This window comes from Nycticebus coucang, chromosome X (assembly GCF_027406575.1).
Source record: "Nycticebus coucang isolate mNycCou1 chromosome X, mNycCou1.pri, whole genome shotgun sequence".
NCBI lineage: Eukaryota > Metazoa > Chordata > Mammalia > Primates > Lorisidae > Nycticebus > Nycticebus coucang.
In genome coordinates, this window is record NC_069804.1 from 182,530,453 (window position 1) to 182,600,155 (window position 69,703).

The window sequence follows — 69,703 nt, forward strand, 5'->3', positions numbered from 1 at the left end:
TCAGCTACCCCTTTTCTCCAACAGTGATGAAGAAAAGACAGTGTTTCCTAAACAGACTAAACATTTAGAAAAATGTAGTTAATCAATCAATAGCTTAAATTTAAAGCAAGTTCAATTCCAGGCAGATTGAAAATTTACATGTTAACTAATGAAAACATAAAAGTGTAAGGTGAAAATTACAACTATTTTGAAATGTTGAAAGTGGAGAAGGCCTGTCTGAGCATGAAAGCAAATGGAGAAAATGGTCAAATGCCAGAGATGTGTGTACAAATGTGGCTGTGATAGCATTGTTTACAAAGCAAGAGAAGAAAAAGGAAATAGGAAAGAATTAGGAAAGAAGTAAAGAAATCTGGTCCAAACCATGAGATCACAAGACATTGTTAAGAGGAAAAAAATACTTTGTATGCGTGAGAGAAAAATATGTGTGTGGAAGGAAAAGTTCAGAGGGAGCGATACCAAAGTACTAAAGTGATTCTCAACAGATCATGGGATAATGGGTGATTTTTAACTTTCTACTTTGTATATTTAAGTTTTGCCTGAATGATTTTATAATATGCTTTTATAATTAGATAAAAAAGGAAAAAAACATTTACACTGTATGAGAAAAATGATGTAAAATTGAATTTGTAGAGTGAAAAACAAGAAGGCAATATACAAACATTTTAGTAATTTTATTTTTTTTATTTTTTTATTAACTCATAGTTGTGTACATTGATATGATCATGGGACATCATTCACTAGCTTCACAGACCGTTTACCAAGTTTCATATATACCCTTGTAAGATGCACCGCTGGCGTAATCCCACCAATCTCCTTCCCTCTACCCACCTCCCCCCGCCCTCTCCTCCCTTTCCCCCTTCCCCCTATTCTTAGGTTGTAACTGGGTTATAGCTTTCATGTGAAAACCCTAAATTAGCTTCATAGTAGGGCTGAGTACATTGGGTACTTTTTCTTCCATTCTTGAGATACTTTACTAAGAAGAATATGTTCCAGCTCCATCCATGTAAACATGAAAGAGGTAAAGTCTCCATCTTTCTTTAAGGCTGCATAATATTCCATGGTGTACATATACCACAATTTATTGATCCATTCGTGGATCAATGGGCAGGTGGGCTTTTTCCATGACTTAGCAATTATGAATTGGGCTGCAATAAACATTCTGGTACAAATATCTTTGTTATGTTGTGATTTTTGGTCTTCTGGGTATATGCCCAGTAGAGGGATTACAAGATTGAATGGCAGATCTATTTTTAGATCTCTAAGTGTTCTCCATATCTCTTTCCGAAAGGAATGTATTAATTTGCATTCCCACCAGCAGTGCAAAAGTGTTCCCTTTTCTCCGCATCCACGCCAACATCTCTGGTCTTGGGATTTTGTGATATAGGCTAGTCTCACTGGAGTTAGATGATATCTCAAAGTAGTTTTGATTTGCATTTCTCTGATGATTAAAGATGATGAGCATTTTTTCATATGTCTGAAGGCCGTGCACCTGTCTTCTTCAGAGAAGTTTCTCTTCAAATCCCTTGCCCAGCCTGCGATGGGATCCCTTGTTCTTTTCTTGCTAATGCGTTTGAGTTCTCTGTGGATTCTGGTTATTAAACCTTTGTCAGAGACATAACCCGCAAATACCTTCTCCCATTCTGAGGGCTGTTTGCTTGCTTTACTTACTGTGTTCTTGGCTGTGCAGAAGCTTTTGCAGGGAAAACCCTTGAAGAAATCGGTCTGGGCGAGTATTTTATGAGGAGGACCCCCCTGGGCAATTTAAGCAGCTTCAAAAATACACTACTGGGACTTGATCATTTTAGTAATTTTAATAATGGCTTTCTCCAGCTGGTGGAACTGTACATGGTCATTTCCACAATTGTTACAATAGGAGCGTGTTATTTCTAGACTCAGAACAGAAAGCATATATGCAATTCCTGGACTATGTGGTGAGAATGAGATGAGAAGAGCAGGAGGGAGCTGAGGCTACAGAGATGAGCAAGGCAGAGATGTCCCTGCCCTCATGGAGCTGAGAGTGGTTGGGGAGGAAAGAAAACAGGAGCTGAGATATGGCATAGAGGGGAGAAATGACTTGTCTGAGTGTATCTGGGAAGGCTTCTCTGAAGATGTGACAGTAGAACAAAGATCTAAAGAACAAACTGGAGCCAGCTATTGAAAATTTGGGGTAGAGGTGGCCTGATCTGAGCTCGTCTCCTACCACTCTTCCATGTTGATCTTCTCTCTGCCCACACTGTCAGCTCCTTGTGTCCCTAGTTGCACAGGGACAAAGTACTTTAGACTGGCCAACTTAGAAACTGCACAAATTCATGGCTCACAGTTCTAGAGGCTGGAAAGTCCAAGATCAAGACACCAGCAGATTTGGTGTTTGGCAAGGGAAGATGCTTCATAGATGGCTCCACCCTCATGACCTTGTCAGCTCCAGAATGCCCACGTCTTAGTACTATCACACCAGTGATTAGGTTTCAAGATAAGAATTGGGGGGTGGGGCACAAACATTCAGATCATAGCAGGGAGCTAAGTGGACTGAGGGAAGTGGGTGAGAAATTGTTTCATGGCCGCCTCATGAAAGGCAGGCAGGGGAGCAAGAAAAGGTCTTGCAACAGCTCCTCTCAGGGCTGCCCATCTTCCAGCCTTCCTGGGAGGAGCCCAGGGCATGCCAGCAGGACTTGAGTCAGATGGTAGTTGAGTCTCACCTCTGTGGCCTGTCTGAAGTTATGTAAGGTCACCAAGGCATCTGGCAGAGCCCTCCCCTGACAGTCCTTGTGCCTCAAATATGCCAGCCATACTCTTGCCTCAGGGCCTTTGAACTTACCATCCCCTTTTACTAGAATACTCTTCTCCCAGTTATCTGCACAGCTGTCCCCTTTACCTCCTCTAAGTGCTGCTCAAATGTTACTTCTCAGTGAGTCCTTCCCCAACCGGCTGATTTAAAAACTGCCATCCTCATCCGCTAGCCCTTGCTCTATACCTTTTCTGCTTTTGCTTTTCTCCATATACCTCATTATCTGACAGGCAACCAGAGTTCAGTGACTGCAAGAAGTGTATATATATCCATATTTAATTCACATTTCCCCAGTCCGTGTTCACACTTCAGCCTCTTAAATCGAGGTGTCTCGTGTTACACCACCGTAGCTGTAGGGTGTCAGTATTTGAGAAGAGACACCCTCCCCTAAGGTAACGGGACCCACCTCTTTAACCTCTAGGATTCGGTAGCAGTGGGGGAAGGGGTGGGGATCACCTAGATTACCTACATTGCCTAAATTGGAGTCCCAAGTGGACGTTAGCATCCAAAGGAAAAAAGTAAATTCCTTAAAGAAAGGCTGCCTCCCCAGCACCCCTGATAGCACAGAGGACAATTCTGTGTGGCAACACAGGGGCATCCCCAAGTCTAGGTCAACATGTGATTGAGGAAAGTTGGAATTTGAACATGAGTGGGTTTACTTTAATCAATTTGTTTTGCTCCTATTTTCCTTCTTATGTAAGCACTGAAGAGATGTATCAGAAAAATTGATGTCTGATTAAGTCTAAAAGGACTCTTTCAATAAGTATCAAATAAAAATTCTATGTGCTAAGATAGCTTGTGTCATGGCTTAATTGGCAATTCAGCTTAGTTGGTAGGTAATCCAAGTAAGGCCACCTTAGATTTGATGGCATCTATGTTGTGCTTGTTTACTAATGTGTTGTCTCTCTTCCCTTGCTGTAACATCCATGAAGACAAGGACTTCGGTCTTCTTGGTTCACTGCATCCTCTCCCCTAGTGTCCCTTCCCAGAACCATCACCTCTAATGATTGGTGAACATTCCAGAGAGTGGTCCCAGGAACTTAATTCCTTCTAAAAACAGGCATGATTCTCTCCCCCTCCTTATAAGATTCAGATGCAAGGAATGTATTTGGACTTGAGTTTGGAGCCCTCAACCATGGTTCCTGAAACTTAATGGTATGGTGTACAGAGGGGCCTGGCAAAGGCAGAGGTGGCAGCTACAGTGCCCACAGTGTCCAGGAGGTGGCAGTAGGAAAAATGCAATGCACAGGGTGAGTCTGCTGGGGAATCTCTCTGCCTAAGCACTTTTGCCTGGTTTGGGACATATGTGTATGTGCTAGTTGGGCAGGGCGCTACGTGTGAGTGGCAGGGTGGACTATGTAATGGCCACTCAGCCCTGCCATTGGTTTCCCAGCCTTGGACTGAGCCTTCATGGGAGCCTGTTCCAGGCCCAGAGATGCTCTAACCATCCTGTGTTCTTACTCTCTTGACCTCCCAATTTTGAGATCAGGCTGTTTCCTCTTATAACCCATAACTTCTGGGAGGCCTCTGCTGGGGTTAGTGGCTGGGGGTGTGTATAGGAGAGAGAGAGATAAAGAGAGAGAGAGAGAGAGAGAGAGAGAGAGACTTCTCAGGTAGAAAGTCTAAACTAAAGCAATGTTTCTGAAAGTTTGCCCCCCCAGGTCCCCTGTGTCCTAGTCACTAGGCATGTTGTGCTGGGAAGCTCCATGAACTCTGGCACCCCTCAGGCCTCCTGTTCTGGACAGAATGTAAATGAAGATGTGAAAATTACCATGATTGAAAAGCATCCCAGATGTTTCCTGTGCATTGCAGTCTTTGAGAAATACTGGTCTAGAGGTTCCTCTACCCGTTTGAGCAAGTGGCCAAAAGGATGGTGATCACCCAGTGAGAGGGAGGAAATTTCAGCACCAGAGCAGAGGGGACAAGGGGATCTTTCAGCCCATGGGCACCATGTCTTAGCTATTGGGAATAGTGTTGCAATTAACATGAGGGAGTAGACAGTTCTTTGACATATTAATTTCCTTTCTCTTGGATATACCCCCAGCAGTGGGATTGCGGGATCATATGGTATGAGGAACCTCCATATTGCTCTCATAGTGGCTGTACTAGTTTACATTCCCACCAACAGTGTAAAAGGGCTGCCTTTTCTCCACATCTGCATCAACTTTTGCTATCAGAAAATACGATATCCAAAAACTATTAAATACTACTCAGCCATAAAAAGAATGAAATTTTGTTATTTGCAACAACATGGATGTTAAGTGAAATAAGCCAGGCACAGAAAGACAACTAACACACAATCTTACTTACGTGTGGAATATCACAATGTCAAACTCACAGAAGCAGAAAGCAGAATGGCAGGAGTCAGAGGTGGAAGTTCCGGGTGGGGTTGGGGAGATGCTGCTGGGAAGGTACAAAGTTTCAGCTCAGGGTTAAGATTCATGGAAGGGCTGACAGATTGGTAGGCTCAGTGGGGAGTGATCTCTAGGACCAGGGAGGCTGGTCGTGGTTAGCTCAGGGATGGGTTGCCCTTCAGGTTCATGGTGAGACCACAGAGTAGAGTGAGGACTTGGCAAGGAGGCAAGGCAACAAGGGGCCTGGTGTGAGGGAAGTCATATATGGACGTGCCTGGCGATCTCAAGATCTGTATAGATAATTCGGCCCCCAGACCTCCTACCCCACTGACCTACTCTCTACCCAGCTCTGTGCCCCTCTGTACCACAGCCACTTCCTTCTGTGGTCGTGTTGAGAGACCATGTTGACATGTGAAATCACCAGCCCTGTGGAGTCTCCGTTTCATGCATCCGCCTCTCCAGCAGCCAGCTGACTCCTTCTACTGTTGCATCCGTCCTTTGACCTCTCCAGGGGCCCTGAAGGCAAAGATTCTACCATTTTTCACTCTCCTTCACCAAAGCCTTACTGTGTCCTTGCCTCCCTCCTCACCCAGCTTGACGTCCGTGGTCGATCATCGTCATGTCTCCCTTGAATCCACACACAACTAATGTGTCCCCTGTCATTCCTCATACTCATCTGGCAAAACCCAACCCTGATGAAATGCAACTCTGTACCTATGCTGGGTCTGCACAGGGCCACTGGACGTGGCTGGAGCACCACACATGCTGAGTAGTTTTCCTGCAGAGCAATGGCCACTAATGCCCAAGCGGGCCCTTCCCACCAGCAGTAATCACACTGCAGCCCCACAACACCTCACCCTCCTGTCTCCCAGAGGCACATTTCAAGCCTTCTCTCTTCAAACCAGTGACAGTCCTCTCCGTGACTCCCAACCAGTGACCTGGCTTCCTGTTTCATGGAAAAAATAGAAGCCCATCAGAGGAGAACTTCTCTAAGCTGCACCGAGGTCTCTCCCACCTGCCTGCATCTGTGTCTCTGCTTCCTACATCACCAATTTCTCCCTCTGTACTAGCTCATTAGCACACTAGCATGTTACTTCTGTAATTTATCCCATATTTTAAAAATACTTTTAATCTCGTCACCCCATATCCCTATAAACCCCTCATCAATCTGTGCTTTGTAGCAAGACTCCTAGAGAAACTTGTCAATCAGCACTCGGTGTTTTCAATTCTTCTTCCCACTCTTGATTGAAAACACTCTGATTTGCCTTTGTCCCTCCATGATTCCGTTGAAATTACTCTTGTAAGGTCACTCATACCTCCACATTGGCAGATACCACGTTTAATGCCTTGTTCTCATCTTACTTGTCCAGCCTGTAGGATCTAGACCAGCAGTTCTCAAGCTGTATTAAAGGGCCGCGGCATTAGGAAGGTTAAGAAGCACTGATCTAGATAGTTGATGGCTGCCTCCTTCCTGACTCACTTTCCTCAGCTCCTCCGAGCTCTGCTCCTAAGTGTCCCCATGGCCTCTCCATCCCCTCCATGAGTGGCTCCTTTCTTGCCTTTGCCCCAGGAGCGGGACTGACTGGGGCTTAGTCCTGGGGATGCTTTGCTTTCCCTGCATTCACTGTCTTGCCGATCCCATCTGTGTCATGACTTTTGGTACTGACTTGGTGTCACTTATTCTCCAATTATACCTACAGCCCTGATGCTGCCCCCACCGTGTCTTCCTCACCTCACTTTAAGTGCCTTCTTCCTTCCTGTTCCTCTGACTAAAAACTTAAGTGTAATCCTTGACTTCTATCTTTCTGTCCTAACCCACCTCTCAGCTGTAATCCAATCCTAATGACTCTTCATCAAAGTCTATCCAACAACTGGGTTATTTCAGTTGTCCCCTAAGAAGTCTCCTAGCTCCACCCTCACTGAGCAGCCAGAGTGATAATTCATATGAACAGAAATCAGGCCACAGACCCCCTTGACTCGGATCCCTCAATGTCTCTCTGTGTCACTCTGCATGGCATCCAGCCATCTCCATCTTGACCTCTCTAACCTTATCCCATACCCCCCTCCTCCTTGGTCACACTTCAGCACACCAGCCTCTGCCAAGTGTGCCTCTGCTCCCAGGGCTTTTGCAGTCGTGGATCTCTTGACCCAGTCAAATCTTGGCTCAAATGCCAAACTCACAATGGGACCTTCCCCAATCTCTTTATTTCAAATCTGTGCTTCACTTCTCCCCATGGCACCAATCATCAGCTAGCAGGCTGTACCTTTGGCTTCTTGGTTTTTCATCTAATATCCATGAGGGGAGGAGTTTTGGTTTAGTTTGTTGGCTTCTGTAATCCCAAAGCTTACTATAGCATCTGACAGATAATATCACTGAATAAATACTTGATATATGAGTTTGCTCAGTCTGTAGTTTGACTAAGTACCATGGACTGGGGGATGGGGATTTAAATGACAGCAGTGTATTCTTTCCTGGTCCTGAAGGCTGGAAGCCCAAGAACAAGGTGTCAGCAGGGCTGGTCCCTCCTGAGGCCTGTCCTTGGCTTATACATGGCTACTTCTCCCTGTGTCCACCCATGGTCATCCATCTGTGGGTGTCTGTGCTCTCATCTCAAAAGGACACCAGTCCTATTGGATTGGAGTCTACCCTAATGATGTCATTTTGTTCTAATTATCTCTTTAAAGGCCCTATCCCCCAAATACTGTCATATTCTGAGGTTCTGGGGGTTAGAACTTCAACATATGAATTCTGGAGGACATGAGTAGGCCCCTCACCTGATTGGTTAATCAGTGAGGGGGGATAAAATGGGTCTCTTATAGGGTAAGGGTCACTGTTAGTGAGAGTTGGGAAGGACATAAGGGAACAGAGAGGCAGTAGATTTCAAAGAAGCTTCAATTCTGGGATGGATGAGTGTCAGTGAAGAGTGAATGACATTGGCAGAGGGCACTCACGTCAACCAGAGGGTGAGGTACAGGAATGGGGTTGGGGAGAGGGAGCATAGGAGAAGATGAATTGGTGGAGCTGAAACGTGAGAAAGGAGGGACTGGCCAGGCCTTGGAGAGTAAAGAAGGTGAGGAGTCAGAGGACTGGTGGATGGTTGACAATCCTATCTGTTTGGATAGGAGCTAGGTGTTGGAAATGTCACCCATGGCCAGGATTGTCTACGTACTTTGCAGGGCACAGTTCAAAATGAAAATGAAGCTCTTTTGCTTGAAAACATGAAGGATTTCAAGATCGTGACAGCAGAGCCTTGAACCAAGTGTGTGTAGCCCTCCTAAACATGGAGCCCCATCTGACCCCACTGGTCACACATCCAGGAAGCTGGCTTTTCTGAATGAGATCTGGCACAAAAAGGCAGACAGGTTAGAAGTCAGACCCATCTCTGGATGGAAGGCTTGTCCTTTTGCATTGGGTTGGGAACTTTTTGTGAATTGTGATCTTCATTCTGCCACCTTCATTTTTCTTTTAGCAACTACAGCGTGAACCCTGGGAGCTGTGTCCTCCCACAACCCTTAGCGCAGTTCCTTACACATGACAGGCACTCAGAAAACAGGGGTGATTGTCACGTGCCAAACTGTGCTTGGATCCCTCACCACTGCAGAGGTAACAGAAGGGCCACTGCTGGCTGTGATGAAGGTGGGGAGAGAGACTGAGGGCTCATTTGCATAATGAGAGTCTGAGCTGTGCTGGGGGTCTAGGGGAGGCTAAAGGCATTGCAATTGGCTTGGAAAAGGACACTAAACTGCTCAGTGCCTGGCTCAGGCAGGGAAGCCAACGGCCAAGCCCTTTCCATACTGGTGCAGGGAGCATTATTCAGGCAGGAGGGATGGAGGGAAGGCTGCAGCCCTCCCCTGCTGTCCCCAGGAGTGCCTGGAGCCATGTGGTGAGGACTAGGAAAGCCCTTGAAGAAGCCATTAAGTTGGGGGAAGCTCATGCCCCAAGACTCAGGCTTTCCGCAGGGAAGAGGCAAGAGCCAGAGGTGCCATTGGCATTGGGAGCAATGTCAAGGTGGTAAGTTGAAGGCTGCTCCTCACCTCAGCCCAGCCCGTCCAGGCTCAGCTCTACAAGGATCTAGTAAGCACCTCTACCAATGAGGCTTGGTGGTGGATGCTAGGGACACAGGAAGAGGCAAGGTCCCTAGCCCTGAGAGTGGAGGAGCTCCTGCTACCTACATGAACACCCCCACAAACACAGTGCAGCTTCCTGTCGACTGAAGCTGGCATATATTCAGCTCACGCCTAAGCACCAGGTGCACTCCGTGTGACGACCTCCTCAACCCTCTTAGCAACCTTTTGGGGCAGGCACTGTCAGCATCATTCCCATTCGACAGATAAGGGAACGGAGATGCAGAGAGGTGAAGTCCCTTGCTGAAGATCGCAGAGCCACTGTGTGAGACTGCTGAGAGCTGCAGCAGGCAGCATGCTCCAGAGGCAGCATTCCTCCTGCTTCCTGTTTCTTACCATCCACAGAGGCCCCATGTCTGTGTGGGAAGAATGAATGCAAGTGCACAAGGCAGCAGTGGGAGGAAAGGCATTCCGGGCAGACAGGGAACTAGAAGTGGGCTTATGTTGCTGGAGCCGGAAGCTCAAGAGGGGACATGTAGACCCTTGTGCACACTCTGGAAGGACTGTTTTCAGCAGTTGTTTGCACAAGGGGTCCTGGCTGTTAGGAGCAGGACAGGAACATGCTGGTGGCTGGCAAACTCAGGCGGTTGGCTCCACAATAGCCCCAGTCTGTTTTCCCCCAACAATCACAACCCTGGCTCTGCCCCCTTAAATCAGGGTTTCTCCCAAAACATACACAGTCCAAATTTGGGCACCAAAGGAGTCCCATCGTTAACCCAGATGATCTTGCTTTTATTCCATGGAACCCTGCTCCACAGGCCTGGGCTTGACCCTCCTTGCCTTCAATGTGTAGAGTGCCACATATCTGTCAAAGGCCAGGTGCACTCAGGCAACCATTCTGAGAACAAGGGACAGAAATGGAAGGGAAAGCCCCATGTCTGTGGCGGGGAGGGTTGGTGCTACTCAGGATGGGGCTGGTGGAAATTCCCTGTATGCCTCCTCAGGCTCATTCCCATGAAAGGCACTCTAGTGCGGAGGGGAGGAGGGGTCATCAATCCTAGCACTGGGCTGGGCTCTAGAGGTGCAGAGGATGAAAAAGGGTCCCGACAGCTTGGAGGTTTTCCCAGCCCCAGAGCTTCAGAACTGTCCTGCTCCTCTCTTAGCAGCCCCTTGCTGTGTGGTTCCTCCTGGGCTAGTGTCATCTCAGCTACCAGTATCTTGTCCCGCCATGCTGAACCTTCTACCTGGTGGCCTCCCAAGGTACCCCCCCATATCCCCCATCTCGCTCTCCTTGCAACCCAGAGGATTCCTTTCTCTCCCCTTTCTGCCCCTGACGTCTCCCAAGGCCATTTCAAACTCTCCGTCATCTCTCCATAAGCCCGTGGGTGAGGCAGGGTTCCCCCCATTTCTCAGATTTCACAGATGGGAAGTCTGCCTTCCCAATGCAGGGTGAGGGGAGGTGAGTGAGAAAGCCAAGGTCACCCAGCCATTGCCGAACGCGGCCTACACCAGGCCCTTGTTCTGCGGGACCAGTGGGGCCCTGCCGAGGTGGGGTCCAGGCTGCTGCCCCTGGCGCCCCTCCTTTCTCCAAGGGCACCGGCCCAAATGGCAGGTAAGCCCGGGTTGACACAGGAGGGGGTTGGGCAGCTCGAGGACGCCTGGCGCACGGGCCCTGGACACAGCTGCTGGAGCCTTCTGCTGCTCCAGGTCTTCCGAAGGCCCGCGTCCTGAGCCACTACTGGGCCGGTGCAGTGGCCAAGGTCCCCTGAACGCCCGGGGCCCGCCGACCAGGCCCCGCCCCCCGGCAGCACGGGCGGGGGCAGGGGCGGCGCCGGCGGAGTGGGGCGCGGGCGCGCGGTGCTGGGTGCGCGCCGCCGCCCCTCCGGCCCAGCTTGCGGGCCCGTTCTCCCAACCCCCTCGGCCCGCTCTCTTCGCCCCCATCCCTCCTTCAACTCCTCAGCCCAGCGGCCTGGCGGCCCGGTGCGCGGGGCAGCGCGACGATCGCGGCCTGGCGATCGGGGCACGGCGGTCTTGGCGGGCGAGGCGCGGGGCGCGAGGCCAGACCTGGCGCTGCGGGGTGCGGGGGGCGGGCAGCGGAGCAGCCCTCAGAGGAGAGCAGGGGCAGGCAGGGGGGTGCCGAGGTAATGGGCAGGGCCTGGGCGCCCGGCTGCGAGGGGCGGGGGCTTCAGGCGCACTTCGGCCCTAGCGGGGCGAGTCACAGGGCATCCCGGGCCGCGGGAGGGCAGCGGGGAGGGGTGGGTGGGAGGGAGGAGACCGCTGGGCTGGGCCGGGGGCTTGGCTGGCCGACGGGGAGCAGGTGGGCGGGGACAGGGGCCCTGTTGGAAGAGGCGCAGCGCGAGGTGGCGGGCTGCGTGCGCAAACAGGCGGCCGCCTCCTGGGCCCGGAGAACGGTGAGGCCGCTGGGGTTGGGCGCCCCAGCCCTGAGAGCATGGTTCGGTGTCCAGGGCAGCCGAGCTGGGCTCGAGGCACTGTTGGGGAGGTGGGGATCTGGAAGCTTGGCCGAGCCAAGGCGCTGGGGGTTTTGAGCAGCCCCGAAGTGTTGTTGGGCCAGATGCAGGAATTCCTGGGCAGGGCGCTGGTGTCAGGCCAAGGTGGGAGAGAACAGGCACTCTCAGGGCTGGCATGAGTGAAGGGGGACAAGGGGGGCCCCAGAGTTTTAGTTTGAGCCTAATTTGGGAGTTGCCTTGTCACTGGGTGGGTCCATGAGTCATGAGATTTGGAGATCACAGAACCCTTTCCTGGCGATTAGTTCTGAGTGACAGAAATAAAGAGGGCTAGGGTTCCAAGAAGTGGTTTGGAGGCCATGCTTTGGGACCCTAGGTGCCCTGGTGGCCACCAGGCTTCATGCTGGAAATTTGGAGAGCGGTGCCCCAGAGTACTGTGATTCAGAAGCTTCAGGCTGGGGTGGGGTTAAGGAAGGTCTTTGTGGTGGCCAGTTCCCGGCCTTCCTTCCTTTCCAGGCTGCCAGGATTCAGCTGTGTTCCTGTGGGGAGTGGGTTAAAAATTCCTTCAGCCTACAATCAGCTATACAGTAGCCACCAGGGGCAGGAGGGACATACATTCGTGACTGCAGCATCACAGTCTCTGTCGTGGAGCATTCACGCTTGCTTCCTCACTGTTGCCATAGTAACTGCCTATTGATGGTGTATTTATAGGGGAAGAAGAAGGCTCTAAATTTGTGGGGTAGGGGAAGGCCTCATGGCAGGCTGCAGGAGCAGTGATGGTGGCCACAGAGCTGCCAATGGAGCTGTTTAGGGGACTTCTGGCTCGTTTGAAGCCGAAAAATGAACTAATTCCTTTAGCAAGTGTGTCAGGATAACATGCATTTGGGTCTACGACAGGTGCTGGTGTGCATGCACCAAAGTTGCGTGTTTGTGACAAAAGGTGACTATATGTAAGCTGTTATGTAATTTCCCCACATGAAAATTAAAGGAGAAAATAGTAATTTTCTTCAATAAGCAACAAATTTTTTTCTCTTCCTTTATTAGTAAAGCCTTTACTCATTCTTTTCAAACCAGATACAACAATCCATTTTTCTTCAATCAAAAAACATGCACGTCCTCACTAAGAGAACCTTAGAGAGCCATGATGGAACTAGAATTTTGAGATATTCCATTTTTGCTCTGATAAACATTGAGGCCAATTTTTTGAGTGTGCAGGCCTGTCTGTTGACAAACTCACATGTTGATAGTTTGCTGTGGGATTCAAATGAGAATGCCTCTTGATGTGGTGTTTCCACAGATAAATGTTAGCTTTGTTGTTTCTCCTTTAGTTTTAAATTTATGGTTTATATCCTGCCTGTTTGTTGGAAGAATGAGAGGACATACATGCACAATAAGATTCTGCAAACATACATGTGAAATTGCATACCACATCATAGGAGAGATGCAGATATGCTTAGCAGCTGGGCTTCTGGGACTTGCCTGGTGGTGTTAACGCCCAGGCAAGAGGGGCGCACTGTGGGTTACACTGTGCCCATGTCTTGCATCCAGCCAGTCATAAAACCAGAGCTTCTGCCTGGGGAGGGGAGCAGTGGGGTGATTGCTCCCAGATGTGGACAGCTCGGCTAATGCCCTGGAATATGTGTGTGAGTGGGTGTATATGCTGCAGAGAGGGGCAGGAGGAGCAGTGTTCTGTGTCCACGGCGCATGTACTGGCTGAGTAGCCCTTCCCAGGAGGAAGGTTTTTGGATAATAGCTCACATTAGAGGCATCTTCTAGTTAGCATCTTCTACTTAGTATCTTACTGTTGATTATCTAAATCCATGTCTTGGTATTCATCTGTAGTGGTCTTCAATGCAAAGAGAGGAGAGATGCCTGGTTCCAGAAGATTCCAGGTATCTGCCTCCATGTCAGATGAAGACAAGCACAGCAGGTTGTCCAGGTTTGGGCCTAATAGACATGCCCAGGGTTGTGAAGAATGCAGTCGTGTTGTGCAGGGAGGAACTGACTTTGCAGGACATGTGTTCATAGAAAGTTCCTGTAAGCCAGTCCCAACCAGGCTGTGGCTTTTCAGATGGTTGCCATTGCTGCCTTAAGCTTTGTTTTCCAGAGAACATGCTTGTCGTTAGAAGTATCTGTGACTCACCACGGTTATCAAAATTAGTTACCAATTAAGGTCCTGCCTCTGTCCCTATCCATTTGCTTAACCTTGCTTGATTCCCCATGTCACTGGGATTCATTTACTGATCTGTCTCTGAGGTTCTTTCCAATTTGAAGGTGCACTCACTGAGGAGAGCTGGAAGGAGGAGCCTCAGCCTATAGGAGTTATCCCTTTTTAAAGAAAAGGGTCAACCCTCAGGTCTCTTGGATACCCCGAATACGTTTTGGGGGAAATAGCTGAAAGGTTTGCTTTGGGCTCTGCTTGGCCTTGGGTGTCTCCAGGAAGAGCTGGGGGGAAGAATAAGCAGCAATAGGAGCTGTGAGTGGCTGCACAGAGGGCGATCAGCACACAGGATACTGTTTGAACCTTTTGACCAGGCCGGGAGTGGGAGGGAGGTTACATCCCAGGGCCAAGAGGGTGCCCCGTAGATATCTGGGAGTGATTTCACCACAACTTTGCTTTTCTCCTTTGCCAGGCAATAGAGCCCCTGGAGCTGAGGAAGCATCATGGCAGGTGAGTTTTTCCAGGCCCAGGCAGAGTGATGGAGGGCCATGCCCAGGGGGCCAAGGAAAAGGCACATGTCCATCCTTCAAGTCCTTCCCATCTTAACTGTCATTGTCCACTTGGCCGAGCAGCAGCTTTGACATCTCAACTCTGGCCCCATCCTGGAGCACATGCTCACCTATGGCTGTGCCCCTCTGTAGGCTGCTGCCAGAGATACCCGAGTGACAGGGCTGGGGCCTGCCTGCCTACAAGCCTGGACACCAAGAGCAGTTGCCTGATATGGGCACTAGGAAGGCCCACCTCTGAGTGAACACCAAGAGCATGTGTCACCTCTTCATTCATCCTCCAAAATCTTAGCTCAGGCTTATGTGAGCGCATAGTTCATGCCATGCTCATCAGCCGGGTGAGAGCTGGGTCTCTCCCTCTGCGGTTCAGAGACATGGGTGGCAAGCAAAGGCATTTTTGCAGGAAGTGTCTATGTCCACTTTCCAAAGGCTGAGACTCCCCATCTAGAACCTTCTACCTCCCATTCCCAGAGGCACTCTCAGGTTTATGTGTGCCCAGTCTCCTGATCCAACCCAGCCTGTCTTCTTACTAGATTGTCTTGAGCAAGACTCCAGCTTCCAGGTGATCTAGTAGCATAGGTGGCAAGTCCAGGTGGAGGGATGCCACCCTGGTAGGGTTTTATGACATTGTTTCACATGAGTGCCACCAGCATCAGTTTCAAAGGGGAATACATTCTCATGACAAGGGCTCCAAATTTCTGTTTCCAAGACAATTCAGGTCCTGGGCATTCATTCACTGATGACCACCATACTCGGCATCCCTATTCTTTTCCTGTTCCTGTGTGTCTTACTTGGTTCCCATATTCCTCCATATAACCAGGGGCCTGGGCCTTGTTATCACAGGAATGTGATAGAGCCATACGAGGCAGTCCTTCCATCCCTTTACCAAGGGCCCACGTGTGCCCTGGTTGAGAGCCTGGAGTCCTGTCTGCTCACTTGGCCTTGTTCCCTCCATGATGGTGCTTCAGTCCCTGGACAGAGCCTGGGTGGCAGGAGCCTAGGGCACCTCCCCATTCCGGTCTCAGTGCGGGCTCTCTCTTCAGTGTTTCTGGAAGCCAAGAATGCACACTCGGTCCTGAAACGATTTCCTCGTGCCAATGAATTCCTGGAGGAGCTGCGGCAAGGCACCATCGAGCGAGAGTGCATGGAGGAAATCTGCAGCTACGAGGAGGTCAAGGAGGTGTTCGAAAACAAAGAGCAAACGGCACGTACCACCTTGGGGACTGGTGCGAGCAGGCCCTGGTGTCTCAGAGGAATCAGGAGCAAGGAAGGAAAGCCCCCCCCAGCCGAAGGCGTGCCCTTGGGGCCATAGAGGGACATAGAAAATGTCCTTATAGTACCAGCACCTGACTCTTGGGGGGCCACTTACTTGGGAGCACTGTCCTTTGCCCTTGGTGCATTCCACAGCCTCCTTGTTAGCTCTCTGAGGCCAGGCGGATGGGGAAGGGTAGGAAGCAGCAACAGGCTTTGCCCAACATGGCACCAGCCTTGCTGAATTCAGGCCTCTGGGGTCCAGTAGGAATGTGAGCTTCTAGTAAGTGACACCTCTTTTTTTGCAGATGGAGTTCTGGAAGGGGTATCCAAATGCCGTCTACTCAGTGCGAGACCCCTCGCAGAGCTCAGATGCCATGTACGTGGTGGTGCCCCTTCTGGGAGTGGCACTGCTGATTGTCATCGCCTTGTTCATCATCTGGAGGTGCCAGCTACAGAAAGCAACCCGTCATCACCCCTCCTATGCTCAGAACCGGTACCTAGCCAGTCGCGCCGGGCACAGCCTCCCCCGGGTCATGGTGTACCGGGGAACTGTGCATAGCCAGGGAGAGTCCTCTGGGCACCGCGAGGCAGGGAGCAACCCCCAGGTGGTGCTGGGGTCCAATCGGGGGGGCAGAACTACGGTCAGGCTTGAGAGCACCCTCTACCTCCCTGAACTCTCCCTTTCCAGACTATCCAGTGCCACCCCTCCCCCGTCCTACGAGGAGGTCACTGCTCCCCAGGAGAGCAGCAGTGAGGAGGCCAGTGTCTCTTACAGTGACCCGCCCCCAAAGTACGAGGAAATAGTGGCCGCCAACCCTGGCGCTGACAAGTAGTGGGATGTGTGTCTCATCCTGTGTGAATGCCTCTTCTATTTTCTTTTTAACTTTTTAAAGACTGTGCCACCACAAAACAGCCTTAGTCTCCTTGTTGCCAAATAATTCCCTAACCGTGGAGTATTAGGAAGTCAGTTGTCAGAGACAGGTGGAGAGGGTTAGGTAGGGAGCATTTATGGTCAAAGTCCACTGGGAAGCCACAATGGCCACAGTGTCCAGCTCTTCCAAATGCTCCCCCAAACCCCCACCATCTTGTCCTCCCGTAAGGGACTGGCTTCTCTTATGCCAAAGGAATCCCCCTGTTGAGTTGATTGTGGCCATAATGGCCACAGGCCCAGTTCCCCAGGATGTGGGGCTGGCTGGAGGCCTGTCTGTGTCTGGAATCCTATGTCACAGAGGTTAGGGAGAGAAGCCAGCCCTCCAGCATCCCTCTTACAAGACAGTTCTGTGCTTTCTGTCCTTGCTTACATTTTGAGGTCAGGGAAAGGATTGAGCAACAAACAAAATTTTAATAGTAATGACAAGCAAATAAATAATGAGTACAATAGAACAAAACTCTAGAACCTGGGCCATTCATAGGAGGCCTGAGGAAATCCATCGCACAGATCTGTGACATTCCCTTCCCCCACACTCCTGGAAGGAGGATGGGGGCGTGTGAAGGATGAGGGGCAGGGTTTGGGCGGCAGAGCTACTTTCTCCATATTTACCAAGGGGCCCAATGTGACTTTGCCTTCCCCAGACCTTGGCCTTCCAGGTGTGTGTACCAGCCATGTTGAAACCACTACCCGCTGGCATGAGCCCACTTACAGCCCTGGAGCACTCTGCCGTGGGGACACTGATGCTCCTGGCCCTGCGTCTGCAGCCCATGGCCTTCCAATGGGCTGAGAAGAGCTGAAATTTTCTCCTTGTGAAGTTGATGATAGAACCTTGAGTGAACTTGGCCTACTTGGCACTGTGCTCCCTGGCTTTGAATTTTTAGGATACTTCCCTTTTTGTGAGTAGGTGCATTGACATCGAACTTTAGATGGATGATTTCTCCTTAAGGATGGTGCCCACCTGGGAGAAGATCCTAAAGTGTCCCTTTTTAAACATTCCTTGTGGGGGAGCCCATGATCTGGGGTCAAAGGCCCATCTGGAGTTTATTCTGCTAGCCTGTTTTCTGTGAGGCTTTGGACAGCAGTGGGGCAGAGGTGACCTGCCCTTTAACTAACAGTGACTGTGCAAAAGATTCTGTTGACACCACCTCCCCCCACTCCCCTGTCCACCCTTCTGGCTTCAGTGCCAAACCATTTTTCCTCTGTGGTGCTTTTAAAAATGTAGCAAATTTTTGTGTGGCCCAATAGAGTGCACAGCCTAGGTCCGTCAGCAACCACAGCAGTTTAAAACCCATTCAGTGGACAGCTTCTTTCTGTCTAAACAGCTCCCCGAGGCAGACATCGGGACTCATTCCTTGAATGCAGCCCTGCCTCGAGGCCCCAGGTGAATTCTGGAGGCCCTTTCAGGCCTGGGGACTTGCTCCAATCTGCGTTTCTGATCCCAGTGAGGCCACCAGCTTGGACAGCTTGCTTGAGCCTGGGGCAGGATTCTCTACCCTCCCCCTGCCTAACGGGCCCAGGGAAGCTTTTATGTGCTTGAGGCACCAAGAAGCCAGGGAGGTTAGCCATTAGGAAGATTCTTCTGGAAATTAGTTGCTTGTAAAGGACCAGTCTCAGCAGAGGCCCTCAGGTGCCTCTGATTTTGAATGTCCACCTAGGGAGTAAATCACCTGCCAGTTGACGCTTTCTGTCCCCTCTCCCCTCCTCTGCAGAGCTGCAGAGATGCTGACCAGGTGGCGCTCCACCTTTCCTTCCTTCCTCTTTCCTTCTCCTGGGCTTCTAGCACTGTACTCCTTTCCTTCCTCACAAAGGGATTTTTGGCCTATAAGGCTCCTGCTTTTTCACATTAGACACCGGGGCCCATTCCATTTGGCCATGTTGGAGAAGCTGGGGCCAGCCCTGGCTCTTTCAGTATTTTTTCAAGCAGGGGCCCAAGCATGACCTGGTAACTGCCGAGAAACTACCCCAATGCGTCTGCTTCCCATTTAGCACAGAACCAGGCATGGCCCCACTGATCAGAGCCAAGAAATGCCTGCTGCCTTTGGCATCTGTTGTACCCTTCCCTGCCAAGCCTCCCAATAGCTTGAGGCTGGGGGGTGGTGGGAGATGGTGGAAGCCTGGGGACTAGCCCAGGGAGGGCAGCTCATGTCCTTTAAGGGCTGGGACAAGCAACAGGGAGAGCCAGAGGCAGTTCCTTAAGACCCGTGGTCCTCAGTCCAGGTGCTTCACGGTGTCCTTCCGGGTGGGGCTGTGCTACAGTGTCTGGCGGGTTTGCCGCGTCCTGTAGGAAGCAGGCTGGACAGCACACAATCAGCGTCACTCCTTGAGGTGCACACTTGGCTTGTATGGATGCCCTGTACATATCTTTTCAACCTGTGTCTTCGTACGGCTGTGGGTTTGATACAATTCTAACTCTCCAGTAACCACATTTTTGTTGTTTTTGGACTCGGTGTGTATGTATGTGAACACATGTGCACGTTGCCTTTTCTCATTGCTTATCTGAGACAGTAGCCGCGTGCGGCTATACTTGTACCAGGAGGGATCCAGTCTGAAGAGAGGAATGTCCCCTCCTGAGGCTGGGCACCTGATGACAGGGCCCTGAGCGAGGAAAGCTAAGATTAGCTATTGGAGCACGCCTCCCCCCCGCAGCCCCGCCAAAGTCGCCACCTTCTGACCCCTCACGAAAGGCTTTGGGGGAAGACACACAGCTCCATTCTGTGGCCGTCCACTCTTCGGGCCCCGCGCCCACGCCCTTTTGGCACAGTGCCCTCCATCTGGGCTCCTGGTCTGTGGGCATCAACAGCTGAAAGAAATCTGAGCCCTCCTGGGCATATTTTTTCTTTTTGTGGAAAGATGTGTGACTACTGACTTTGGGTACGGTGGGGCTAGTTATTTAGATATTTTTAATTAAAAAAAAAAGAAAAGGCTTTAAAAAATACCTTGAAATACGACTCACCTGTTTTCGACCAAAAACTTTTTAAGATTTTTTAAAACAAGAATCAAAATCCTGTCCCTTCCCTGCTCCCCTTCACCTTGGGTTTTCAAAATGAAAGCACAAGTGCAAGAGTGGGGTGCACAGGTGCCCAGCATGTGCACACCACATGCACAGCTGCGTCACACCCTGGCTGAGGGACATGTGATGCTGAGCAGTGTGACCCAGGAGACCGGGGACCTCTTCTACTTGTCTATCCCACTGCCGTTAGTGTGAATTCCTTAGGGTGCTTTGGAAAAGAGGAATGTGCCTGACTTGGTGGGCATTGCCTTTTTGGTAGCCGAGTGTGAGGAATTCAGGATGGGAAAGTGTCTTTTTGTTAACTAGTTGGGTGCAGATGCTTCCTCTCTCCCACTTGGATGGAGATTCCCAACCCCCAGCCAGAGTTGATCTTTTGACAACCAAATAGCATCCCATGAGAACAGAAACAAATCAACACCGCTTCTAGATTGTTCTTTGGTCTGAGAGAGAGAGAGAGATCATGGAGAGAGGCTCTCTCACTCACACAGGCTCTGATTTGTAGGAGCAAGAGTGTGCTGTCTCCTGTGTACTCTCATGGTCAAGGCTGAGATGGAGAGCTTGGCGGCAAAGCTGCCTGTCTAGGCCACTTTTCAGATTGACAAGTAATGAAGCTCCATTTCAGGATTTCACTGACTCTGAAACAAGCACATCCTCCCCCACTGCACTCTACTAATACTAATCACTATAATTAGCTAATTTAAAAGTACTGTAATCAGACTGCTGGCAACTACAGTAAAAGCCCATTAATTTGAAGCCCACTAATTCAAAACATAGAGAAAACCACAACTTAAGATAATTCACAGTAGCTGGGATTCTTGCTATATAAAAACATTCTTCCCGTTAGTCCATTTTCAGGGTCTTCTGTGTATGAGGAATCCAGTTAAAAATGAGTCCTTTTTTCGATTAAAAGGCTCTAGACATTAAGGATCCCGTCACCGTGCCTTCCGCTTTAGGGTTCAGCACTTCTTGTACGTTTGGGTTGATCTTTTGTTCTCTCTCTGTTGAGGGGATGGTGGGTATCGCAACCTTTCACTCTGCTCCTTTACTTCTCCTGTGGTAACGTACTTAGTGACCTAGACTGCAGTATAAAGTAAGACACGTTGTGCATCTTTCTAAATATTGTGTATAGCAGATGCTTCGCTATCAGACTGGCTGCTCCCATCGTTTGCCCCCAAATGTTCTAACTTCGGGAGCTTTTCCTTTCAGAGGCTATGGGTGGCAAGTGTCTCTCTAGCAAGAATCTCTCTGACAATGAGCTCCAAACAACACACCCCCGCCTCACAGTTGTCTCACCGTATTGACATCTGACCGCTGAACAGTGCCTGCCCCCCCGGCTGCCCTCAGCCTGAGCATTAGCACAGACCTTCAGGATAGGACAAATCTCCAGCTGCTTTGGCCTCCCAGTCATCTCCCCTTACAAATGCCACTTTCCCAGGCCTGAACACACATGCTACTTCCCTCTGTAATTGTGAATTTGTGACAGTGGAAACCCTGATATGTGCAATTGAGCTTATAGAAATGATTACTATGAAATGGATCAATTTGGTACCATTTTAAACTGTGCTGTATTCCTGTGTTGACCCTTGTCAGCATTGAGTAATATGTCAGCATTTCACTGGAGCCTGGGGGCACCAAACAAACTTGCTTCTGATTCCTTTGCGCTTTCTCTCTCTTTTTAAAATTGTTGAGTTTAGCTGTTAAATTTTGTCTCTTTCTGTAAAAGAAAATAATGAATTATAATAAAGAGCAAATGATATCCACTTAAATCCTGTCCATGTCATCCTTCCTGGATCCCTGCTAACTCCCAAACTCCCATTGGCTGTGGATGGTTGGGGCAATCTTGTTTTTCCAAAAGTCAGACTGCAGATAAGGAAACAGCCCAAACCAGTTTAGAAGCAGGAAGCAGAGATTTCCTGGGTCCTAAAGTTTGTCCTTGTGATATGTAAGATGATCTCCTGACCCATCCCCCTGGAATGAGGTTAGTAAGATCTGTCACAAATCACTGTTAGCAACTTCCCTGTCACCTGATCCCTGGTTAGTGACAAACGTGTCCCTTGCTCGAAGGATGCCTTTCTTGATTTCAGGGCTGGGGGAGGGGTGAAAGGGCCACATACTCAGGCTTTGCCCTGGCTGGGCTTTTGGAATTCTGAGGTTGGCAACCATCAGGGATGGCTCCAAGGGCACTGATGCCTCAGCCTCTGGACAGAGGAAATCGGTCTTAGCCCCAAAGGCTCCCAGATGTTGGGGCAGAGAGATACGCCATGAGAAGTCACTGGCACAGCTTCTGCCAGCCCCAGTAATGAAAGTAATTCATGGTTTCATAGGGAAAGCCCTGGCAGTGGTTGGACAATGGCAGTGAAATTTGCAGCCTCCTTAGAGGATTGAATGTGGAAGCTAAATGCCAAGAATGGCAGCCAGAGGCCTTGGCTTTCATTCTTGTCCCAGGCTGCGAAGTGAAATAAAGGCTCTTCAAGCAGACAACAGCGCACAGAAGGGGTTGTGTGCTTGTTAATGGACAAGAACCCAAACTCTGTAAAATAAAGAGGTTTATTCTGAGCTGAATGTGTGTGGCTGGCCAGGAGCACATGGCCTCAAGAGACCCTAAGAAAATGTGCCCACAGTAGCTGGGTTGCAGTTTGGTTTTATACATTCAGGGAGACAGTAATTACTCCCTAGAGCCTAAGTCAATACCTGGAAAGCATACATTGGTTTGGCCCAAAAAGGTGTGACATCTTTAAGATTATAGATGGATTTAAAAAAATCTTTGCTTACCTGTTTCATGTTTACATGGATGGAGCTGGAACATACTCTTCTTAGTAAAGTATCTCAAGAATGGAAGAAAAAGTACCCAATATAGTCAGCCCTACTATGAAACTAATTTAGGGTTTTCACATGAAAGCTATAACCCAATTACAACCTAAGAATAGGGGGAAGGGGGAAAGGAAGGGGAGGGAGGTGGGAGGTGGGTAGAGGGAGGGGAATTGGTGGGATTACACCTGCGGTGCATTTTACAAGGGTGTATGTCAAACTTGGTAAATGTGGAATGTAAGTATCTTGGCACAATAACTGAGAAAATGCCAGGAAGGCTACGTTAACCAGTATGAGGAAAGTGTGTCAAACAGTCTGTGAAGCTAGTGAATGATGCTCCATGACCATATCAATGTACACAGCTATGATTTAATTAAAAAAAATTAAGCTGTGTCTAAAGACTTGGACCTTAAGAAAAGGATACATGTTAATCAAGCCATTGGACATTTACCGAAACTCAAGTAACCCGCCGAGCTGACCTTCAGATGTGGCTTGAGCTTTGTCTTGCAAAGAACATCTCCAAGAAGGGAGGCATGTTGAGGCATCTCTGACCAGCAACTTAGCTGTAGGGTATTTCTGGGGTCCCCTTGGCCAAGGAATCCAATTCAGTCGGCTGAGGGGTTAATGTTTTATTTTTCTTAATGTTCTGAACACGGGCTTTGAACTTTAGGCTCTTGCCAGGGACAAGCATTCTAGGCAGTGACTTAGGGTCCCAGGTGAGTCCATCCAAAGAAGAAAATACATTCGAGATGCCCCAGGCTTCCAAAGTCCTCCTTGGACAACGGCCATGGGACTGGGCCTCCCTTGCTTGTTCACTGCTGTACCATATGACCACAGGTGCCGGGGTCAAGGCACTTGAATTGCTTGTAGAGGGTGAGGGCAATACAGGGTCAGGGACTTAATGGGGTGATGGTAGGAGGAGATGGTCCCACCCCCAGTCTTTCCCCAGTCCCTGCTCGAGACAGAAAATCAGGTGAGAGGCAGAGCCTGTGCTTCAGGGTTGGGGCTTGGTAATGTGGGGCCTTCTCACCCTTTCCCTGCCCCCACCTCCATCCTGCACCACTGCTACCCCCTCCTGGCAGCTGGCCTGAGCCACATGAAATGAAGGGATGGAAGGACAGCAGGGAGGACCCATGACCTGTGTTTATAAGTGATCATAGCACTTAGTGTACACCAGGCTCTGAATGTGCATTGACTGAGACAATCCTCCCGAGAAATCTGTGATTTGGGTTTATAACCCACCCTACTTTATAAGAGAGAGAAGCAAAGCCCATTTGTCATTTGGCTGAGGGCCCACGGGGAGGAAGTGTGGGCCCCATCACGTGAATCCAGGTGATTGCATATAGCACTGCTGGTCTCGGGAAGGGTCACCTTGCTTTTGTTTGTATATTGACTGTCCATCTCTCCAGTGTCCCCTCTTCCTCTCCCTGCCTGACTGTTAACCCCATAAGGACAAAGGCTGTGTCTAACTTTTCCTACCACTTCTGCCGCAGAGCACAGCATAGTGCCTGGATGGCAGTGACTCTTCGCCCATATTCTCCATGTGTTAGTTTGCTTGGGTTGCCGTGACAGAGGACTACAGGCTCAGGAGCTGAAATCGCAGAAAAATATTGTCTCATAGTTCCAGAGGGTAGCAATGTGAGGTCAAGGCATTAGAAGAGTGGATTTCTTTTGAGGTTTGTCCCCTTGGCTTATAGATGAATGTCTTCTCCCCCTGTCTTCACAATGTCATCCCTCTGTTCTTCTCTGTGTCCTATTTTCCTCTTTTCATAAGGATATGGTCGTTGGCCTATTAACCTCATTTCACCTTAATTAGCTCTTTGAAGTTCCTATCTCCAAATATAGTCTCATCCTATTGAGATCCTAAAGGTTAGAGCTTCAATCCCTCTATTCATAATCAGTATGAATTCTGAGGGGATGACTTCCAGCCCAGGATGCTCCACTCATGGCAAAGGGAGTCTTTGCTGTTCTTGCCCCAACCTGAGCACACCATACACACTCCAGAAAGCTTGGGGGGTGGACACATGGATTCACTGAGATGCTGGCAAAAACAAGGGCACCTTGTCACTCTCAAACAAGGCCCAGAGCAGGTTCTTCTCTGCCACATCTACACCAACCTGGGACAGCTGCCACGTGTCCCCATAGGACAGGTGGGATTGGGAGAAGAAAAGCAGGACTCAGAATGGATTTCCCAGGGTCCCTCTGTGGAAAGTGATGTGAGAGGCCAAGGCCTGAATAAGAGACAGAATGTGCCTCACAGATTTTTTTTCCTAGATAAAGCCATGTTGTTTAGGGGAATCACAAGACTGGCAGCTCCAATAATGGTGACTTTCAACAGTTTCTCTGAAGAGCTCAAACTGTGTGATGGATTCAGTTTCACCAGGATTTATGTTCTACAAAAATAGAGACTGGGTAACTCTTCATGCCAGCCTGTTTGCACTGAATCACAGGAGCTCAGTGGGTGGGCCAGTTAGTGGTGGCACCCCTGGGTCCTGGGTCTGACAGGGCATAGAGGGGTGGGAATCCCTGCTTCAAGCCAGGCTTCTGGCTGCCTGGAACTCTGGACACAGCTGGCCAGGGCCATAGCTCTGGTGCATGACGAACTTTATGCTATAGGAAGTCCAGAGGACTGGGTGTGGATGCTTCCAGAGAAAGCCTTCCCAAGGAAGGAAGCCATGGCCAACCAAAGAGAAGGCTAAGCAGAAATCAGCAAAGAGGATAGAAGATGAGTAAGCAAGGCAGAGGTAGAGAGTGGAGACAGGCCTGGAGTCCAGCAAGTCCATCTGGTTTGTAAGGAAACAGGAAGACAGGGTAGCATCAGGGGAAGATGTGTGAGATGAGTTGGCAAGGTGGAGGGAGGCCAGCCATGCAGGGCCTTCCAGGCCGCACTCAGAACTGTAGTCTTTACCCTGGTGAGGATGGGGGCACTGAGGGGTACTTTAAGGAGGGAGAGGACATAGCCAGGCATGCTCTACCTGCCGTATAGACAATGGGCTACAGAGGCTCAAGAATCAGAGAGCTTGGAGAGCTCAGGCCATTGCAGCTGTCCAGGCAAGAGATGGAGATAGGATGGACTAGGCTGGGGATGGAGGGCAGAGAGAAAGCTAGATTGTCGATAAAGTGTTTGCTCAAACTTGGTACACAGTAGAGTACCTGACTATTTAAAATGCAGATCCTTGAACTTCACCAGCAGAGTTTGATTCCTTGAGTCCACAGTGAGGCCAGGCACAATCTGCATTGTCACCAAATTACCCAGTTGATTCTTCTGCATGGGTCCTTTGCATCACACTGGAAGAACACTGAATTCTACGTTTAGGAGGCTGAATTGTGCATGGTGACCGGGTTGGGAAGGGGCGGGCAGGAATCGCAGATGGCTGTCAGGTTTTAGGACTAAGTATTAGAGTAGCTGATGCAGCTATTCCCTGGGAAGGTTCATACGGGAGGAGGAGCAGATTTAAGGAAGACCACAAGGTTGAGTCGACTAATGGAGCATGAGGTGTGGATTGTGTTCTGGTGGAGCTGATGAGGGAGGCCTCCTGGGCTGGAGCAGGAGGGGTAAGAGCTATTCAAGTTACCAAAAAGACATTAGTGAAGTCTTGACTTTGGACCCAGTGGCACATGAGGGAGACCAGACAGAGAAGAGGAAAAATGCAGGAGTGTGGGGCCCTGAAAATGGAAGGAGCAGAGTGTGCCTAGAAGGAGAGAGTGGACGATGGTGTGAAATGCTTCTGGGAAGTCAGGAAGAGGACCAAGAAGTGAATTCACTGGATGACGCTGTCATTGGTGACCATGACAACGGCAGTTTCAGTTCAGTGGCAGCTGAGGAAGCCAGCTAGAGTAAGCAGAGGGGGGCCCGGAGGCAGAAACGTGGAGATAGTGTGTGTGGTGAGGTAACCCTTCCCAGGAGCTGAGCAAGGGCAGTCATGAGGTAAGGCACCAGGAACAGGTTCTTTTGTTTTGTTCATTACATTTAGATCATCCTGATTCAACAGTTTGGTGACCTCTCAGTATGCATCGAGGCAGAGTTCTAAGCACAGAGCTGCCCTCACAGACCTGGTGTAGGAAAGATGCAAAGATGTTGAAATGAAGAAGAGAATCACCAGGTGTGGGGGAGAAGCTGGAGAGCCAGGAGAAGGTGACATCATGGGTAGAGCTGGGGCAGGGACCCCAGCACGGGCAAGGCCAGGCCTAGGCCCTGGGGAATGAGTCCCATCCTGTGGTCCCTCCCCTAGGCCAGACACTGAGAGGCCAAGTGAATTGCCTAGGGTCACATCACTAAGAAGTGAGGATCCAGGGCTGACCCTGCTCAGCTGAGGAGGGCCAGGAGGATGGCAGATGGCACTGGCAGCAGGCCATTGAGGCACAGACTGTCTGCTGGCCTCTGTTGCCTAGGAGCAAAGGGCAGGGCAGAGGGGAATAAGGGTTGGAGTGTGTTTTCTGACACTCCGTTGAGCCAGCGCCTCCCTGGGACCTCCTCCTCGTCTGGCGAGGACCCTGGAGTGTTAACTTGACCACTGTGGTTTGCCACTGAAGCAGGGACCTGGTCAGGTTCCAGGCATCTGTGCCTACTCGAGCTTTTCCTTCTGTAAAGTGGGGGCACACCAGGAGGGTTACGCGCTTCGCACCCTGGAGTGCTTGTCATTAGCTTGCAGGCCTGTCAGGACCACTCTCACCTCCCCTCTTCTCCAGCCCGCAGGAACACATGCTGCTGGTGCTTCTGAATGGCCTGTGTCCGAGACTTAGCACCACTTTCTCAGCCTCCTCGTCATGCTTGGCCCTCTTCCTCTGGTCTCTGGTTTTGCTGATTTTCACATACACGTCACATTCCAGTCACTGGGCATGAAAACAATTGAAAGCAGATGGACTTGGATCTAAGGACTCACCACATGGCTGAGGTAGAGGGTTCTGTGAGGTTACCTTGTCCAGCCTCCCTCCTGGGAATCAAGAAAGAGGCTGCAAGTTTCCCTGGACACAGGAGCAAAGTGCCCAGGCCCCTCATCTGGGGCTGGGGTGATGCATGGGTGGCCACTGGACTGTCGTTGTGATGAGAGGCAGGTGAGCACACTCCTCTGGGTTTCTGAACTGGCTGCCAGCTTTTGGAGGGAAGGATTCCTGGAGCAGCAGAGAGAAAAGGGGAGGAGGAAGGAGCACATAGCCGCTCTTGTTCCCACACCAGGGCAGTCAACCAGGAACCATCACCCTAAACTCTTTGCAGCTCCACCTGAGTGGCTGATGCAGCCTCTAATTCCAGGAGGAGCCTTTAGGCATTGTTCTGAAGGGACCCAGAGGTGCAGCGTGATGGCCTCTGGTCCCTAAGCCCCAATGATTGGGTTGCTTGGGAACCACGTGGCATCTCAGCAACCGTGGTCCTGCCTGCTGGTTTTAAGCCAAAGCTGTGGCTCCCTCACTGCCTTTATGCCCATCTGCTGGAGCTGATCCTCCCCTACCCCCAAGACTGAACGAGAATTTCCATCCAATGCAGGGAAAATGTTTCACCAACCCAAGGCCCTTTGGGTGGTAGTGGGTGTAGAAGCTACAGGTGCCAAGGACAACCCCCTCAGGTGGGTCAAGCTCTAGTGAGCACCCACCACGTGCCCAAACAGGCAGGGTGGGGCAGGATTAAGACATTACCACCACATAAACAATGCCCTGCTATTTTCCCCACAGACCCAAGGACTCCCCTCCCACCTGTTTGAGCCTATCCCCACTAGAGCATGAGCTCCACGAGCACAGGGATCTCGCTGCCCTCCCCAGTGCCTGGCAGGTGCTCAGTCTGGATTCAAGACAGCCATGCTGAATGAGAGGAGCCCACATTTGGAGGGTGGGTCCTAAAAGCTGCCCCAGGTGGTCCCACCACTTTCTATTTCCCTTTCTCTGCTCAGAAGGTGGCCTTCCTCTCCCAGGCCAACTACAGTTCTTGCAGTTTGATCCTGTGTCCGTCTGTCCTTCCTGTCTCTTAAGGAGAGGAAGGACAGCTACAAGTCTCTAGCTGGCAGAGGGCCCTGGAGCTCCAGGGATGACCTCAATACCAACTGCTTCCAGGAGCAGGAAGGAGAATTGTTTACAGGTCCATAAGATTTATTAACAATCTGGGAGGGAGCTCCCAGCTGCCTGGGAGATCCGGGAAGGCTCACTCACTTGATTTGGTGCTCTGAGCAGGGCCAGGAGGCAGGAGATCATCATAGCCAGTGGCTTGGGTACTTTCCTTCAAGATAATTGGTTAGAATGACCTCTTACATAGAGCACAACCTCTTTGGAAAAAGAGAAGCTGAGCTCTGCCTTGACACCTAGGCAGCCCTCAATGCCCCTCCCTGAAACCATGAAACACAGCTTGAAACTGTGTTTTAGGTCGATCTTCCATGTGAAGATGGGATACTGAGGCGCAGAGCAGGGCAAGCAACGTGCCTAAAATAACCCAATGGCAAAATTATAAGTCACTTAAAGGTGTGTTAGCCTTGGGCCTGGGTTCCTGCCACCTCCCATTGGTGCTTTCAAGCAGACCACAGGCCAGCCTGGAGTCTGAACAGAGTCTTCTGCTGGCTGAATAGCAGGCAGAGAGACAGACAGACAGACAGACACAAGGACAGACTGACAGATGAGCAGGGAGCAGCCTGAGTTAGACACATGCTCCATGGGCAGCTGGATGCAAAACTTGGATGAAATTAACTGGGTTTGTTTGGTCCCCAATGTGTGGGGGTGTCTGTGCTCATGTTCACCTTTAGGGGAAAAGATGATATGTTTTCTGTGGAGATGCTTGGCTTAAAGGGAGGGAGAGCTTTCACCCCATCCTTTTCTGTTAATAAAATAGCTCTTATTTTAATAAAGATTGAAGCCCTCGAGCAGATAGTTCACGGGAATGAAATACAGAAGATCAATAAACATGAAAAATCGCTCAGGTTTATTCATAATTAAAGCAATATAAATTAAAGCAACAATGAGATAGATATCATTTTTCACCCAGCAGAGTGATGCCTTTTCAAATTGCATAACATCTTGCGTTGACAAGCCTGGGAAGAAACAGGCATTTTCTTCCTCTTGGTGGGGTCCCACCCTGTGTAGCCTCTTCAGAGGGTACTTTGACAATATCGGTCAGTGCAGGCTAAAATCCCATTTCCACTTCTAGGCACTTGCTCCACAGAAACGTTTCCATGTGTGTGCAAAGAGGCATGTATAGGAGCGCTCAGTACTGCGTCGCTCGTAAAAGCGAAAAGCTCTAGACAGCCACATGTTCATGAGCAGATGATGGGGGTTAGGTGGCTATGGAAAATGCTGTGTGGTATTCAAGGGAATGGAGCTAGATCTGGTCTGACATGGGAATGTCCCCCACCCATGGCACACTGCTCACTTATAAAAGTAAGTTGCAGAACAGCATGTATCTCAAATGTAAGATCTCATTTGTGTAAAACACTGCACACTGCAAACATATAAGCCACATGTGTTCTGGACCCCTCCTTCCTCTTCCCAGAAACATCTGTCAAGCCTCCTGGCGAGCAGAGCCTTCCACTGGGGTTTAGGTCTCCGCAGCCCATCCTGCACACTCCACCATGGCCACGGACTATCTTTCTGGACCCAGGCAACATGGAAGATATGGAAGATCACCCTGTACCCTGCACGCTCTACCCCAGTGTTTTGAAACTGTTTTTAATCCCATGCCACACTTGAACCTATAGTCAAATTTCTGTGACACATTCAAATTATGTTGATCGAAACAAGAGTTAAAAAAAAAAGAATATACTTACTGTACTTTGAAATGCTTTTGAAACTAATTTAATTAATAATCTTTAAAAATTTCTGTGGCACACCTAAGATCCTCTCATGGCACATGGGTTGAAAATCACTGCTCTAGTCCTTGAGACACCTGAAGTTAACACACCAGACAGTGAAGGCTTTTCTGAATGGGTTTAGTGGACATTTAGGGCCATTTCAGAAGGAAGTTGTGATGTAGATTATAATTATGAAAGGGTTGGCGTGTAAGACATGCTAAGAGACGAGCTCACAGGCATACAGCAAATTCTGTCTCTCACTTCCTTGGCACCTAACCCAAAAGAGGCAGGCGCACTAAGGAAGTCAGATGCCTCGGTTTCTGTGTGGCCTTGGGGGCCTGGGAATCCGGAAGGAAGTCTCCTCCTCCTCTGCTGGGCCACCAGGGGGCAGTACCTCTAAGCGCACCTGGGTCCAGGGCCCATGTACCCGGGAAGCCCTAACAGGTCAAAGCCAGTTGATAGCCAGAGAGGAATGTGGTCTGGGGTCAGTACCTCAAGGCCCTGTGGTGAGCCAGCTCCCCCCCCACCCCCCGCCTCTCTGCTAACTCTGAGATTTTCTCACAATCCAGCCTCCCTGTAGGAAGGAGACTGAGAGTTCTACTGTCCACGTGGAAGACTGAGGCCCAAAGAAGAGAAAGACCTGCCCAAGGTTAAATCTTGAAGTCATGCTGAGATGAGAGTGCCAGATAAAATACAGAATTTACTGTTGACCTTTTTATCTTGTGTGTTACACAAATTTAAGTTTGCCATTTTTAATTGCATTTTCTATGCAGTTTTTTGAGTTTAAAATCTTACACTCCAGCATGAGTTGTATTTTATACATTTTGGATTTCTTTATAAATTGCTGCAGTTTTTAGTGCACTTAATATTAGCTTGCTTAATATACACTTTTAGACAAGTAGAACAAAACTATTAGAAGAGGCATTTACTCATAGACTATAGCAGTATTTAGTGTATGAACTGTTGTGAATATGCAGCTCTCCTGTCAGTGTGAAAATTCAATGGCAGTATGTTCATCATAATAAAAATACACAAACTACAGCCATCCAGATGACCAAATTGGAACTTTTCTCTTGCATGTATATAATGTCAAATTGTCAGCATGACAAAAGTGACAGATGTTATTTTTGTATCTTTAAAAACCAATCTGTTGTATATGAAGTTTTTTACGTCTTTTGTGCAGATCAGATTTTACACTCACATAGGTAGGAATCTCTACAGTTGTAAACTATGAAATGCTCAGTGTTCAGCCAAGCAGTATGACAGAGCAGTACAATTTCTGTGACGGGAACTCTGAAGGAACAGTCTTCTTGCTTTGCCTTGAAAGTGTCATCAATTTGTAGTGTTAGCATTAACTCTGCGAAGTGTGTGCAGGTACACTTTATAGAAGGACAGGCAAAAATCATATACAGCACGCCTTCAATACCTTTGGGGAGGGGGGATTAAGCACATTTGGCTTACGGTAAATGAACTTTTTTTATTAACTGCATCTGTCTATATAAAATGCTGATATATTTACAGACAACCTGGCCACCTTCATAATTATGATGGAAGGATCAGGTACAGTGCCAGAAGATAACGTACAGGCAATGGCAGGCAGCTCAAAGTATTTCTCAAAAAACGATAACATGTTTATTTTTAACATATTTCTGGAATCAGCTGCTGGGTTTCAAATTTTGGCTAATCGGGATTCCAGGTGATCAACAAACAACACAGGAACCACTTTTGAATGAAACTGATTGTCTTTGAAATTGACTGTCTTACTCAGTTTAAGTAACCTCTCTGAATTTTAGAATAACATGCTGCTTATGATCGAATTAGATATTTGATGTACCAATTAACTGTTGGAAAAAATCTTTGCACCATAGAACAGAAATACCTAAAGATGACATGTTGAACGTTAACAGGCTTTTTCACAGGGTTGACTTGCTTCTTAGTGGAGATGTTAGGGAATGGTTAATACAAATGAATGAAATCAGTAACTAAATGAGACCTAAGAATTAGCCCTTGGATAAAAATCTGTTCTTATAAATCCTGTTCATAAAAATAACTCTAAATTAAAAAAAATACAGGCTGTCCAGTTAAATTTTGAACGTCAGAGCAACCATGAGTCATTTTATAGTGTAAGTATCTCCCAAAGGTTTCACGGAGCGTGCTTAACCTACAAAATAATTTGTTGTTTATCTGACATTCAAATGTACTTGTCCCTTGTATTTTTATTAGTTTAGTTTGGCAACCATGGCCAAGCGAAGCCCATGCCTCCTGCTTCCCAGGCTCCCGAGTCCCACTGAGCACAAGCCGCAGTGTCTCTGCTCCTAAGGTGGCCCTCCACGAAGCTCAAATTTCATTGCAGCTGCTCTGATGGAGCTGGGAAGGGCTTCTTTAGGGGCCTCCAGCAATGCAGGCCCTGCATCAGCTTTGCTCCTGGGAAACTCAGCGGAACAGGTGGGGAGAGCAGGGCAGGCTGCACGGCCCTCTCAGTCCTGGCCTCTCCCTTTCCTCTCCCTTTGCTTACTCCTTTTCTTCTTTTCTTCCCTCTTTCCTCTCCCTTCTCCACCTGGCCCTACCTGTCTTCCTTCTACAAATAGCCTCCCCTTCCCCCGGGGCCTCTGGGGCTGAGCCTCAAATCAAGGGTTCACAACCGGTAGTTGTAGCAATCAGGGTTCTCTAGAGGACAGAACCCATAGGATGTATATGTGTATGTATGAAGGTCTGACAATTAAGTCCGTGAACTCGTCCTAGAAAAACTGCTACATACCTCATTGCTGAATATCACTATGGTCACCTTCAAAGTTCTTCCTCCTAGTTCACCCTTCAAAGCAATTTTGGAGCTCTTTTTCTGGGATTACCATCAGAGCTGTCATTGTATGAGGTTGTATATTTAAGTTCACGAACTTGCCACTGTTCATGTATGCTTGCAGCTTTGTACGAACAACTTGGTAAGGGTTCATAACGTGTCTGTAAGCGTCACACAGCTGTGTCGGGTTGTGGTGGTGCCTTGCCGAGTGGCGTTATTTGCTGCGAAGGGGGGACTCGGCACTAGTGTTGGTGCATAGCTCCCCAAGGGGAGGACTTCACCCGTGACTGTAGTGATATTCAGCAATGAGATGTATAGGTCTTTTTCTAACATGAGTCCACAAACTTAATTGTCAGACCTCGTATATAGATGCACATGAACACATACGTAGAGATTGATTTTTAAGGAACTGTCTCACATGATCATGGTTCTGGCAAGTCTGCCGTCTGTAGGGTAGGCCAGCAGGCTGGAGACTCAGGCAGGGGCTGGGGCCACTGTCCCGAGGCAGAATTTCCTCTTCTCTGGGAATCCTTAGTCTTTGCTCTCAAAGCCTCTAGAGACTTCTAGATTGATTGGCTGAGGCCCAGCCACGTTATCTAGGATTGGTGATCTCTTTTATTAATAAAAAAATTTATTAAATCATAGCTGTGTACATTAATGCGATCATGGGGCACCATACACTGGTTTTATAGACTGTTTGACACATTTTCATCACACTGGTTAATAAGATTCGTGATCTTAAAGTCCACTGACTGTAGATGCTACCCCAACTGCCAGATACTTCCACAGCCACAGCTACACTGGGGTTCAGCAGAGTTGCTCTGGACTAGGGCTGGCCCAGGTGATACTGGAACACACCCATCACAGTGGTTGAATCCGTAGGGAAACTGAGGGGAAATGGAGGGTTACAGTGGCTGCAGGAAGATCCTTCCTCTTCTGCCCTTCCCTCCCTTGATTCTCAAGGTTCCTGCCCAGGCAGACCCAGGTCAGAAAAAGGCTACCTCCCTGTCTGAGGACTCCGGGCTCGGGAAGACAGGATGTGCTCTGCAGAGAATCCCTTCTGATGAGGTTGTGTGGCCTGAATTTAGGACCAGAGCTGGGCTTTCAGAAGCCATGACAGGCCTGGGACCTAACCCTGCTTTGGCCGCTGTTTGACTTGTAGTCCCTGTGCCAGTTTCTGCCTGTCCTTAGAAATGATAGAGGTTGGACCCCACCCTCCCCCAGCAGGCTAAGTCCAGGGATCTGTGCGTGGGAGAATTTCTCACAGGCAAAAGCTCTGAGCTGTATCTCTTTTCCTAAGTTGCTTACAAAGTAGCAGGAGAGAAGGCCACAAACCAGCCAACAAGATACAGCAGGAACGGAAGGTGCTGAGTCCAAGGCCTGAGCCCAGTGAAGGAGTCTGGCTCCACCCCCATATGCGGCTATAACTTCTTTGAGCTCCTACGCCTCAAAGAGATTTTCCAAGTGTCTCCACTGTGACTGCATCCTTTACGTTCTTAGCACATTCTCGCCTTACAAGTGTCAAGCTGGCGGGGATGGCAGGAGGCCCTGCTAGCCTCAAGGAGGAATTAGAAATATCTTTGGCCGAAGAACTGGGTGCTGGAAATCAAGGACAAAGCCAAGAGCACGGGGTGTTAGCAGGTGAGGCTCTCCTGAAATACTCCTTGGCTAAGGCAAACCTACACACATGTCTACACCTGTGCATGTGGGTGTTGGAGAAAGTGCATGTGTGCCTGGGCAGGTGCTGAGATGTGTGCAGGTATGTATTACGTGTATGTGTGGGCATGTGTGTGTCTGAGCCTTCAAATATTTGTGGGTTGGGTGGCAGGAGAGATGGGAGAAAGGGATAAATGATGTGAGCATTTTATAGCGCGTGAGGGAGGAGGGTGGGAACAACCTGTGTAATTCCTCCATCCCCTCCTTGTCTAAAACACCACAATGTCTACTGTAAAATACTGTATTAGAGGGCTGAATTTATAAGATCAGCAGATCCAATCTCTCAATCCTCTAATGCCTTCTCCTGTCCTTAGGAGTAAAATCCAAATTCCACAATCTACAAAATCCTATCATGGTCACCTCCTCAAAGTATTTCAGGCTATGACTTACCTACACAGAAAATACCATTGTTGTGGGCCATAAGGTCAACCCACTCCAGACTATTCCTTTTTAGAATGCCCCAAGGTGGCTTCTTCCTCACAGTCTTTTCACTTTCTCTTCCCTCCATCTGGAATGCTCTTTGCCTCAATTTCCCTGGCTGGGCCCTTTTTCTCTTTCGGTTTTGCCTCAGGGTTGTCTCCCATTTGTCTCTCTGAATTTACACTGATGGATTATTTTCTGTTCTGTACCCGTCCTGCTCCCCCCTCCACAGATACACAAACTGATGATCCGTTCCTTGATGGTTGGCATCTTATCTCTTGGTCACTGCTCTCTCCAGTAACCTAGTCTACAGCTTGATCCTCAGAAAATACTTGCTGATTTTTTGCACAGAAGAACAAACTGGGGCCTGGGATCAGGCGGTGGGCAGTGGCAAATGGGTGTTGAATAATGCCTGAGAAGTTTGGGGACCCTGTTTTTGTGTGCGTGTGTGTGTATCTTGTGCACAGGAAGCCCTGTACAACTTCTGTAAGTGTTCCTGGGGCCTCTGTTCTTCTCTTTAGAAATGTTGGAGCGTGGATCTCGGTCCCTAGGTGCTTCCCACAGGCGACAGAAGTTAGAACCAAAGTCTACCGGCTCTGCTACAATCCAACCAATTTGGAATATGACTTCCACCAGGCCTAAGAAATTGGTACTGTATGGGGTTCTTGGCACATAGTGAACAGGTTGGGGTTGGAAATATCAGTTGTAGGGGCTACAGCCTGACCCTGGTGGGTTAAGCAAGGCCAGAAGTTGACTTATGGGGAGGAGGAATATCCTATTATCCAAGAAGGCAAATAAAGGTAGGGAGGTCTACCCTATCTTTTGTAGTAAAAGATAAGGGCTATCCTTTTTTTTTTAAAGATGAGGTCTCTCTGACACCCCGGCTTGAGTGCAGTGGCATGATCATAGCTTACTGTACCTTGAACTCTGGGCTCAAGTATTCTTTTGTCTCAGCTTCCCAAATAGCTAGGACTACAGGGATGTGCCACCATCTCTGGTTAATTTTTATTTTGTTTTATTTTTTTATAGAGGCAGGGTCTTGCTATGTTGCCCAGGCTGGTCTCAAACTTCTGGCCTCAAGCGATCCTTCCCCTTACCCTCCCAAAGTGCTGAGATTACAGGTGTGAGCTACTGTGCTTAGCCCAGGGCCATCCTTGGATATCCTGGCAATTCAACCCCGGGAATTTCAAGTGTCTGAAGTACATATTGCTTTGGAAGTACAAAGTCTACACTTTGTAGAATTCTAGCATTTGTGAAATGACACTTTCGTCCTTTAAGATTATATCTATATATGTGTGTGTGTGTGTGTGTGTGTGTGTTTGTAAATACGTTTGAGTGTATTAAGGTGAGTGAAGCTTCTATGCTCTCTGGCTGTTAGGAAATCCAGACAAGTGAATCTGATCATTTTGTAGTCAATCCTTCAAGCGACATTCAATGTGGATGAGGGAATGTTCTAGAACAAATGGTGACTATACTATTGCAAAGAATCCTGAGAAAAGGCAGCCATTTGGGGGTGGGGGAGGGAGATTTGACTGTTTTAGGGAATCATGTGAGTCCCACAGTTCTTTAAGCTACATTTCCAGTGGGTGAGAGAAACTTTCAGAAAAATGGTTGTGATACTGTTGCAAAGGTGATTGGGAAAATACAACCAGGTTGGAGAAGAAGGAGACCTGACTGTTACAAAGTGTCATGTGAGTATCATTTTCTGTAGTCAATCCTTTAAGCTACTTTCAATGCAGATGAGAGAAAATTTGGGAAAATGGTGGTTATACATATTGTTGCAAAGATTACTGGGAAAAGGCAACAAATTTGGAGAGGAAGGGAGAACTGACTGCTCTATGAAATCACCTGAGACCCATCTGTCTGTAGCCAGTTTCTTAAGCTATATTCACTGTGGGTGAGGAAATGTTCTAGAAAAAATGGTGACCATATTGTTGAAAAGTATACTGGGAAAAGACAGCCATTTTGGAGGAGGAGGGAATCACATGAGTCTCATTGTTCTGTAGCCGATCCTTTCAGCTATATTTAAGGAGAAGAAGGAAACTTTTAGAAAATGGTGGTTAGACTGGTACAAAAGGTTATTGGGAAAGGCAATAAGGTTTAAGAGGGAGGGAGACTTAACTGCTGTAGGGAATAGTTTACCATAAATTCTGGAAGGATACCTCCCCCAATGATTAATGAGAAAAAAAGCTTCCAGGTCAGAGAACTCCTAGGAATAAAAATAAGTCAGAAATATCAAAATGTATTCCTATATCCAAAGACAAAAGCCAAATAAAGTTGCCCCTGGAGATCTGACTCCAGCAAGCTAGTCACTCATGTCCCTGAGACTAAAGGGAGTTATTACCTCTGGATTAATTAAAATTAGCTATGAGGGCTTGACGAGTAGATTGTTTAAAAATACAGACATCATATTGAATTTACAAATGAAATTTAGAATTAAGAAATCTGATTTATTAAGTCTACTTATTTATTCATTTATTTATTTCTGAATAAAATAATGAATGGAATTTCTTCTGGGAAAACCACATTATAAAGACAAGAAAAATTGATAATGGTATCCTTCTGACTTGTAAAAAAAAAAGTAGTTGTGCCTTAAAATGTAGAAGAAAGCAAAAATAATATTTTTGGAAGGACCAACAGAAGGAAGTTGGTACTCACTGCAATTCATAGCTTTTCTTCCTAACCTCAATCACGTGTATATAAAAGTCTTCTGTTTTGCAATGTCTATAACTCTAAATAGAGTGCCTGAAAATAAAAATAAAAAGCAACAAGATAAATAACTATTTTTGAACAGTAAGCCGGGTCTTATTGTGGGTGATCACAGTAAAAGGTATCACCTTTTGAAGGTGTTGTCATTAAATTAATTCTAAGTATAGCCGAGCGTTGTGGCGGGCGCCTGTAATCCCAGCTGCTTGGGAGGCTGAGGCAGGAGAATCGCGGAAGCCCAAGAGCTAGAGGTTGCTGTGAGTCCTGTGTACATCATGGCACTCTACTGAAGGCGGTAAGGTGAGACTCTGTCTCTACAAAAAAAAAAAAAAAAAAAAAATTAAAATAAAAAAATGTTTAAAAAAAATTTTAATTAATTAATTAATTCTAAGTATATTGACGTGTTAGCAACAAACTATGTTATCTCAAAGAAGCAAACATAATCCAGTCACCAGTCAGTCATCCTATTTTCCTTTCAAATTTCTCAAAAATGTTTTGCAATGATTCCAATCTATAGGAAAATCAAGCGATGGCCTGAGCATGGTACTAAGGGAAACTCGTGATCAAATTCCTCTTTAAAATCCTGAGGTATGCTATTTCGAAGTATGGTAAGAAGAGAAAACATTATGACTGTGAACTACTATAACTACTGCTACTAAAAGTTGCACCAGCATCTGTGTGTTCCCTTTGAGAGGTGTAATTTTGCATTATTGCAACCCATGGAACATACTCCCAGAGTTCCGGTGGCAATCCTTTACAGACATTCCACCTTCAGTTGATTGTTGTTACTTAGGAACAGAAAAGAGCTGCAGATCTTTCTTAGGTGGTAGGTGAGATTTGGTTGTCTATTCATTTCTAAAAGTGAGGCAAATCTCAGAGCCCCCCCAGAGCTCTGCCCATCTTGCTCAGGCATGTCAAAGGTCAGGTTATGTTTCAGCAGGGGGAATGGGTGAGGAACCGGCCGTCATGTGGGGCAGTCTGAAAGGCCAGAATGAGGAGGGTTTTATCTTGTGTCGCTATCACCCAAGATTTCCTATTCATTTGGCTCAGGTTTTAGCAGGAGGGCGAAGTGACTGGGTCTGAGTCCTCTCCGGTGCTGCTGGCAGAGGCTTCACTATCTGGCTTCCTCCAGGGCAACTTTCTGAATTCCGAATTTTTGTTGAATTCTTTCATTTGCTGATACCTCTTCTGTGGTCATCTTTCCTACGGATTTACATGGTTTTACTGTCTTCACTGGCACTTAGTGGAGTCTTAAGAGGAATTCTTGTTAAATATGATGATGCCTTCCATATTTAATGGTCAAGTGTAATCTCTGAAGCAAAATGCGCTGAATTCAAATTACTTCTCTGCTACTAGCAGCTGTGTGACTTGGGCGAGTTACTTAAACTCTCTGTGTTTCGGTTTCCCATCTTTCAAAATGTGGTTATAATAATACATGTTTCACATGGTTGTGATGAGGATTCAGTGACTTGCTATTGGTGAGGGTTTAGAGGATGGCATGGTCCCTGGCATGTGGTAAGTGTGTATTAAACTGAAATATAGTGGAACCTCCATAGCTGACCACTCCCCTGCACTGACCACCTAATTTGACCTAATTTTCATAGACAAGACAGAAACCACATGGACATGTCAGTACAGCAGGCCTAGTTCCTTTTGTTGACCACCTCCATATGTGGACCAGTTTGTTACAGTCTCTGGGGTGGTCAACTGTGTATTTTATCCTGAACTGGAAACCTATAGCTGCAAATTGAACCTAGGTAGGTCTGGCACAGAAAGTCACATTCTGTTCCTCTCCTACACACTGGCTCTTCAAAGGCATCAGAGTCACCTGGCCGGAGGGCTCTGGGCGAGAGACATATACTCCAGATGTCATTAGCAGATAGATAAAAATGAAGGCCCAGGGATGGTTGGGCTCACCCACAGAAGGATGCTCTCTGTAGCTTGGATGGACACTGACCCGCATCTGGGGAGTGAAGGGGCTTAACCAGGCCCCCACTTCCTTGGCTGCTGGTTGAGGCTTCACAGTCTCCAGTAGGTCGCTTGACCTCTCAGCTCATGTCTGCATGTGAAAGTGCCCATAGAGGACAGGGACCACTGTCACTGCTCTTCCTTCTTGCAGCCTGGAAGCCCAAGAGGTACTGAGGAACTTGGTGCAGGTGGAATGGTGGCAAATAGCCAGTTTGTGGGGTTCCCAGGCTCTCCTACTGCTTTGGAGCTGACGGCTCTGGATTCCAGAGGATCAGGCAGCACGTGGCTCCCCAGGGGGTGCACGGCTGGTTCTGGGTAAGCTGTGGTGAAGGCACTGGATGGGGCTGAGCTGGCTGCAGTGACTGCCCACTCCTTTCTTCAGGGCCCCCAGCTGCAGGTACCCAGGATGTCCAGAGAGCAGAGCCATACTGATGTCCATACCCCGGAGTATCCTGGCAGCTTCCAAAGCATGAGATTCCACTATGAACGGTAAGAGTTGGAGCTTTTTGGGCCCTGGCTGCTTGGGCAGGGCCAAGAACTTGGCAGAGGGGCTGGTGAGTGCCTGGGCTTCCTGCCCACATGGGCCCTTTGGGTGCTCTGAGGGCTGGGTTGGGTGGGGCTGGCTCCCAGACCTTAGCCCCTGGGCCCTTTGTTACATGGAAGGGAGGGCCTGGCGGCTAACAGAGGCACTGTCTGAGATGCCCCTAGCCTCACCTGCTTGGTCTCATAGCCTTTCTGCGTGCCACCAGGTCCTGCCTGGGACCAAAAAGAGCTCTGACCTCCTGTCTTTTCTTTTTTCCTAGCAACCCGGACGCAGACATGGTGGCGGAGATTGGCCTGGAAGAGCTCAGTGGGCTGGAGATGGAAGTCATCAGAAGACAGGTGAGCAGGCCCTGTCCAGCAGGCAGATGCAGAGAGAGACATATTATCAGTTTGCAGCCACGAGGCCACCTGATTGAGGCCCTCTCACCCTGGAGCCCTGGAGATGAGGCGGGCTCCCTGCCTCCTCCACACAGTCCCACCTTACTGCTCAGCCTCAGGCCCACTGCTATCCCTGAGACGCTGGGAGGGACTAGGGAGAGAGGAAAGGAGGAGGAGGGGGCAAGAGCAGTGTCCAGAGAGGGGTCTGAAAGAGAGGTCACCATTGTTCAAGGGAAATCCAGACCTTCTCTGGAAGAGACCCCAGGGCCCTTGGCACAGAGGGGCATCTACCCTGGTGGCCGTTTGTGGGCCCTCACTCTGGTCCTGCTGCTGCCCTCTCGCCAGCCTAGCCTACATCCATAAGAGCCCTGCCTTGGCTGTCCCGGCAGAGCTGGGATGGGCTGGCTTCAGAGAACTGGAGCGAACACCAAGGGCGGCGGGACAAGGGAAACCATGCCTTGGTCCTGTGGGCCTAGCCAATCTGATGTCCCTGCTTCTCACCCAGGGACATTCTGGGCCCCTGAGGGTAACAAAGCTCCTTAGTGCCGTAGCCTCACACTTCCGCCCACTGCAAGTTGTGCACTCCCCACAGGACCCTTGCTTGCCAACCAGCCCTGCTTTTGGTCCTTCTGCAGCTGCGCGTGATCACCGGGCGTCTGCGAGCCCTGGAGGACCAGAGCACCACCTGGCGCCATAAGGAGACTGTGTTCATCACCATGATGGTGTCCGCCTGCATCGCCAACCTATGGCTGTGGATGCGCCACTGATGTTTCGCTGCTGCCAGTGTCGCCTGAGCCCACCCTCCTTCCCGCCTTTCCTTCTGTCCCTGGGCCACTCTTGCCCACCCTCCTCCCATCTCCTAGCAGCTGCAGGCAGTAGCAGGGCCATTTTCCAACTCTGCTTATGCCCCCTGCCTGGGGAGGTCAGGTAACTCCATGCGGAGGCCCCAGCTGCTAGGAGGACGGAGGCCATCTAAGGGGCCGAGCTGCCGCCCCTTTTGATGGTGAGGAGAGTGGCATCTGGTCCCCGCAGTAACATGCCTCTATGACATGGACATCTCTTCTGTTCCTTGTTTGCATCCCACATTGTGCACAGGGCTCTGCACAGAGAACACGCTCAATAAAAGCTCAATGATAACAGCAAAACCTGGTGGCCGAGGTTCTTGCATCTAGGACTCATTTGTGGTAGAAGTAGGGGCAGGACGCACTGGGGAACAGGCCCTCTGGACAAAGGCCCTGCGGCTGCCTCTAGTTTCTGCCATTGCCCCAGGGGCCCTGCTTTCCTTCATCTGCCCGCCCTCACTTGGTCCCAGAAGAAGGGGCAGCCGCTCTTTTGCAGGTCTCCTACAGCCAGACCCAGGTGACCCTCTCAAACTGTCAGGCTAAGTCCCACAGCTATCCCACAGCCCAGGCAGAGGGTTTCCTAAGGGGCCGTTGCAAAGTCCTTCCTGCTGGGTTTATGCCAATGAGCGCTTGTGGGGAGTGTTCTGGCCAGAAGTTGTAGGGACTCAGAGGAAATCTCCTGGAAGGGACCAGAAACCTTCCCATTTGCTCAGGAGGAAACTGAGTTCCAGAGAGGGGAAGCATGTCCCTGGGGTCATCCACCCAGACAGGAACAGGACTCAGTTTCTGATGAGGCCCTCTGAGTCTCAGCCCCCTACATGTGCATTGGGGGTGAGGGGTCCTGACTCACTCCTGAGGCCAAATGGGAGATGCCCTGCCACACACACACAACTGCCTGGGGCCACAGCCCCACAGCACACCTCAGATAGTTGTGGGACTTAGCCTGACAGTTTGGGAGTGTCACCTGGATCTGGCTGCAGGAGACCTGCAGAAGAGCGGCTGCCCCTTCTTCTGGGACCAAGGGATCAGTACATCTCATTCCCGTTCAGGGACCCAGAACTTGCACAGTGGCTTTTGTGGCTAAGTGTACCTTTCCCAGTCGCCCAAGTCTGTCAATGGTTCTTCATCTATACAGGTGGGAGAGTGTGTTAGTCACTAGGCATGAAATGAGTGTGTGTGTGTGTGTGTGTTTGTGTGTGTGTGATGGCGGAGTGAGGAACAGACAGAGAGCTTCAGTCTTAGAACCTGCTCTGCCCCTGCCCTGCCCCTCTCTGCCCCCCAGGGGGCCCCTATGCATTCAGGGGATCCCTAACCTGGGCCCTGCTGGAAGCAGAAACAAGGACACTTGGTAGAGAAACAGCCAGGAGATTCACGCTCTGTCCCAGAGCAGAGAGTACAATGAGGGGCTAGAGGAAGCTCCTGCATGGAATGGGGGACAGCAGAACCCACATACTAGTGCCTCTTGCCAGGAGAGCCAAGAGGCTGGGGAGAAACATCAGCACCCTCTGCCTCCTCCAAATGGGCCCTAGAGTCCTTGGACTCACCTGAGGGCTGGGAGGAAGGCTGGGGCACTCCTTGCAGGTCACTCCCTCCCTCCTTGCAGCCTCAGAACAGACCAGGGCTCAAGATGCAGAAGGGTATTGAGGGAAGTGGGAGATGGCGCGGTCTACCTGCACAGACCATGGAAGGCAAGTGAGCGAGGGACCAGAAACCAAAGCTGCCACTAGGCCAGGCCTCACGCGGTCTTCCCGAGGCTGCCTCTTTCTTCTGCCCCAGTCAGTCCTCTCAGGGAAGTTCAGAGGGACCTAGGTGTGTGTGTGTGCCTGTGTAGACACTGACATGTTTGCAGAAAAAAGTCTGGTTGAAAATATGTTGTGAAACAAGGTTCACCCTTGGGAGCAATTTAGCTGAGTTGCAAACAAACAGCATGGCGGCCTCCCAGAGGAACACCTCTGAGCTAGGTGACCTTAGATACAGCCCTCAGCTGGGCCTGGCTGCACCTGGACTCTACTCTGCTGTGACACTTGGTTGGTTCCATTTTCAGAACTCCCTGCCCCACCGAGGAGGCCTCAGAGAGCTCCTGAGAGGAACCAGAGCGGTTGTTGCTCATCTTGCCCCCCCCGCCCCCCCGTAAGGCTTCCTCAGGGGCACAGGGACCATAGTGTGGGGGCTGGCATCTCTGTGATGCTTTTCTGATTCCCAAACTCCTAAGAGATCCAAGGATGCCCAGGGGGGCAGCTTAGCACCCCCTGCTCAGCCCTCTGGCTCTGACCACTTGGAGTGTGTGCCCTTCTGATTGTATGTCCCTCACTAGCTATCTTTGCCCTGCCAAGATACTCCATCTTGACCCCAACTCTTCTCCCAAAAAGCCATGAACTTCCTCATGGAGAAGCAGGGTGCTGTGGGTGAATGGGAGATGAAAAGAGGGATTCAATTGGCCTGTTGTTTATTGCTAGTCTGTGAAACTTCTCATGGGCCACTCAGGCTTGGTATCAGAGGGGTACACAGTCAGTCCTTCACTGGATCAGTGGCTTCTTGATGACAGGGCTAGCACATTGCCTCTGCATCCCTGGAAACCAGCAGAAGTAAAGGCCTGGCACTGTGGCCTCCAGTCAGGGTCTCCGGAGAGCAATTCTGGCTCTGCTCTTCCCCATCAAAGTCAGACAATTCTGACCGTCACTTTCCAAGGCACACCTACTGTGTGCCACACCTACCCATTTTTAAAATCTGTGGTAGTACAAGTCACCCTTAAATGCATTCTCCTGAGAAAGGCGAGCACTGTGGGCACAGGCAGCACGGACCCTCCCCCCAGGGCCCTCCCTCCACAGAGCCACTCCCGTGGACGGCTTGGTGTGCACCCTTGCCTACTCACCATGCTGTGCCATGCAGATTTTGTGCCCCAAGTTTTCTGCACAGGAAGGCATTGAGACCTCCCTGCCCAGCCCCTGAGGGAGGGTCCCATCGTCCCAGCCAGCTGTTCAGGTGGGCAAAGATGTGCCCCTGGTCGTGCTGTGCCCTGCCCCACCAAGCTGGCCCTCATTCTTCCTCCAGCCCTGGGCAAAAGCTGAAGCTCAATATTCTAGTTTTTCTGGGCCAAGTCCACTTCCTAATCCCTGGAGAAGGCAGGAAGAGAAGGTGGCCATGTGGGGAGGGGCACTGAGGGCACATGCAGAGGCTCAGGTGTACCTGGACACAGCCTGAAACCCTGACCTCTTAAAAGGAGCCAAAGGCTCACTGCCCCATGGCTCTTGCATTCCCCCAACACCAGATCCTCTTGGAGGCCAAGATTAGGACACTACAGAGGGGAAGGAATAAACTTCTCTCAGTCCAGCGCCAGCCCAGATCCCTCCCTCTCCCAGACTGCTCCCTAGCTTTCCCTCTGGTCAGGTGAGCTGGCTGGGAAAGTGCCAGGGCCTGGAGGCAGGTACACGGGCGGGCGCTGTGAGCTGGCAGTTCTGAGTGCCCAGATACAAAGCCCTGAGCACGCTCCATGCAAGGGAGGGCTCCCTGGGGAGCTGGGGAGGAGCTGGCTCCTGGGTGTGGGCAGATGAACAATTGCCACCACCAGGCAGCCCAGCATCCACTCCTTGCTTGCTGACAGCTTCTCCAGCAGGCAGGTGACACCCTGAGCCAGGGTCTTGAGTTTGCCTTAGTCTTAGGCAATGAGCCCCTCTGGGCCTCTACTAGCCTCTCCTGCTGGCCTCGGACAGGGTGTGGCAGCTCTCTGACCAGGGGCTGCCAGCTGAGTCACAGGAGCTCAAGAACTCTCCAGCCTGGAGACAGAAGCCGCAGAAGGTCTCTGCTGGCTTCAGGTGCAGATGAGCCCTGAAGGGCTTATCTCTGATTGGAGGCTGTGCAGAAGGACCAACGGATGCTGACTGTGACCTGGAGCCCCCTGCCTCTGAAGCCATCTGATTGGTGAGGAAAGGCACTGACCTGGGGCTGAAGGCTTCTTGTGACCATAGTTTGGGGCCCTCCACAAGATTCAGAGCTGGGCCCCAGGAAAGTTTGCAGACCCCAGAGCCTGGCTTGGCCTTGATCATCATGTGTGTGACCTGCCAGGGAGCTTAGGAAAGTGGCTGTGTGTGGAACCTGTCTCTAGTCAAAGCAGCCAAATGAATTGCTTGGGGTTCTTGACATATGCAAGCAGCTTGCTCTAAGGCAGCTGAGCTTTTGACTTCCCCTAGGAGAGTGGTGAGGAGGTGGCAGAGGGGCTGAGGGGCCATCTGGCAGGCAGGGTTTTGTGGGGGTGGGTAGCTGCGGGCCTTGTCGCTTCCTGCCTGGTGCCAAGCTTTCCAGTCTCCCAGCCTCAGGCAGGGGGAGCGCGCCTGGAGCTCCATGGCTATCTGCAAGTCAGGGGCTGTATGGGGCTTCTCCCAGAACCTTACTGGGTTTGCAGTCTTTGCCTTTGGCCTTCTGAGCTGCACCCTGGCTTCCTCAGGAGATCCCTGGAGGGGCACATCCACTTCAAGCTTCTCTGGCTTTGGGAGCCAGCCCCCTCCATTTGCGCAAATGCATCTTTGGCGAAGTCCTTGAAGCTTCTGGTTGAGGGAAGATTCTGAAACCCAGGAGCAGGCCTGGGGCAGCGACAGGCTCTCAGGGGCATGAGCTCCCCTGGGCCTCTGCCAGCTTCTCCTGCTGGCCCCTGGCAGGGTGGGAAAGCCCCTGTTTTTGCCCTCCAGCTGGAGAACTGGAGTTTAGACAGGCAAATGAAGGCTCTGTCAGGTCAAGGCCAGAGAAGAAAGCTAACTTGGGGTCAGCTTTGTCGCTAGGCCTCCTGTTAGTGGCTGGGCCCCCGGGCCTCTCTTTCTCCATAGCTGGACCCCTTCCAATTGCACCTAAAGGCCACTCATCAGAGACCAACTTTTCCCAAGTGAGGGATACCAGTGCGTGGACTGGGCACATACATGAGCCTCGCCTATGGCAGGCAGAGTATGCACCTGGTTGGTCCTCAGGAACATCCCCACCCACATCCCCACCCAGCCCCAACGTGAAACGGCTCTACGGGAGACAAGGCTGCAAAGATAAGTCTAGTGAGATCCTGAAGGGGTCTGAATGCCCAAGTGCAAGGCTTGGAATTCATCACGTGGATGATCCCTCCATCCATTCACCAAATAGCTGACATTCTCTTTAATCCTGGACTCAGCAGGAAACAGGACACACATGGTCCCTGCTCACATGCAAGTGGTCATCCAGTAGGGACAGACAATAAGCAAGTAAATCTAGAGCTCACTGTCAGGGGGTGACAAATCTATGCTATAAATAAAGTGGGGGAAAGTGAATGTGAAAGAAGATGCAGGTGTGGGAAAGAGCCCCTCAGATAATTCCCTCATCCACTTGTCAAACATGTCTCAAGCATCTACTTCGTACTTGCCACTGGGGCTAGGCTCTGAGGATTAAGGCCTGAACAAAACAGAGAAGTCCCTGTCCTTATAAAGTTTATTTCTACAGTGAGAACTTCAGTTTCTGTGTTTTAGAAGAGGGAGGGACAAACAGACCCGGTAGTGGTCCTATCAAACTCACCCTGGTGGTGGGGATATAGGGAAATAGGACAGCTGGGCATCTCAAGGTGGAGAAACAGTGCGTCAGAAGGCTGTGACAGGGTCCAGGCAAGGCCTAGGGTGGCAGAAGTCAGAATGCATAGCGTAGAAGGTGCTGGGGAGACATTTCTGCAGTAGAACTAAGATTTGGGTATTTGGTGGGAGGTATCAAGGATGACTCTTAGGTTTTTGAATCAAGCACATGTAGGGAAAGATGTGTCTTTCTTGAGATAAGTCACTGGGGACAGAGGAGCTGAGGCTTGGAGACAGAAGGTCATGTCAGTTTGGGACATGTTTGGTCCAGGGGCCCAGTTAGTGCCCTCAGGAGATAGAGGTGGAACATGAGTACCTGGGGATGTGGATCTCAGGGTGGGAGGGCTTAGGGGGGTGAGCTACAATCGCTAGGGTCTAGACTGTCCTGGGTGGTCTCCTAGGGAGAGCCTCTCCTGGGGTGTGGACGGTACATGGTTTGTGCCAGGTATCATCTTTATCTATAAATAAAGAAACAGGGTCTTGCTCTTGGTCAGGCTGGTCTTGAACCTGTGAGCTCAGGCAATCTATCTGCCTCAGCCTCCCAGAGTGTTGCCCCAGCACCATCTTTATCTATAAATAAATGAAGCCTCCTTTGGCTAAAGCAGTCTGACCATGAATTTTGGATACAGTAGTGTCCACACTAGAGGCCCTAGTCCCTTGTCAAAGTAGTGACCAGTTGTGCTGGGCTGCCAGGCCTCTTGGGCAAAGCACTGCCTCTAGAGCAGTGGTTCTCAACCTTCCTAATGCCGCGGCCCTTTAATACAGTTCCTGTGGTCACGACCCACAGGTTGAGAACCTCTGCTCTAGAGCGTCCTGTTGGACAATTTACTCATTCAACAAATATGTCTCAAGTATCTATTTAATGAAGGTGCTAGGCTGGGGCCTGACCCCAAGGAGGCTGAGGATAGGCAACGGGAATATCCAGGCAGCTCCCACAGCTCTCCTTTACACAGCTGTCCCCCACCCAGCTGTCCCTCCTAGGCCTGGGCACAAGCAGTCACAGCAGCTTTAGCTCCACAGTCCGGAGTTGGCGCAAGAGTCTGCTGCTCCTGGTGCCATTCTGACCTGGACTGTCCAGGCTCTATTTGCCTTCCCCACTGGCCCTGTGTGCTTTTGGGGCCAGATTGCTGGATGTGATCCTGTTTGATAGTTTCAGCTTTGTCAGATTGTCATGGAGATTAAAGGAATTAACTTACATCAAGTGCTTAGACCCTAAATCGCCAGGTTCTAGTTGCCTGTCACAGGTATCCATTGCTTGCTCTTGGCCTCCCTGTGATGTTTACCACCCACCTATCCCACTTCCCTGTCTGCCTGCCCTACTGCCCTGCCACCCATGATGTGTGTGGCCCTGCCCTTGCTACTATTCTCTGCCTGTGCCCATGACCTTTTCTACTGCAATGGAAAATATCTGCTATTGGAAAATATCTGCTATTGACTATACGGGGGACTAGTTTCTGGCTAGGACTAGTTTCTGGCTAAGACTCGTAGTCTGATGCTCTAGGCCGGGGGTGTCCAACCTGCAGCCCACAGTCACATGCAATTTTTATGAGGACTTGTTTTGCTTATCTGTGGTATCAGTTATCATGAAAAGTATGCACGGGCCTTTTTAAAATTTTTATTTCTTTCTGATCAACTTTCTGTCATTATTGTTTATGTATTTAATGCGTGACCCAAGATAATTCTTCTTCCAATGTGCAATAGAGAAAAAAAAAAAAAAAGGTGGGACACCCCCGTAGCCCAGAGTCTAGACTGCCAGTCACAGAAGAGATCCCTTCTGTAGCATAGTGGAAAAGGTTTGGCTTGACCTGGTATTAACTTAAACCTGAAATCAGGATGGCCTGGATTGGTTTTTAAGTTTTGTTTTTTTTTTAATCAAGGCTTAAAGTAAGTAACCCTATAAACCCCCTCCCAATTATAGACATTGAAAATCAGAACATAGACTATTGGAAACTATTAAAAATATACAGAATAAAATAATTTCCAAGTACTGTCAGAACTGAAAAATAAAATCTATTGTATCTTGTTGAGCGTATGTATATGATTGTGTGACTATATAACAGGCATGTGTGCATAGACTAAACTCAGTACAGAACACCACACTCCATTAGAGGCCCATTTTTCCTTTACCAGATCGTACTATTTTCCCTTGACAAGAAGTATCTGTTGGCTGGGTGTGGTGACTCACACCTGTAATCCTAACACTCTGGGAGGCTGAGGCAGATAGATTGCCTGAGCTCACAGGTTCAAGACCAGCCTGACCAAGAGCAAGACCCTGTTTCTAAAAATAGCCAGTGTTATGGTGGGCACCTGTAGTCCCAGCTACTCGGGAGGCTGAGGCAAGAGAATCGCTTCAGCCCAAGGGTTTGAGGTTGCTGTGAGCTGTGATGTCACAGCACTCTACTGAGGGTGACAAAGTGAGACTCTGTCTCAAAAATAAATAAATACATACATAAATAAATAAAATATTCTTAAGAAAAGGGAAAAAAAGAAGAAATATCTGTCTTCTCTGCTGTCAAGACCATTTTGAGGTCTGCATGGTGTTCCACCTTACGGGCTTAGTTCACAGGACTGATGAACGCACTGTGACTGAGTGTGCAGATGGCTTCCAGTTTTTCATTCAGGTATGTGACCCTGTGTCAATTTGTTTTTTGTTTATTGTCTTCTTTTTAATTTTTTTTTTGTTTTTTTTTGAAGTTTTGGCCAGAGCCGGGCTTGAACCCACCGGTATACGGGGCCAGTGCCCTACTCCTTGAGCCACAGCCACTGCCCTTTAATTTGGGTTTTAATATCTACTTTATGTTTAATGTTTTCATGGTATTGTCTTCCTGTCCCAATATTATGTAATTTTTTTCCCATACTTTCATCTTTGTTGTTTCCATTAATTTTTTTTCAGTTATATATAATAATTCTGCATATTTATGTGGCATGTGTGATATTTTGGTACATGCATACAATGTGCAATGATTAAATCTGGTCAATTGGAGTATCTATCGTCGCAAACATATCATTTCTTTGTGTGGAGAATACTATAATCTTCTCTTTTAGCAATTTTGAAATATGCTATAAATTATTAACTACAGTCTATTTTTTATTTCTAGTACTTATATATTTCATTTCATTTTTCTTGTTTATTGTACTAGCTGAGAGATTCTATAAGCATTGTCTAGAAATGGTGATAGCTTACATCCTTTAAAAAATTTCTAATCTCAGGAAAAAAAGAGAATAATTTTTTCAATGTTTAATATGAATAATATATATGTATCTTTTAGGAGGCCAGGGTTAGGGTTTTAAAAAGTTAATAAAAACTCTTTATTCCTAATTTTCTAAGACTTTAAAAAAATAAGCAGGTTCTGAATTTTGTCCAATTCTTTTTCTATATCTACTTAGGTGATCATGTAATATTTTTCTCCTTTAACTAGATCAAGTGTTCTAATTATGTCGATTGAATTTTTAAAACTCTTGATTTTTTTCTGCTTTTCCATCAAGGATGGGCTAGACTTTACCAGAAGCTGAGACATCTGGTTACCTGCAGAGTTTCTTGAGCCCCCTGGGAAGACCCACTGCAGCAGAGAAGTCTTGCTCTCACCATTACCTTTGTTAATGCACATTAGATGCCACCTTACTTCTGTGACTCAGTGCATAGCGTGTCTTATTTCTCTAGCTACTTTTAAGACTTTCCTAGTATCAATGGATTCGGGCGATTGGATAATAATGGGCCTTGGTGTAGTTTTCTTCATCCCACAGCTCCGTGATGCTTTGCTTTTTGGTTTTAACTGCTTTTCTTTACTCTCTGGCTTCATGCTGGATAGTTTCGTTGTGTTGTCTATAAATTCACTAATCTCTTCTTCTGCAATATCTGATCTGTTAATCCTAGATGTATTTTTTTCATCTCAAAAACTGTAGCTTTATTTTCCTTTTCTTTTATCGTTTAAATTCATTTTTTTTTATTAAATCATAGCTGTGTACATTAATGCGATCATGGGGCACCATACACTGGTTTTATAGACTGTTTGACACATTTTCATCACACTGGTTAACATAGCCTTCCTGGCATTTTCTTAGTTATTGTGTTAAGACATTTATATTCTACATTTACTAAGTTTCACATGTACCCTTGTAAGATGCACCGTAGGTGTAATCCTATCAATCCCCCTCCCTTCGCCCACCTCCCCCATATTCTTAGGTTATAGTTGGGTTATAGCTTTCATATGAAAGCCATAAATTAGTTTCATAGTAGGACTGAGTACATTGGATACTTTTGCTTCCATTCTTGAGATATTTTACTAAGAAGAATATGTTCCAGTGGGGTCTCGCTCTTGCAAAAATTGTAGTTTTCATCTTAAGAAGTTTGATGTGGGTCTTTATATATATATTCCATACTCCTACTTAACTTGTTAAATATGTGGAATACAGTTGTATTAACTGTTTTAATATCCTTTTATTACTAACTCTTTATCTGTATATTCTGAGTTTATTTCAATTGGTAGATTGTTTCTTCTTCATTATGGAAACATGGTTTGCATGCTTGGGAATTTTTGAGTGGATGCCACACTTCATGAATTTTTCCTTGTTGGATGCTGGATATTTTGTATTTCTAAAAACATTCTTGAGCCTTGTCCTGGGATGTGACTAAGTTACTTGGAAATAGTTTTGATCCTTTTGAGTCTTGCTTTTATGATTTTTCAGTAGGACTATGATAGTGCTCAGTCTAAGGACTGAGGCGATCCCATTCTGGGTGCTTTACCCAATCTGCCTGTCAATAGTTAGGTTTTCTGGTCTGGCTGTTGGCATCAGGCATTATTATATAGGCCCTGAGTGAGAGCTAAAGACTGTGTATGGGGGTATGGTTCTGTCCTTAGCCATGGATCACTTCCGCATTGATTCGTGCTGTTAAGTACTCAGTCGAATACTTGAGAGGGGTCCACTATAGGTCTCCAAAGATTTCTGTGTACTCTGCTCTGCAAGATCTAGCTGCTTTGGTCTCCTTGGGTTCTCTGTTATCTATTCAACCCAGGGAAGCCATTAGGCTCCTCCTGTGGTTCCCCTCTCTGTGCCTGGTCTAGAAACTCTCACAAGGGATTAACCTGGGGGAACCACAGGGCTCACTTCAGTTGTTTCCTTTCTCTTAGGGATGACTACCCTTTATTGCCTAAAGTTTAGAGTCTTGAAAACTGTTGTGTCATATATTTTTTCTGAGCTTGGTTATTTTATTCAGGAGGACATATATCATCCTCAGTAGCCCATATTGGTCGAGGAAAAATATATGCTTTTTTAAATAAACTAACTGATATAGCAGGAACCTGGGCTGAGCAATGGAAGTAGAAAGAGGGAGAATAAAGTTCAGGGACCATTCATAGACTATTCATTCAAAAGTTATTTATTGAACACCTACCATGTGCCAGGCACTGAGACAAGATTGCAGCTTGGATAAATGTGGTAATGGCAGAGAAAGTGAGAGGTGATTGGATACAGGGTATGTTTGGAAGGTAGAGCCCACATGAGTTGCATATATGGTGAGTGCATGGAGTATGGTGGCTTTACCTTTACAGAGATGCAGAGAAGTAGAGGAGGATATGGTTTAGCTTGGAAGATCAAGAACTTAGTTTTAGGCATATTGAGCTTGAGGCACCTATTGAAACTATATTGTTGTCCAGAGGCAAACTGGGATTTAGGAGAAAGGTTAGACTGGTGTTCTAAGTTCGTGGGTCATCAGCATACAAATGTATGTAAGAGCATGAGACTGGAGGAGGAACTGACGAAAGGAGAAAAGACACTGGGTCCATTGAAGGACTGAGTTTGGGACACTCCGATCTTTAGAGCCAGGGATGAGGAGGAAGCTTTTTCAAAGAACACTGAGAAGTCGCCAGTGAGGCAGGGAGGGAGTGCTAAGCTGCATCAGGTGCTGCTGACAAACAGAACGGAATGTGAATAGAGAAGTAACTCCTAGGATAAATTGTGTTCCAGGATGTCTCTTTTTTGAGTCTGGGAGCAACACTGAGATCAGAGACAGCCTAATTTCTCTGCAACCTCAGCCCCCCCGCCCCCCTCAGGATGAGCAAATGCATGGGCCTCGAGCCAGAACTTCTAGATTTGGCTGTATGACTAACTTGCCCCTTCTTTCTGGCCATAATGTATCTCTAGCCATGCTCTGAAGGAGATGTCCTCAAAATCAGGAGTCAAAAGACTCTATAAAGGTCTGGGCTGGAAACCTAATGTGTGGATAAGGAAAAAAGAGGCCCAGAAGGCCCCTGGGATGGAAATTGGGCTGTTGACAGCAACATCATGTCTTCCTCTGGTGAGGATCCCAGTGTGCGGCGAGGGTGCCCCGCCCTATTCTCTTTGGCAACTGCACGGTCTGTTGTCTTTCTTGCCAAGCCTAGTGTGACCCTTACACTTTTGCAGCATTCCGTTCCCACACTTTCTGGCCTCCTCCGAAGTCTGCAGATGCGACCCCTTCCCATTTCCCTTCATGTGCTGAGGGTCTGCAAGAGCAAATTCCTCCAGCTGTTCCTCGTTGTTCTCTACACCTGCCTCAACTGTCTATCACCTTGGCCTAGCACACAGTCGTCCTCAGCCCACTGTGTTCTTCTCGGGCTCCAGCTCCAGCCAGAGTTGCTCACGGTGCACATATTCTCATATCTACTGAACTCCTCCTCAGAACCTTTAAACTTGCTTTATTATCTTCTGATATAAAATAACCAACAGAGAATCTGTGTCAACGGGACGTCCACCTCCAGTTCCCACTCTATTGCTCTGCTTTCTCTTTCAGTGAAGCTTCTAGAAGGAGACAGTTACATGCCCTATCTCTTTCTGTCACCTCCTACTTCTCGCTCCGAAGCCCTGTGAAACACGCTCTTTCCCACCACTCCTTGACACTGTTCTTGAAAAGATGGCTACTGAGGCCCTTCTTACTCCCCCACCAGCCCAGCCTGTCCCAGCTCTCCTCTGGTGGGGCGGGAGAGGAAGTGCCAGGGTCTCCAGGCTGCCCATACCTTTCTGACTTGGGTGACTGGCTCTCATCCTGAAGCTTCACCTTTCCTGAGATTCCCCCCTCAGGGTCCTCATGCCCCTTGTCCAGCCCTTCAGAGCTGTGTTCTTAGCCTTTTCTCTGCTCTCATGTTATGGGGGTGGGCTCTCACCCCTCCCAGAGCCTCAACTCCCATGTAAGCACTGATGGTGCCCATGCTGCCTCTACTCCACAACCCAGTGACTGCCAGGCCAGTCAGAGTCAGCTGCCAGGGCCTTGGGAAAGGCCTTGGACAGGCCTTTGACATTTTGGGGAGGTTAGTTGAGTCAGGACAGAGGCTACTGGATGTGATGAAAGAAAGAAGGCATTATGGTTGACAATCAGGTTTCCTGCTTGAGTGACTGGGAGGAGGGCAGGCCCCTTTCCGAGATGGGTAAATAGGAGAAGCCGATTTGCAGGTGACAGTGTTAAGCTTGCTTTGTGTTGGGCTTGATGGCTCGAAGTACCTCAAAGGAGAAGGTGTCCAGCAGGCAGTTGACAGACAGGTGGGGGCTTAGCAGAGGCGCCTGGGCTGGGAACTTGATTTGGGACTTGGTGGTGACTGGATCCTGGGGACTGGATGAGGTTTCTTGGACATGGTGTGGACCTGAGAGCCACCGGTCTAACTGCCACGTTCCAGGTGTGCAGCCTGAGGGGGAAGATGCGATGAAAGGGAGGATCTGTGGCTGTGCAGGCAGCCAGGCAGAGTAGCAGCAGGGCTCCCAGGGTGGGGGGATGTGTTGGTGCCAGAATCTTAGGCATAGACGCGTAATGTGCCCCCACAGGCTTCAACACCTTCTTTTCCGATGTGTGCAAGTGGCCTTGGCTTTGTTTGCATTGCCTGGAAATTTCTGTCTCTATGGTCTTCTGCCTCCAGGGTACAAGCAGAGACTCAGAGATGCTGGTTCCTTTCCCTCAGGTGCCCTCATTAGCCTCCTGGTGCCATGTCCCACTGAGAGCACCAGGCGAGCAACTCTGAGGCTGCTTGACGTGCCTGCCATCGCCATGGTGACAGCTTTAGAAGCTCGGACAAGCTGGGAGGGGCAGGCTCTGAAGTAGACAATCTGGGGGTCATGCTGACCAGCCACAACAGGGAAGGGCTGCCTCAGTCCCTCCTGCCACAGCCTGTCTGACTGTGGCTAGAGAGGACCAGCATGGGACACAGTCTCCTGTCTCTTTTCAAGATTGTTCCCCCCAGGCTTCTGCTTCTTGGTCCATTTTACACAAACTCCCTCCTCTGTCCAACTCTTAACTGTTGGGGTTCTCCGCAGCTCTGTCTTGGACCCTCACTCTGTGTCCTCTTCTCCCATGATGCCACCCATTGTTGTTCCCAGCTCCCCACAGCCAGTCCATCTCCTAGCGCCATCTGCTCCTCTTCCTAAGTAGGCCTGCACGCTGCCCTCTTGTCCTTGGCTCCTCCCTGCTGCCCCATCTACCCCTGTCCTCCCTCTAACTCAGGCTCCGCAGAGCAGCCAGAGGGATATTTCTAGAACAGAATGCTGCCCTTCTTTCCTTTTCAGCCCTTCCAGGGCCCCACACAGCCAGAGGACAGTACTCCCTATCAAACTATCCAAGCTAAAGCCAAAGAAACATGCACGAACTGTTTCAGCCATCTTCCTCTGCGGATGTCCGGAACGTGCTTGCTGCTCCCCACTCTGTGCTGCGCAGCATAGCTCTCTGGTCCTCCCCAACTCAGACCACCTTAGAACTCCTGCTTCTTATGGGGAAGGGGAGGGAAGCTGCTTTGGGCCAGGGATGCACAATCTCCTCTCGCAGGCCAGGGGTTCGGACAGGGGCTGGTTTGGAGGTGCTCAGCTGCTTAAGGATGTGCCAGACATCTGGACAACGGCTAGGCTGTGTGTGTGTGCTCCTTTTTTTTTTTTTTTTTTTTTTTTTGCAGTTTCTGGCCAGGGCTGGGTTTGAACCCGCCACCTCCGGCATATGGGACCTGCGCCCTACTCCTTTGAGCCACAGGCACCGCCCTGTGCTGTTTTTTTTTTTTTTTTTTAACTTCGATAATCCATATGAAAAAAAAATCACACTGGGATAAAAGAAAAAACCTTACATTTTGTAATTTAGTACCGTCTCCATTTAAAATTCTTTCTCGGGGTGGTAGGAGCACTTAGAGCCTGGCTCGTGGGCAGTGCTGAATCCTGGGCTGCTGAGGCTTGCCGGATGGGCCCAGGTTCTGGCCTGCCTTGCCCACTTGCAACTCTCCGGCCCTCCATGAGTGCCAGGATCCTCTGTGACCTTCTTCTTGGTCTGCTCCCTGGCAGGTAAGGGTTCTAATCTTACATGGAGGATGACCGAAAAATCCAACGGTGTGAAGAGCTCCCCAGCCAATAACCACAACCATCATGCAGCCCCTGCCATTAAGGCCAATGGCAAAGATGAGCGCAGGACCAGCAGCAGGTGAGTCTGCCGGGCTTGTGTGGTTTGGGAGATGGCCAGGAGTCTGCTCCTTCCTCCCAGCTCTGCCTCTCATCAGACAGCAAGTAGCCCTTGGTGCTGGGACAATCTCAATAAAAATTGTGGGTTTTCCAGGCACAGTCCAGGAGGGAAGATAAGGGATACCCAGAGAATCCTGGGTCAACTCTGCTCTTTTCTCTGCAGGCCACAGTCTGCCACTGATGATGACACCTCTTCAGAACTGCAGAGGCTGGCGGACATGGATGCCCCACAGTGGGGGAGGGGTGGCTTCCGCAGGTGGGTCCCACCACTGTCTGGTGCTCCCCCACTCCTGCCCATGAGGCCTTTCAGTCCCACTTAATCTTTCCTCTAAGACCTCCAGGGAGCACCATCAGTGCCAGCCAAGGTTAACTCCTTCCTACTGATACCTGAGCAACCTCTAAGGCTCCTGGAAGGCGAGCTCACGGTGGCCAGGGGACGCTTCCCTACATCCCTGCCTGTCTCAGCCTGGTGGGAGACATCCTTCCCAGCAGAGAGGCCTAGGTACAGGGCCCGATGTCTCCAACTCAGAGTAGCAGGTTCCATGAGGGAAACAGGAAGCCTGGGGCAAGTTTCCTTCCTGGCCAGGGCTGCCTTAACACACTTGCATCTTGCTCTGAAGTTCTCCTGTTCACCCTCAGCTGAGAAGGTGCCTCCTCCAGGAAGCCTTTCCAGGTCTACTGTGCCCCCTTGGGCTTCATTTGGAATCATGCCTGAACCCCTCTGCCCTCAGCGCTGGTCTCTGTCTCAGCTCTTAGCACACAGGGAATCCCAGCCTGTCTGGCCTATCTCCAGCTTTCCCTGTCCGTCTTCCATCCCCCTCAGCAGACTGCGAGTGTTTGGGGGGCAGGTGGCCCCTTAGCAAGCTGGTCTCCTCTCTGGCTCATGCTCCTTCCCTCTCACCTCTAGGATTGCCCGCCTGGTGGGGGTCATCAGAGAGTGGGCCAACAAGAATTTTCGAGAAGAAGAACCTAGGCCTGACTCATTCCTTGAGCGTTTCCGTGGGCCTGAGCTCCAGACCGTGACGACACAGCAGGGAGATGCCAAAGGCGACAAGGATGGAGAGGGCAAGGGCACCAAGTACAGCTGTCCAGCCTGTTGGGGTGAAAGGGCCCTCGAGTGTGCAGCGGGAGGGCTCACTGGAGTTTCTAGGGTCGCTGCCAGGGTCTCAGGGCTATGCTAAGCCCTGCAGGGTTGGAGAAAGTGGGGGGCTGTGATGATCTGCTGTGTTTTCGACCCCAGCACATTTGTATTATTCCTGTCACAGCCTCTCCAATAGCCAGTGGCCTACTTGCCATGGGAGCTTCCAGTGGCTTTTCTCATCTTAGCTGTTCCTTGCCAGATGTCCTCTTGCTGCTCCTGACTGTGGCCCAGAGCCAGCAGTCAGGGAATGCCAACAGAGTGCACTCATGGAGTGATCTGGAGGGCATGTCCTTCCCAGCTTTCTCTGATATGGCAGAAATGGGTCTTGAAGAGGTCATGTGGGCAGAGGGCACTGGCGGTCAAGGCCTAGATGACAGAGCAAGAGGGTACAGGGAGGTCAGAGAAGGCAGAGCTGGGGAGTTTGTAAGGAATGCGTAGGCAACTGCTGATGTCTGGCCCAGCTGACATTTCCCACCTCTGGCCAGTGGAAGAAGAAGGCCCTTGCCAAGGCAGGACTCGGCATGTGGGAAAATGATTTGGAGGCTGGAGGCCAGGGAGCAGAAATGGAGTCTGGGGCAGGCAGGAAGCACATGGTGCTCACTTGTCTGGAGTTCCTCCCTCCGCAGGAGGGAGGTGGGAACAGGCCCATGTCCTCACTACCACCCTGTGGAAATCTCTCCCAGCCCCATCCCTGCTGAAAGCTCTGCCTCTGGAGTGCCCTCTGAGCAAGGGGCCTCCAGAGCACACAGGAGCTGGTGGGCTTCTCTAGGTTCCAAATGCCCAGAGAGGTGTCCCTCCCGCCTCTGGGCTCCACTCAGATGTCTGGCACCAGCTTGTGGGGCGCCAAACAATGGAGCCCTAAGCCAGCACACCCTCACCCAACAAGTCTCCTCAGGCAGTGCTTCCTCAGGGACCCTTGTCCTCTGGGGACTGAGGTGCTGCCACACAGCGGAACCTGATCCCCAAGCCTGGCCTCTGTCTGTCTCCTCAGGAAGAAATTTGAACTATTTGTTTTGGACCCGGCCGGGGACTGGTATTACCGCTGGCTGTTTGTCATTGCCATGCCTGTCCTCTACAACTGGTGCCTGCTGGTGGCCAGGTGAGCAGGGCCTGGGAGGGGGTGGCTAAAGCAGTCCAGTCCACAGGCCCTGGGGTTGAGAGCACAGCAGTCCCATCTGTGGACACTTTATCCCAACTCAGCCCTTTTCCCCTGGCTGCCAGCTGTCCCTCCGCCTGCCAGTAGCACCTCCTCTCCCGTAATTTCATGTGCCACCACGGCTTCCTACCTGTCCTGTTCCTGGAATACTGGGTGAGCCCCCCCCTTCCCATACACATTCCTGGAAGACACTCTTGTCTCTTCTGGTGCACCCTCCACACTTGCAATGAGCATGTTTTCTACAAATTGCTATTCGATCAGGCCACTCGCTCCTCATAAATCCTTCATGGCTCCCACTGCCCACAGGATGAAGTTTAAGCCCTGAGCATGGGCTTCACGGCCCTCTGGACCTGGCTTTCTCTCTTGCTCCAACTTCTGCAAACACTCACTGCTCTTGGATCAGAATGTGTTGTTTCCTCAAGAGAAAAATCCCTTACCAGTACCCAACCCATGGAGATTCTTCCCCCAGCAGGCTCAGTCCAAAAGGAGCTCTGCCTGGCAGCGTGCCCACCCTACTCCATCCCCACCTCAGTCATTGCATCTGCTGCGTCCTCGGTCTGTGCTCAGTGCTGGGGAGGGTATGCTGAGGAGGGTGCTGGGGAGCCCTCTGTGCAAACAGGAAGGGGCTGGAGTTTGAGTATCAATGTGAGCAAGTAGTCAGAATTAAGCGCTCCTCCCTCTGCACACTCACTGCACCATCCCTGTCTCTGCCCTATCCCTAGGTTCCCACTCAGTCACCATATCATGTTCATTCCTTCTAAGAAGCTACTACAGCCTCCAACCTTGCGCATTCCCACCAATACCCTCCCTTTTGCCTGCACTGGCCAGTGTTGCATGCTGGGGGCTCAGTGGGGATGTGACCAGAAGATGAGCATGGAAGGGATTCAGCTGTGCCCTGTAGTTTTCTCTTCCAGTGACTTATTCATGCATTTAACTCACGCCCACTGTGCTCTTGCATCCTGGTGCCCTGGGTGAGGCATGAGGCAGGAGTAGTGACTCAGAGAAGGTCTCTGCCTTCCTGGAGCTCACAATCCAGTGAGTAAGACCCCAAAATAATGGTCAATGATGAGATCTGTGTAGTGATATCGATGTAGAAGTTCCTTGTCAGTATCTCCTTGGCATTAGTCTGGCTGCAACTCTACAATGCCCCTGCTGGCCACCCTAAGCCTTGTACACAGTGGCCACTCAGTTTGGGGCTTCCAAGAGACCTTGGCAGGCTCTGAGGGTGAAGCACGGCCCTGTCCTCCTGCAGAGCCTGTTTCAGTGACCTACAGAAAGGCTACTACCTGGTGTGGCTGGTGCTGGACTACTTCTCAGACGCGGTCTACATCACAGACCTCTTCATCCGACTGCGCACAGGTCAGTGAGCAGCAGGAGCATAAAGGGAGTAGCATCACCCGTAAGTCCAAATGTCTGAGTCCATAGTTTTGGGAAGCCCACTGGATACAACTGCGTGGCTGAGACTCTGGTAGATGGTTGCCCTTCTTTGAGCCTCAGGATCCCACATGCTAGAGAGCTTTGGACCTATGGATGGCCTCTTACCATCCTTCTAGAGAGTCCTGCTCTATGAGTCATCTGCCTCCTTGGGAAGGAGGGTTGCATGGGCAGTTTGGTCCTTGATGTGCATTATTCTATAGAGAGGGACAGGTCTGAGGACAGGGGTGATGTGCTGGCTTGTGTGTCTTCTAGGTTTCCTGGAACAGGGGTTGCTGGTCAAAGACCCCAAAAAACTACGGGACAACTATATCCATACCTTGCAGTTCAAACTGGATGTGGCTTCCATTATCCCCACAGACTTGATCTATTTCGCTGTGGGCATCCACAGCCCCGAGCTGCGCTTCAACCGCCTGCTACACTTTGCCCGCATGTTCGAGTTCTTTGACCGCACTGAGACACGCACCAGCTACCCCAACATCTTCCGCATCAGCAACCTAGTTCTCTACATCTTGGTCATCATCCACTGGAATGCCTGCATCTATTACGCCATCTCCAAGTCCATAGGCTTTGGGGTTGACACCTGGGTTTACCCCAACATCACTGACCCTGAATATGGCTATCTGGCTAGGGAATATGTCTACTGCCTTTACTGGTCCACGTTGACCCTCACCACCATTGGGGAGACACCACCTCCCGTAAAGGATGAAGAGTACCTATTTGTCATCTTTGACTTCCTGATTGGTGTCCTCATCTTTGCCACCATTGTAGGAAATGTGGGTTCCATGATCTCTAACATGAATGCCACCAGGGCAGAGTTTCAAGCCAAGATTGATGCTGTCAAACACTACATGCAGTTCCGCAAGGTCAGCAAGGAGATGGAAGCCAAGGTCATTAAGTGGTTTGACTATTTGTGGACTAATAAGAAGACTGTGGATGAGCGGGAAGTTCTCAAGAATCTGCCAGCCAAGCTTAGGGCTGAGATAGCCATCAATGTCCACCTGTCCACACTGAAGAAAGTGCGCATCTTCCACGACTGTGAGGCTGGCCTGCTAGTGGAGCTTGTACTAAAGCTCCGTCCTCAGGTGTTTAGCCCTGGGGATTATATTTGCCGCAAAGGGGACATTGGCAAGGAGATGTACATAATCAAGGAGGGCAAGTTGGCAGTGGTGGCTGATGATGGTGTGACTCAATATGCCCTGCTCTTGGCTGGCAGCTGCTTTGGAGAGATCAGTATCCTTAACATTAAGGGCAGCAAAATGGGGAATCGACGCACAGCCAATATCCGTAGCCTAGGCTACTCAGACCTCTTCTGCTTGTCCAAGGATGATCTTATGGAAGCTGTGACTGAGTACCCAGATGCCAAGAAGGTCTTGGAAGAGAGGGGTCGGGAGATCCTGATGAAGGAGGGGCTGCTGGATGAGAATGAGGTGGCAACCAGCATGGAGGTGGATGTGCAGGAGAAGCTGGAGCAGCTGGAGACCAACATGGAAACCTTGTACACTCGCTTTGGCCGCCTGCTGGCTGAGTACACGGGAGCCCAGCAGAAGCTCAAGCAGCGCATCACAGTCCTAGAGACCAAGATGAAACAGAACAATGAAGATGACTACCTGTCAGATGGGATGAACAGCCCTGAGCCAGAAGCTGAGGAGAAGCCATGAGAGCTGGGGCCCAACTGCCTCCCCAGTCCTGGCCTTTACACTCAGAGCTAGAAGAGCCATGTAGATTTCCACTTTTCTGTGCATTACCCTCATGTCCCCTGAATTCTCCTGAACAGTCTCAGATCACAGGTTTTTGGCCTAAACACCCAGGAGTTCTCTCCAAGTCTAGCTAAAAGCCAAGCTCATGGGTAGTGCAGACTAAACTGTGTTGGCTGACTTCAGCCTGCCCAAGTCCGAGGAGGGAAGAGGAGAGCAGCTGAGCTGTCTTTGGTCTGTCCTGAGCCTGGAGGCCTGAATAATGATCTGCTCTGAAGCCCGTCTGCAGGACCGTGTGCACCGTGCTGTAACACTCCCCGTTCGCCGCCTCCTTGCAACTTGCTGGTCCCTACTTGATTCTGGCCCTTACTTTCTGAGCCCCTGTGCCCTTTATCTGCATATACAGGTAGTTTGGGCACTGGCTGTAGACCAGGTACTCAGTGTTTGTCTCCCAAGACAGGCTAAGATGTGTGATGGTACAGGGGATGGGTAGGAGGGTGCCCCCTCAAAACTGTTCTGTGTCAGACACTCCACCTTCTGCTCTATTGATTGGTCTGTCTGCCTGCTAACCAGGAAGGGGGCATCTTAGAAGTCTCCTCTGGGAGATGATGATGCTCCCAGCTTCTGGTACATTCTGGGACAGGGAGTGAGGAGCCAGGCAACTAGCAATCTACCTAGAGAAAGAGGCAGCCTTCAGCTCTGTCCATCACTCCTCTTGGCAGAGCGTTTCCCAAGAGATTCTGAAGGCGGTGGTGGGTGGGAGACTCTTCCAGTTACTATAGGCATTAGAGACACCTACACATTAATAAATTCCTTTGAATTATCTGTGTTTAGTGTGTGTGCAACTCTGCTCCTCACATTCTCTCCCTCCCTCCATTAATTCCTTTCTCTTCCCCTATACATTTGTCCCTTGATGTCCACAGGGGATTGGCTCCAGGACCCTCCTTGGATACCCAAATCTGTGGCTGCTTGAGTCTCTGATCTGAGATAGCATAGAGTTTGTATCTAACCTGTGCACACCCTCCTATGTACTTTAAGTCATCTCTAGATCATATATAGTCCCTAATACAATGTGAGTGCTATGTAAATAGTTGTTACGCTGCGTTTCCTTTTATTTGTATTAGATTTTGTTTTTGTATTATTTTTATTTTTTCTGAATATTTTCATGCTGCAGTTGATTGAACCTGAGGATGTGAGTGAGACCTGAGGAGATGGAGGGCTTACTTCACATGCAGGTATACAAACATCTCTTTGAGACCCTGTTTTCAACTTCATAGGTAAATACCCAGAAGTGAAATTTCTGGATCATATGGTAGTTCTATGTATACATTTCTGAGGAATCTCCACAGTGTTTTCTACAGTGGTTGCACCAATTTCCATTCCCAGCAGCAGTGCACAAGGGTTCCAGTTTCTTCTCATCCTTAAAAACATTTTTTTTTCCTGGCTTTTGTCTCTCCCCCACCCACATTCAGAAATCTTTCCATGTGAAATACACTCGGTCATCCTCCCCAGCCTGCCCAAGCCCTGCAGGCTTCAGGACTTAGCTCGGGCAGAAAAGGCCCCCTTGACTGTGACTGCTCCCCCACTAGTCAGTCACGCCCTCTTCTCTAGGTTCCCTCAGGGCTCACGAGCCTCTGTCCCAGCCCTTCCTCTGAGTGGTCAGTTTTGATCTCATTTCCCCTCAGATCAAGGCCAAGACAGTCTCCATCTCTGGTCTGTTTGAGGCCTCAGACTGGCACAGAGGGGGCATTTAGAGAATGTTTATTCATTGCGGGCATGAGTGAGCACTTGAAGGAATAAATGAATGGGGGAATGAACAAGCAGAACTGACCAAGATGCCATGCTGCTACCTGCCAGCAGTGGGGTCTTGACAGAAATGTCGGCTCTGCCTGGAGTGCTGGGAAATATGTCCTGGGCACGCGAACAGGTGTTACATATGACCAGGAGCCTGAAAGGCAATTAGTGGGCAAGAGAATCTAGTTGCAGACTCAGACACCTTCCTGTGTACCACTTATTTATTGATTGTTGTAAAATACATGTAACATTTACCATTATAACCATTTTTTAAATATCCTAATGAGATTTTTTTTTTATTTCTTTTTATTTCAGGTAAATGTGAGAGTATAAACAACCAGGTCACAATATTTGAATTTGTTAGGTATAGCCCTCTTGTAGCTGTGTCCTGCACCCAAAAGGTGTGCCACACACCCCTACATTATACCCACTTGGTGGAAGCACCTCAACTCTCCCCTTTCCCCCTTCCTCGTGGCCCCTCCCCCCAACTTGGATTGAAATGAGTTTCTCTCCTATGTGGGCATGAATTGGATCCTCCATTGGCTTCATATTAGTATTGAGTATGTTGCATATTTTCTTTTCCATTCTTGTGATAACTATACTGAGAAGAATGTGTTTCAATTCCATCCAGATTAATACGAAAGATGTAAAGTCTCCATCTTTTTATGCCTGAATAGTATTCCATGGGATACACACACCACAGTTTTTTAATCTATTCCTGAGTTGATGGGCATTTAGGTTGTTTCCACATCTTAGTGACTGTAAATTGAGCTGTGATAAATAATCCAGTGCAAATGTCTTTATGATAAAAGGATTTCTTTTCTTCTAAGTAGATGCATAATAGTAGGATTGTGGGGTCAAATGGAAGATCGAATTTGGTGGAACTGCAAACTAATACAGCCTCTTTGGAAAAAAGTTTAGAGAATCCTCAAAGAACTATTGTAATCATTTTAAGTGTACAGTTCAGTGGTGTTAAGTATGTTCACGTTGTTCTGAGACCAATATTTAGAATTTTTTCATCTTGTGAAATGAAAACTGTCCTCATTGAAAAACTCCCCATCCCTCCCTCCCCTGGCTCCTAGAAACCACCATTCTACTCTCTATGCCTAGGAATTTGACTAGTGTAGGCACCTCCTGGGATCATACAGTATTTGTCCTCACTATCTCATTTAGCACAGCATCTTCAAGACTCATCCATGTTGTATCATATGTCAGAGTTTCCTTCATTTTTTGAGGCCAAATGGTATTCTATTGTGTGGACAGACTATGTTTTACTTAGCCATCCATCTGAACACTTGGATTATTTCTACCATTTGGCAATTGTGAATGTTTTTGTTATAAACATGGATGTGCAAATATCTCTTTGAGACCCTGTTTTCATTTCCTTTGGATATGTACCCAGTGGTGGAATTGATGGATCATATGGCGGTTCTATTTTTTTTTATTTATTTTTTATTGTTGAGGATTCGTTGAGGGTACAAGAAACCAGGTTACACTGATTACATTTGTTAGGTAAAGTCCCTCTTGCAATCGTGTCTTGCCCCCAAAAGGTGTATCACACACCAAGAACCCTCCCTCCTCCCCTCTCTCTGCTCTTCCTTTCCTCACCCCCCTCCTTCTCTCTCTCTCTCTGCTGTCCACTTCCCCCACCCCCACAGTGTCAATAATTGTCATTAATCATCCTCATATCAAAATTAAACACATAGGATTCATGCTTCTCCATTCTTGTGATGCTTTACTAAGAATAATGTCTTCCACTTCCATTCAGGTTGATACAAAGGGTTTAAAATCTCCATTTTTTCAATGGCTGAATAGTATTCCACGGTATACACATACCACAGCTTGTTAATCCATTCCTGGGTTGGGGGACATTTAGGCTATTTCCACATTTTGGCATTTGTAAATTGAGCTGCAATAAACAGTATAGTGCAAGTGTCTTTATGGTAAGAGGATTTTTTTCTTCCTGGATAGATGCCCAGTAATGGGATTGCAGGATCAAATGGGAGGTCTAGCTTGAGTTCTTTAAGGGTTCTCCATACTTCCTTCCAGAAAGGTTGTACTAGTTTGCAGTCCCACCAGCAGTGTAAAAGTGTTCCCTTCTCTCCACATCCACGCCAGCATCTGCAGTTTTGAGATTTTGTGATGTGGGCTGTTCTCACTAGGGTTAGATGGTATCTCAGGGTGGTTTTGATTTGCATTTCCCTAATAATTTGGGACCATGAGCATTTTTTCATATGTTTGCTTGCCATTCATCTGCCTGCTTTAAAGAAGGTTCTATTCATTTTTCTTGCCCATTGATATATGGGATTGTTGACTTTTTTCATGTGGATTAATTTGAGTTCTCTATAGATCCTAGTTATCAAGCTTTTGTCTGATTTATAATATGCAAATATCCTTTCCCATTGTGTAGGTTGTCTATTTGCTTTGGTTGTTGTCTCCTTAGCTGTACAGATTTTCAGTTTAATGAAGTAACATTTGTTTATTTTTGTTGTTGCAATTGCCACAGAAGTCTTCTTCATGAAGTCTTTCCCCAGGCTGATATCGTCAAGTGTTTTTCCTGTGCTTTCTTTGAGGATTTTTATCATCTCATGCCTCAAATTTAAGTCCTTTATCCATCTTGAATAAATTTTTGTGAGGGGAGAAACATGCGGGTCCAGTTTCAGTCTTTTACATGTGGATAGTTCTATTTTTAATTTTTTGAGGGACCACTGTTCTGTTTTCCACAGGACAACAGCAATGTACATTCCTACCAGTAGTGCACAAGGGTTCCAATTTCTCCATGTCCTCACCAACACTTGTTATTTTCTGTGTTTGCATAGTAGCCATCCTAAGTAGTGTGAAGTGATATTTTATTGTGGTTTTGATTTGCATTTATGCAATGAGTTGTGATTTTGAGTGTATTTTCACAGGTTCATGAGACATTTGTATATCTTTTATAGAGAAATGTCTATTCTAACCATGTTGGTCATTTTCTAATCATGTTGCTAAGTTGTAGAAGTTATTTATATATTTGGAAAATTAACCCTTTATCAACTATGCTTTAAAAATATTTTCCTCCTTTCCCTAGGCTGCCTTTTCTCTCTGTTTATTGGCCCTTTTGATGTGAATTTTTAATTTTGTTGTCATCCAATTTATTTATTTTTGTTTTTGTTGCCTGTGCTTTTGGTACCACCATTCATTTCTACATGAATTTAATCTTCTAGCCAGATTTCTTTTAAATTTAGTGTAATTCCTTAGCCTTTCCTCCAGCTTAACATAATAAATTGTAGCCAGGAGAAGATTTACCTGGAGAAATCTGTAATATTACCCAGGTCCCTGAGAGTGGCAGCAGTAGGGACAGTGCTTTGTGTAACACCCCCTTTGGGCATTGGGCTGGAATAAAAGGCTCCAAGTCCCTCCCCGAGTAGGAAGAGGAACCTTTGAAGACCCAGGCAGATGCTTGCTGAGATAATCATTGCTAAGGCTGCCCTGAGAATTTCAGTCTTCATTATGTGCTGGAACCTGGGTGACATGTTACTTCTACAGCCCTAAGATGGTAGTGGGGCCGGAGGCAGAGAGATGACTGCATTACAATTTTTTCTCTTGCTTTTAGCAAGAAATCTTCAGCATGTCTCCCTGGAGTCTGCTTCACCTTCAGTTTAGCTCCAACAGCTGCCCAATTTCCAGCCCACAACATGGTGGGTGTGTCTTGCATCTGGTTTTCCCCAGGGCAAAACAAGTGGTTCTTCCGGATCTCCTGGAGAGCAGACTAGTTGAAGACAGACTTCAGGGCTCAGCTCCTACCCTTCCCACAGCTTCCTTTTCCCCATATTGGGTCCAATCTCCCACAACATTTTTCTGGGCCTCAAATGTTTATGTCCTCTTCAGATTTCAGGATTTTTCTCATGGTGTTCCCTCTGCCTAGAATACTTTCTGCCTTTTCTTCCCCTGACATCAAGTTCACAGGTCTCATCTCAGCCCCACTGTAGCTTTCTACAAAAGATTGCCTTGCACACTGGTCTGCAAGTGTCTTTTTAGCAATTACTCCCTTCTTTTCGCCTAAACACAGTTTGTTCACTGCAAAAAGGATGAAGCACCACCTGCGCCGCTTGTGCGAGTGTGTGCATGCGTGCTCCTGCGTGGACGCGGGGTGGACGTCTGTGCGAGCACCTGGATGTCAGCCTAGACAGACGGTGTCTGTCTCTGGCCAGCCCTCAGCCGCCACCCCACCCCCCTTGGGTTGCTCTTTCTGCAAGAGTGTGACTCTCTCCTGTCTGTCATTGGCCACCACTCCCCTTCGCTCCTGGATCTGGCTGTAATATAAGAACTGAAGTACATTTTCCATTACGTGTTCTATTTATTCATCACAGACTGATGTTCCCTGCTCTTAATTTCAAAATGTTTAAATTGGATTTTTTTCTATTTTCCTGTGAAAATACTCATCAAAGGTAAATTACTCTATTGGAATATAGCCATCACTTTGCTTTTCTCTGCATTGGTGACCTTCTGTAGAAAACAAAACCTCCAGCTCCCACCCACCTCCACTCCCCGCCTTTGTTTTGACCCTTGGTGTCCCCTCCGGCTTGCAGGCTACCTCCCCCACCCTGGTGCAGCCTGAGTCCCAGCCTCAGCAGCATCTATCTGTTCCTTGGTCTGGAGCATAAAGCTAGTCTGATCATTTGTCACCCCTTCCCTGGGAGGTGGAGACCAAGGCAGAGGGTCTCCCTTTTCTGTTTAGTATGGAAAAAAAGGAAGCCCCCAATGCACAGAGCTGGGGAACCCGACCAGCAGAGGGCGCATGGACCTCAGGAAAGGGTGGTGGGTACTACTGTGCACACCCCCACTACATAAGGGACTGAGCAGAGCCTGCGGAGGGGGCCAAGCGGCTGCCCCTTCCCCTGGGTCTCACACAGCTGTTGGACTAGGTCTCTCTCCCATAGTGCCCCGCTGTGGTTCCTTGGAATACCCTCAGAGGTTTGTAGGTGTCAAGACCAATGGCATAGTCCTAGCCTGCTTGCTAGGTGCCCAGATTCTGTTGTAGGTTGGGGAAGGAGGAAATGTCATGGTGGATTGCAAGCAGAACTTAGACACTATAGTCAGCACTATTTTAATGTGTATGCAGGAAAAAGTACGAACAGTTTGCACAGCCCTCCATGTTGAAGATAGTACTGCTTAACATGGAGCCTATTTAAAGACGTGTTGTAAATCATTGTTCTCATGGCACATGAAGACAGCACACACGTATCATGGTGTACACATGTCCAAATGTCCACTGATACCACCATGGTATTTCACCCTTAACATCCCTACACCGTCCTCTTGCTGCTCTTGTGGCAAACCTGCTCATCTTCTCCATGTGTAATGGCCCATCCGTCCTTTTCCTCGCTCAGGCCAACCCCTGAAAGTCATCCTGGATTCCTCTCTTCCCTTCATCTGCCACATCCATGGAAGCCACATCCCATCACGTCCCTGCTTACACCTTCATCCTCAGGAGAAAACCCAGACTCAGGCTGTGGGCCTCAGGTTTTGTGTGTGCAACTCCCACCAGCATCTCCGGCCTCACAGCCTGCTTTCTCTCTTCCACCCTCCCACCCCACACCCTCTGGTCTGTCTCCCCTCAGCTCCTCCCCCAGGCCAGCTTCTCCCACCTTGGAGCCCCCTCCCTTTTCCTCTAAGCCTTACGTTGGCTCCACAGTGCACAGCAACCCTGGCCCCTCAGCTATGCTCTGTCTCACCACCCTGTCTGGTTTTCCTTACAGAACCTGTCACCCTCCAGAACCATCCCATTTCTTCATGTCTGCCTTCCCCATTAGAATGTCGGCATCCTGAGGTGGACATTTCTGCTGGTTCCCCACTACATCCTCGGCACCTAGAGCAGCTACTGGCACCTCACAGTGTTCTTGAAGTGCTGAGTGCTAGGAAGCTAGGGGCTTCCCAGCTT

The 69,703-nt window shown here is 49.0% G+C and overlaps 3 protein-coding genes across 6 annotated transcripts; all 3 read left to right on the forward strand.

Annotated features, from left to right (window-relative positions):
• The first annotated feature begins 11,108 nt into the window (after positions 1-11,108).
• Positions 11,109-21,346, forward strand: PRRG3 (proline rich and Gla domain 3). 4 transcript variants are annotated; one of them, XM_053580896.1, is made up of 4 exons: positions 11,109-11,345; positions 14,303-14,340; positions 15,440-15,600; positions 15,956-21,346. In XM_053580896.1, the coding sequence occupies exons 2-4, from the start codon at positions 14,334-14,336 to the stop codon at positions 16,481-16,483; spliced, it is 696 nt and encodes a 231-aa protein (XP_053436871.1). In that variant the 5' UTR covers positions 11,109-11,345; positions 14,303-14,333; the 3' UTR covers positions 16,484-21,346. The 4 variants fall into 4 exon arrangements, with proteins under 4 accessions (XP_053436871.1, XP_053436872.1, XP_053436873.1 ...); XM_053580897.1 differs by lacking the exon at positions 11,109-11,345 and adding an exon at positions 11,509-11,615; XM_053580898.1 differs by lacking the exon at positions 11,109-11,345 and adding an exon at positions 13,357-13,561.
• A 13,148-nt stretch (positions 21,347-34,494) lies between these two features.
• FATE1 (fetal and adult testis expressed 1) lies at positions 34,495-41,457 on the forward strand. Its single transcript, XM_053579121.1, has 5 exons — positions 34,495-34,600; positions 35,617-35,744; positions 40,152-40,258; positions 40,573-40,651; positions 41,326-41,457. Exons 1-5 carry the CDS (start codon positions 34,495-34,497, stop codon positions 41,455-41,457), a joined length of 552 nt encoding a protein of 183 aa, XP_053435096.1.
• Positions 41,458-56,388: 14,931 nt separating this feature from the next.
• Positions 56,389-62,719, forward strand: CNGA2 (cyclic nucleotide gated channel subunit alpha 2). Its single transcript, XM_053580894.1, has 6 exons — positions 56,389-56,523; positions 56,725-56,817; positions 57,469-57,639; positions 58,694-58,801; positions 60,111-60,217; positions 60,548-62,719. Exons 1-6 carry the CDS (start codon positions 56,414-56,416, stop codon positions 61,951-61,953), a joined length of 1,995 nt encoding a protein of 664 aa, XP_053436869.1. The 5' UTR covers positions 56,389-56,413; the 3' UTR covers positions 61,954-62,719.
• Positions 62,720-69,703: the final 6,984 nt, after the last annotated feature.

Excerpts from the sequence above, each read along its gene's own strand:
- CNGA2 (XM_053580894.1), top strand. The coding sequence starts at position 56,414 with ATGACCGAAAAATCCAACGGTGTGAAGAGCTCCCCAGCCAATAACCAC. Across the intron at positions 56,818-57,468 it reads GGGAGGGGTGGCTTCCGCAG|GATTGCCCGCCTGGTGGGGG; the intron begins GTGGGTCCCACC and ends TCTCACCTCTAG. Across the intron at positions 57,640-58,693 it reads GGAGAGGGCAAGGGCACCAA|GAAGAAATTTGAACTATTTG; the intron begins GTACAGCTGTCC and ends CTGTCTCCTCAG.
- FATE1 (XM_053579121.1), top strand. The coding sequence starts at position 34,495 with ATGGCAGGAGGCCCTGCTAGCCTCAAGGAGGAATTAGAAATATCTTTG. Across the intron at positions 34,601-35,616 it reads AGAGCACGGGGTGTTAGCAG|AAATGTTGGAGCGTGGATCT; the intron begins GTGAGGCTCTCC and ends TCTTCTCTTTAG. Across the intron at positions 35,745-40,151 it reads CCACCAGGCCTAAGAAATTG|GGCCCCCAGCTGCAGGTACC; the intron begins GTACTGTATGGG and ends TCCTTTCTTCAG.
- PRRG3 (XM_053580896.1), top strand. Across the intron at positions 15,601-15,955 it reads TCGAAAACAAAGAGCAAACG|ATGGAGTTCTGGAAGGGGTA; the intron begins GCACGTACCACC and ends CTTTTTTTGCAG.